The following is a 72089-nucleotide window of genomic DNA, read 5'->3' on the forward strand; positions in this document are numbered from 1 at the left end:
AAGAAAACACATATACATGCCCGTCTGAAGTTTGCCAGTGAACATCTGCATGATTCAGAGGACAACTGGGTGAAAGTGTTGAGGTCAGATGAGACCAAAATGGAGCTCTTTGGCATCAACTCAACTCGCCGTGTTTGGAGGAGGAGGAATGCTGCCTATGACCCCAAGAACACCATCCCCACCGTTAAACATGGAGGTGGAAACATTATGCTTTGGGGGTGTTATTCTGCTAAGGGGAGAGGACAACTTCACCGCATCAAAGGGACCATGGACGGGGCCATGTAATGTCAAATCTTGGGTGAGAACCTCCTTCCCTCAGCCAGGGCATTGAAAATGGGTCGTGGATGGGTATTCCAGCATGCCAATGACCCAAAACACACGGCCAAGGCAACAAAGAAGTGGCTCAAGAAGAAGCACATTAAGGTCCTGGAGTGGCCTAGCCAGTCTCCAGACCTTAATCCCATAGAAAATCTGTGGAGGGAGCTGAAGGTTCGAGTTGCCAAATGTCAGCCTCTAAACCTTAATGACTTGGAGAAGATCTGCAAAGAGGAGTGGGACAAAATCCCTCCTGAGATGTATGCAAACCTGGTGGCCAACTACAAGAAACGTCTGACCTCTGTGATTGCCAACAAGTACTAAGTCATGTTTTGCAGAGGGGTCAAATACTTATTTCCCTCAATAAAATGCAAATCAATTTATAACATTTTTGGCATGCGTATTTCAGGGGCGAAAATCTGATATCAACTTTGGAGGGGACAATTACATGAAATTTTCTCAAGAGCAATTCCTGAGGGGGACACCAAAAGTAGTGCTGTAACACATAGCCTACATTGTAATATGGTAAATTTATATTGAGGAACCAAAGAAATAAGGTGTTTGCCGTACTCCTAACTACCGGTACCCAAAACTACACAACTAATCACAACAGCAATACCATTGCCTTTAACAAATCTTAGTTCAGTCACCAGTTTAAGTTGAGAGTGGGGGTATCCATGGCATTTTCCAATTATGTTCCTATTTTACAAGTCAAAAAAATGGAGAACCTTTCATAATGTTGCCAAACAAAGACTCAACAAACTTACCTGAGACTCCCTGTCTCTGCCAGTCTGTCCCTGCATATCTGTCCCCAACTCTGCTGTCTGTGTGCCATCTGTTGCCTGCTCTGCCTAATGACATCATTGTGAAACATTTCCATTAGAATTTCATTTCTTTCTTATGAACATTTTATCAACTAGTCTTTGAGATATTAGGCTACTAGGGTTCTTACTTTGCGTTTTGGTGTACTGAAAATGACTCTGATGTCCGTCTTTTATTTTTCAGCCATTTTTCTACCTGGCTGGCTGGCTACACACACACACAGTGTGTAGGTTATTTACAGTAGGAGATGGGCTTCTATCATCTTATCTTTTATCATTCTATTTGGGCTTCGATCTAAAAGGTAGCTAGCAAATGTGAAACGGATTAAAATGACAAGAGTTGACAGCTGTATGAGTTCACCATTTACACAACATATGCTGCAACCTTTTGTAATTTTAATAGTTTGTTTCATATTGGCTGGCTTCCAACAATAGCTGAATTTGCAAAGCTAGCGTGCACCAATTCCGTTTCAGTGGTGTTTGCTATGATCTTTGCTACCCGGGTTAAATAAAGGTGAAATAAAATAAATAAATAAAAGTTCCCTTGCGACAATTTAGCTTTTGCAACGAGACCATTAAATATATTTAAGACAATGGTAGAAGAGAGTGTAGTTCTGTTCAGTTTGGACTTCAGTTTATCGCTAACCTTATCACAGGGACTTTGAAGCAGTAACTGCATGTTGAACATCATCTGCATGCTGATCTTGGAATAAATTGACGATAGCAAAGATTCCATCTTTGACGAGGCCACATAAATGGAATAGGTACTAGCTAGCTTAATAGTTAATATTTGCGCGCTAGCTCTGCATATTCAGATAGTGTGTGTGCACGATTGACTAGATTAACCTCACGTCAGTTACGTTCATTGAGTGCCTTTCAGACAGTGGATACCACCCCTCTGTTACCTTGCCAAATAAGGAACTGGCAGTGGATCAAACCATTGTGAGGCAAAGGGTGGGGGGGGTCGCAATCTTTTGAAACTTAAAAACGCGCTATTAAGTCTCTATAATCAGCACAATTGCTTTCATTGCGTATTATTAATATTATTTAAATTACATAGTTATGTTTCAGTGATGTACTGGGGGGGACAAATCATATTTTTCCCAGGATGGGGGGGGTCGTGTCCCCCGTCCCCTCCGCCCCTGGCGTATTTCTGGATTCTTTTGTTGTTATTATGTCTCTCACTGTTCAAATAAACCTACCATTAAAATTATAGACTGATCATGTCTTACGTTGTAAACGTACAAAATCAGCAGGGGATCAAATACTTTTTCCCCCTCACTGTAAGTAGTAATTTAAAGTATTTTACACCACTGGAGGTGATGGGTAGGGAGGAAGGGAGGTGATGGGTAGGGAGGAAGGGAGGTGATGGTAGGGAGGAAGGGATGTGATGGGTGGGGAGGAAGGGATGTGATGGGTGGGGAGGAAGAGAGGTGATGGTAGGGAGGAAGGGATGTGATGGGTGGGGAGGAAGGGATGTGATGGGTGGGGAGGAAGGGAGGTGATGGGTGGGGAGGAAGAGAGGTGATGTGTGGGGAGGAAGAGAGGTGATGAGTGGGGAGGAAGAGAGGTGATGAGGGGGAGAAGAGAGGTGATGAGGAAGAGAGGTGATGAGTGGGGAGAAAGGTGGGGAAGGAGGTAATGAGTGGGGAGGGTAGTGGGGAAGGAGGTGATGGGTGGGGAGGAAGGGTGATGAGGGTGGTGGGGAAGGAGGTGATGAGTGGGGAGGAAGGGAGGTGATGAGTGGGGAGGAAGGGAGGTGATGAGTGGGGAGGAAGGGAGGTGATGAGTGGGGAGGAAGAGAGGTAATGAGTGGGGAGGGTAGTGGGGAAGGAGGTGATGGGTGGGGAGGAAGGGTGATGAGTGGGGAGGGAGGTGGGGAAGGAGGTGATGAGTGGGGAGGGAGAGGGGTGGGTGGAAAAGGAGGTGAGTGTGGGGGTATACAATTTAGGGAGTAAGGAGGGGTGTAGTGCAGGGTTCAAGTTTCAAATTGAATTGGCCACACCCCACAGTATGTAGAATTTGAGTTCCTAGAATTTAATTAAGTGCAATTCAAAGAAATTCCACTCAGTCATAGAACCTGAGTGTCATTGAATCTGACAGGTCACACTTTCAGATACCAAAGAATATATAACTTTTCTCTGGAAACAATGTTCATATACTGTTTAAAACTTAGTGCTTAGAATTGCCAATTACACTGAGTGTACAAAACATCTTTCCATGACATAGCCTGACCAGGTGATTCCACATGAAAGATATGATCTTCTATTAATGTCACTTGTTAAATCCACTTCAAATCAGTGTAGATGAAGGGGAGGAGACAGGTTGAAGAAGGATTTTTAAGCCTTGAGACAATTGAGACATCGCTTATGTATGTGTGCCATTCAGATGGTGAATGGGAAAGACAAAAGTATTTCCAGCAATCATTTAATTTGTTTGGCTTGTTTTTGAAGGCTTTAGGGTCAACTTGAGGGTTAAATGTATTCTGGGAAATTCAGTATTTTCCCCATATTTAACAACATTTAAGTGATTTCATTGAAATATAATAACTTAGAATATTCGCATACAGGTTTTTCTTTCTTTGATCATACATTTTTGAATAGTTTGTCCTGAAAATAATTTGTTTCAACAATATTTTATATACATGTATATAACATGTTTGATGCTTTATGTACAATATCTATACAAATATACACCACACCTATTATAGAATAGAAGAGGCATTTTAATTTCACAAAACTCAAGTTACATTTCCTTTCATTCCAATTCAAATTCTGCATCCTGTTTACTAATTCAACTCAAATTCAATTATTGAATTTAATGAGGCATTCTCAATTAAATTCTGAATTGAGCCCAACCCTGGTGTGGGGGTTGGGTGAGCAAGTAGGGAAGGAGGCAGGAATAAAGAGGGAGGGGGTGAAGGAGTGGACTTTAAGCACAGACAGCTCCAGTCAGGCAGGCTGCCACATGCTGATGAACATGTCTTTTTGATGAACGCTAAGCCCACTCAAAGCTGCTGCCAGGGCTAAATAAAATTAAAGGTAGAGTCAGCTAAATAACATTGCCACGAGCAGCACTGCCGATATTGCTATGAGCGAGATGCAAGACTTCGCTCCCACACAGTCACACACAGTATCTGCGCATGAGTATGGGTTTGCTTCACGCTGTTAGAGTGTGGTAGATACAGAACCAAAACAGTTGGGGAGTTTAGCCTCGTGCTTCAACACTCTTAGTTGTTGCAGAATTTGATCCACTATGCTGTTTACTTTGTGCGCCTACGTCATATTGCTGAGTCTACCTTTAATGCCTTTCAGTTTGGACGGAAGACTCTACTTTGGCACTTTCCTCTTGGAGTCCTCATTCTTTTCACCCCTTGGGGATCATAGGCTACAGAGGAGAGGAGACAACACTTTTCTTTATGCCCTGTCCCCTGAACTTCTACAGCCAATGCTGAAACCCAAAACAAATCGAAAAACAGACAAACACAGCTCTAACAGAAAACAAAATAAAGAAAAGAAAAAGTATACCACCCCCTTTCCAAAAAAGATTTATTTTCTGGTTGCGCTTGCTTTCTCTCCGCCGCCGTTTCAAAAAAACACAAATTAAGCGTGTATCTACATTTTATCGTCTGGTATCGCCTTTGAAAATTGCAGGTAGTGGAGTGTTTAACATTCTCTTGTCAAGCGTCCCCCTGCTGAGACAATAAATGCCTGTCCAGTTTTGCTCACAGCAGCAGCGGCAGATTAGAAACAGCAGGAGGATGCTGTAGTGTGAACACAATACCGATAAGGATGCACGTCTTAGCCCACAATGCCAAGCCTGGATTCTCCCAATGTCTCCCAATATTTACACACAACTAGAATGGAAAATGTACCTTACCTGCATTGAAAGAGCCACCCCACCCACCTCAAATCAGGGGTATAGTTTTGGTGTTTTGTCTTTTGGGAGATGGGTTGTTTTTGTGGAAGGGAAGGAGGGGTGGGAGGGGGAGTGGGACAGATGAAGGTAAGTCAGAACACAAAAATGGTGAAATGTCTGTTTCTTTTCATCAGAAATACTGGTGGAGAGAGAGAGGTGTGGACAATTGCGGCAGTGAAGCTTTAATCTAGGTATTTATTTTGAGCGATACAATGCAGATAGTGAACGGAGGGCAGGGGTCAGCAACTAATCACCAGGAATTCAGCTAAAAATGTGTATAATTTAGGAAATCTGTTCCCATGTATTCCCATGAATATAAAAATGGACGCGATACTGTCTCAAGGAAATCAAGGTATGAAATTATTGTATTTGAAAATAATCTCTGTTTGAGCTTAATTGTGGTCAATTTGCAGTGGACAAATGATAAATGATGTTCCGGTCCCCCGACGTTCTCTGTGCATTCAAATTGCCATCGATAAAATGCAACTGTGTTTGTTATTGGTAGCTTATGCCTGCCCATACCATAACCCTACCGCCACCATGGGGCTCTCTGTTCACAATGCTGACATCAGCAAACCGCTTGCGCACACTACGTGCCATCTTCCTGGTACAGTTGAAATGGGGATTCATCCACTTTTCCAGCGTGGCAGTGGCCATCGGAGGTGATCGTTTGCCCAGTGAAGTAAGTTACAACGCCAAACTGCAGTCCGGTCAAGACCCTGGCAGGGACGACGAGCACGCAGATGAGTTACCCTGAAAAAGTTTGACAGTGCAGAAATTCTTCGGTTGTGCAAAACTTTTTTCCGTGGTATCCCTTTTTTGTGGAATCCAATTGGCAGTTACAGTCTTGTCCCATTGCTGCAACTCCCCTACAGACTCGAGAGAGGTGAAGGTCGAGAGCCATGCGTCCTCCGAAACACGACCCTGCCAAACTGCACTGCTTCTTGACACACTGCTCGCTTAACCCGGAAGCCCACCGCACCAATGTCTCGAAGGAAACACTATCCAGCTGGAGGCCAAAGTCAGCTTGCAGGTGCCCAGCCCGCCACAAAGAGTCACTAGAGTGCAATGAGACAAGGAAATCCCGGCCGGCCATACCCTCCCATAACCCGGATGACACTGGGCCAACTATGCGCTGCCTCATAGGTCTCCCGGTCACGGCCGGCTATGACACAGCCTGGGATCAAACCCAGGTCTGTAGTTACGCCTCAAGCACTGCGATGCAGTGCCATAGACTGTTGCGCCACTCAGGAGGCTGTCCGGGTGGCTGGTCTCAGACGAACCTGCAGGTAAATAAGCCGGATGTGGAGGTCCTGGGCTGGCGTGGTTACACGTGGTTTGCGGTTGAGGCCAGTTGGACGTACTGCCAAATCCTCTAAAATGACATTGGAGGCGGCTTATGGTAGAGAAATGAACATTAAATTCTGGCAACAGCTCTGGTGGACATTCCTGCAGTCAGCATGCCAATTGCACGCTCCCTCAAAACTTGAGACATTTGTGGCATTCTGTTGTGTGACAAATGCCTTTTCATTGTCCCCAGCATAAGGTGCACCTGTGCAATGATCATGCTGTTTAATAAGCTTCTTGATATGCCACACCTGTCAGGTGGATGGATTATCTTGGCAAAGGAGAAATGCTCACTTAAAGGGATGTAAACAAATTTGTGCACAACATTTGAGAGAAATAAGCTTTTCATTTGTGGGATATTTAATTTCAGCTCATGAAAACATGGGACCAAAACTTTACATGTTGTGTTTATATTTTTGTTCAATATAGTTGCCTACCCCTGCTGTAGAGACTCGGCTGTATGAGTTGCTGAATAGATGTTGAGCTCACCAGAGCCCTTGACACACAAAATCAAATCAGCTTTTATATCTACAACAAATGTATACATACAGTATCTACTATACATGTTCAATACAGAGAGACAGAGATAGAGACAGACAGAGAGATGCAGAAAGAGACAGAGAGAGAGAGACGCTCCTTGAAATTAGCAGATTCGGCGATTTCAACCACACTAATTGCTGACAGGTGTATAAAATCGAGCACACAGCCATGCAATCTCCAGATAAACATTGGCAGTAAAATGGCCTTACTGATGAGCTCAGTGACATTCAATGTGGCACCATCATAGGATGCAATCTTTCCAACAAGTCACTTCGTCAAATTTCTGCCCTGCTCGAACTGCCCGGTCAACTGTAAGTGCTGTTATTGTGAAGTGGAAACGTCTAGGAGCAACAGCGGCTTGGACGCGAGGTGGCAAGCCACATGAGTAGAACTGGACAGAACTGGACCACCGAGTGCTGAAGCGCGTAGCGTGTAAAAATCATCTGTCCTCAGTTGCAACACTCACTACCGAGTTCCAAACTGCCTCTGGAAGCAACGAGTTTCCATGGCCAAGCAGCCTCACACAAGCCTAAGATCAACATGCACAATGCTAAGCATCGGCTCGAGTGGTGTAAAGCTCGCTGCTGAAACGCGTTCTCTGGAGTGATGAATCACGCTTCACCATCTGGCAGTCCGACAGACATATCTGGGTTTGGCGGATGCTAAAAGAACCCTACATGCCCGAATGCATAATGCCAACTGTAAAGTTTGGTGGAGGAGGAATAATGGCCTGGGGCTGTTTTTCATGGTTCCCGGCTTGGCCCCTTAGTTCCAGTAAAGAGAAATCTTAATGCTATAGCATACAATGACAATCTTGACGATTCTTTGCTTCCAACTTTGTGGCAACAGTTTGGGGAACACCCTTTCCTGTTTCAGCATAACAATGCCCCCATGCACAAAGCGAGGTCCATACAGAAAGGGTTTGTTGAGATTGGCGTGGAAGAAATTTACTGGCCTGCACAGAGCCCTAACCTGAACCCCAAAAAACACCTTTGGGATGAATTGGAATGCCCAACATCAGTGCCCGACCTTACGAATGCTCATGGCTGGATGAAAGCATGTCCCCGCAGAAACGTTCCAACATTTAGTGGAAAGCCTTCCCAGAAGAGTGGAGCAACAAAAGGGGGGACCAACTCCATATTAATGCCCATGATATTGGAATTAGTTGTCGACGAGCAGGTGTCCACATACTTTTGGTCAGGTAGTTTGTTACGTTTGGTGTGGGATGTATTAATTTGTGGATGTCCATCATCCATATCGTATGATACGTTAGGAATTGCAATTCGTACTATAATGTACGAATTTGCAAAACGTATGATATGTTACAAATTCCAATTTGTTGTGGCTAACGTTAGTTAGGTTAAAAGGGTTTTCATTTATTAAGTAACCTTCTGTCTTATGTAACCATAACAAACCTAATATTTCAAACTAATTGGAGTGCCCCAGATTTACGTTTACTATGCTTAGTCAGGCTGTGTTCCATTGAAATAATAAAACCCTTCCGACACTTATGAAAAATATTCTAATTCACCCAGGTCTTCTCCTAGTAGGGTTGAATTGTTTCTTTCATCTTATAAAATGCAACCTGACATTGCCTCAAAGTTACAACACTTTGGTTTTATACACTGCTCAAAAAAATAAAGGGAACACTTAAACAACACAATGTAACTCCAAGTCAATCACACTTCTGTGAAATCAAACTGTCCACTTAGGAAGCAACACTGATTGACAATACATTTCACATGCTGTTGTGCAAATGGAATAGACAACAGGTGGAAATTATAGGCAATTAGCAAGACACCCCCAATAAAGGAGTGGTTCTGCAGGTGGTGACCACAGACCACTTCTCAGTTCCTATGCTTCCTGGCTGATGTTTTGGTCACTTTTGAATGCTGGCGGTGCTTTCACTCTAGTGGTAGCATGAGACGGAGTCTACAACCCACACAAGTGGCTCAGGTAGTGCAGCTCATCCAGGATGGCACATCAATGCGAGCTGTGGCAATAAGGTTTGCTGTGTCCAGAGCATGGAGGCGCTACCAGGAGACAGGCCAGTACATCAGGAGACGTGGAGGAGGCCGTAGGAGGGCAACAACCCAGCAGCAGGACCGCTACCTCTGCCTTTGTGCAAGGAGGAGCAGGAGGAGCACTGACAGAGCCCTGCAAAATGACCTCCAGCAGGCCACAAATGTGCATGTGTCTGCTCAAACGGTCAGAAACAGACTCCATGAGGGTGGTATGAGGGCCCGACGTCCACAGGTGGGGGTTGTGCTTACAGCCCAACACCGTGCAGGACGTTTGGCATTTGCCAGAGAACACCAAGATTGGCAAATTCGCCACTGGCGCCCTGTGCTCTTCACAGATGAAAGCAGGTTCACACTGAGCACAAGTGACAGACGTGACAGTCTGGAGACGCCGTGGAGAACGTTCTGCTGCCTGCAACATCCTCCAGCATGACCGGTTTGGCGGTGGGTCAGTCATGGTGTGGGGTGGCATTTCTTTGGGGGGCCGCACAGCCCTCCATGTGCTCGCCAGAGGTAGCCTGACTGCCATTAGGTACCGAGATGAGATCCTCAGACCCCTTGTGAGACCCTATGCTGGTGCGGTTGGCCCTGGGTTCCTCCTAATGCAAGACAATGCTAGACCTCATGTGGCTGGAGTGTGTCAGCAGTTCCTGCAAGAGGAAGGCATTGATGCTATGGACTGGCCCGCCCGTTCCCCAGACCTGAATCCAATTGACCACATCTGGGACATCATGTCTCGCTCCATCCACCAACGCCACGTTGCACCACAGACTGTCCAGGAGTTGGCGGATGCTTTAGTCCAGGTCTGGGAGGAGATCCCTCAGGAGACCATCCGCCACCTCCTCAGGAGCATGCCCAGGCGTTGTAGGGAGGTCATACAGGCACGTGGAGGCCACACACACTACTGAGCCTCATTTTGACTTGTTTTAATGACATTACATCAGCGTTGGATCAGCCTGTAGTGTGGTTTTCCACTTTACTTTTGAGTGTGACTCCAAATCCAGACCGCCATGGGTTGATAAATTGGATTTCCATTGATTATTTTTGTGTGATTTTGTTGTCAGCACATTCAACTTTGTAAAGAAAAGTATTTAATAAGATTATTTCATTCATTCAGATCTAGGATGTGTTATTTTAGTGTTCCCTTAATTTTTTTGAGCAGTGTATTTTCTTTAAATAGTGTCAATTGTCTGAAAGCTGGGATCCTAGAGAGATGAGTTGTGTTGAGTTTTATAAGACTCTGTTCGTCTAAATCTGTATTACATCCAGATTATGGTCTGGTGCTTCAGGAGGGACAAGAGGTGGTTATACTACTGCTGAGAGCTAGTCATGCTTCAACATGTATCCATCGTGTGTCCTCAGCCTCAGACCAGAGAGCAGGTCAGGCACTGGATAAAAACAGAGTCATTCAATGTCCGCAGTCAGCACAGCAAAACATTGTGCCCCCCCCCTCCTAAAACTTGTCCCAAATTACACACGATTCCCTACGTAGTGCACCGTATGGAATAGGGTGCCATTTGGGACGTGCCCTGTGCCTGGCCGTGAGCGTTAGGGAGGGAACAGGTGGTTGTGTTATGGTTAAGTGTCGTCCCCTCCACCCCTCCCCCTGCTCTCCAGGCCCCCTCTCTGTACCATCATTATGTGCTACTGCCCCCTACTGAGGAGCAATGGATGTGCGCACCACAAGATCACGGTTGTGTCCCAATCATATATCCTTCCTTTCTCCCGGAAGTGTGCACTTGTTCACTTCCCTTCATGGATTTGTAAGGAAATTACTGATATACGGACTCCCTCTAGACTTCACCTACACTAATCCAATGCTTTTACATTTGTGGGGAGTAGTAAACAAGTGCACACCTCAGGAGGAAGGAGAGCTTATTGGGGCACACCGAGGTTCTGGGAAAGGAGAAGGTAGGCAGGGGAGCACTTACTCCCTCCCTCAGAGTGCCCGGACTGGGTTGAGAGGATCGATCCCACCACCATGTAACCATGAGCCCCTGCAGGCCCACAAAACACAAACATTACAGAGACATCTTCCTCGGTGTGTGTCACAGTTTGTATGTGTGTGTGTTTGATGGACGGAGAGAGGAAAGCAGGGGTCTAAGGAAAGTTAACGGGAGATAAATAGAGGACTGCAGTTTCCCCTCAACAGAAACACCTGGTGCTGAGTTGTGTATGTGTTTATAAAACTCCTACTAGCACTGACTTTACTGATGACAACTGAGGAAAAATGTACTTACTTTATGACTGAGATGTGGTTGTCTCACCCAGCTATCTTAAGATGAATGCACTTATTGTAGGTTGCTCTGGATAAGCATGTCTGCTACAAAAGAATGTACGGGCTGAGCGGAGGAGGGAGAGGAGATGAGAGGTCTGTACGGAGGAGGGAGAGGAGAGGTCTGTACGGGCTGTGCGGAGGAGGGTGAGGAGAGGTCTGTACGGAGGAGGGAGAGGTCTGTACGGGCTGTGTGGAGGAGGGAGAGGAGATGTCTGTACGGGCTGTGTGGAGGAAGGTGAGGAGAGGTCTGTACGGAGGAGGGAGGAGAGGTCTGTACGGGCTGTGTGGAGGAGGGAGAGGAGATGAGGTCTGTACGAGCTGTGCGAGGAGGGAGAGAAGATGAGGTCTGTACGGGCTGAGCGGAGGCGGGAGAGAAGATGAGAGGTCTGTACAGGCTGAGCGGAGGAGACATGGTGAGGACTGTACGGGCTGAGCGGAGGAGACATGGTGAGGACTGTACGGGCTGAGCGGAGGAGACATGGTGAGGTCTGTACGGTCTGAGCGGAGGAGACATGGTGAGGTCTGTACGGGCTGAGCGGAGGAGACATGGTGATGTCTGTACAGTCTGAGCGGAGGAGACATGGTGAGGTCTGTACGGGCTGAGCGGAGGAGACATGGTGAGGTCTGTACGGGCTGAGCGGAGGAGACATGGTGAGGTCTGTACGGGCTGAGCGGAGGAGACATGGTGAGGTCTGTACGGGCTGAGCGGAGGAGACATGGTGAGGACTGTACGGGCGGAGCGGAGGTGACATGGTGAGGTGGACAATCTATATAAACAAATACAGTTCAGGTGACAAAAGTATTGATGTTTTTGGAAACAAGCAGAGGTTGCACTTTCAAAGTAAGAAGACGGTAGTACACTGAACTAGTATTATCAGGTGAGGTGGATGTATTTTTTTAATCAATATTAACTCATACGCCAAGTGTACTATGCACACTGGGCCCGTGTGGCTCAGTTGGTAGAGCATGGTGTTTGCAACGCCAGGGTTGTGGGTTCGATTCCCACGGGGGACCAGTACGCTCTGGATAAGAACGTCTGCTAAATGACTAAAATGTAAATGTACTAAACATTAAGAACACCTAATATTGCATTGCACCGCCTTTTGCCCCCAGAACAGCCTCAATGTTGGGGCACGGATTCTACAAGGTGTCGAAAGCGTTTCACAGGGATTCTGGCCCATGGTGACTCGAATGCTTCCCACAGTTGTGTCAAGTTGGCTGGTAATGGATCTCTACTCTGAATAGCTCATTGCATATCATCCCACAGATGCTCAATTGAATTCAGATCTGGTGACTGGGCAAGCCACCGCGGTAAATTGAACTCAATGTCATGTTTGTGGATTAATTCCTGGCCAATCCTAGCCTTGTGGCATGGGGCATTATCTTGCTGGGGGAAAAAAATTGTATTTCCAGATGGATAGACTGCTGCAATAAAGAGATGCACCTGATTGGCAATGATGTTCAGATATCCTGTGGCATTCAAACGTTGCTCCACTTTTATCAAGGGGCCCAATGTGTGCCATGAATACACACCCCACACCACAACCAGCCTGCAATTGAGACACGCAGCATGATGGATGCATGTACTCCATACCCTAGTCCTCTCATCAGCATGAAACAGCAGTAAGTTGGGATTCATCAGACCAGGTAATTTTTTTCCAATTCTCCAGTATTGTTCATTAGCCCAACGCAACCGCCGTTTCTTGTTTTTTTTTTGCTGAAAGAAGTTCAACTCTAAGGTCGTTGATTGCCATACCCCATTCTTGTCAAGGTACGACGAGTTGAGCAATATTTTATGGGTCTTTGGGCACCAATGTTGTACTGAACTGTCAGTTGACTAACTGTAGCCCGTTTGTTGCTCCACACAATTCGTGTCAGCCTCCTTTGTCCCAATTTATCAATTAACCATTTTTGACCACTGGCCTGCAGTTGGCTGGATGTCCTTTGAGTTGTGGACCATTCTTGATAGACACAGGAAACTGTTGAGGGTGAAAACCTCAGCAGCGTTGCAGTTCTCGACAATCAAACCGGTGCGCATAGCACCTACTACCATACCCTGTTCAAAGGCACTTCCATCTTTTGTCTTGCCTATTCACCCTCTGAATGGCACACACAATCCATGTCTCAATTGTTTCAAGGCTTAAAAATCCTTCTTTAACCGGTCTCTTCCCCTTCATCTACACCAATTGAAGTGGATTTAACAAGTGACATCAATAAGGGATCATAGCTTATACCTGGATTCACCTGGTCAATCTGTCATGGAAAGAGCAGGTGTTCCTAATGTTTTGTCCAAAGTGTGACCACGTCAAACCAAAAAAGAAGAGGGCATTCTTGATCAGTAATACAGGTACTATTCCACACGGACTCGTCTTTTGAAACATTGGGCAGAAAAGTAGCCTTTGGAAAACACAGAAAATACAACGGTAAAATAGTTAACTTTATCAGTAATACAGAGGCACTAATGACTAATCCATGTCTGACCATCTCTTTTCACCAAATGTGAACAGAATAACCATTAATCTCCTCACATTAATCCACATTAGTCTCTTGACCCAGAGTACTGTTCGCCCCAGTTTCTAGTTACAAAAGTTAGACACAGTCGGCCTAATTTGGGACGTTTTCTACAAATCATGTCACTTAATCTGCAGTCCTGCACATCAGCCATAATTAGTTCACTATGAAGCTGTGGCCACCTGGCTTGAGGTCTGACCCACCGGGGGAGGAGGGGGAGAAAGGGGAGGAGGAAGAGGAGTGGATAAGCAAAAGGGGAGACTAGGGGAGGGAATGGGTGCAGCTAGAAGGGAAGAGGAGAGTGAGGTGGAGGGATGGGAGGAGAGAGGAGGGATGGGAGGAGGAGAGAGGTGAGATGGGAGGAGAAAGGAGGGATGGGAGGAGGAGAGAGGAGGGATGGGAGGAGGAGAGAGGGATGGGAGGAGAGAGGTGAGATGGGAGGAGAGAGAGGAGGGATGGGAGGAGAGAGGGATGGGAGGAGAAAGGAGGGATGGGAGGAGAGAAGAGGGATGGGGCACGAGCCGTCAGCCCCTTGTACATGACCATGTCAGACACACGGCCAAACTGGAGACCGATGCTTCATTCATATCAGCCTTAACAGCTGGATGACATAACAGACACTTCTCCATTACAGGGCACGGAGAGGAGGAAGACGACCAGTTTTCATTTATTCTTGTGTTGAATATGGAAACTATGCAGGGCAAACTATTCAGGAAACCAAGTGTACTGTATGTGTGGGATGACAGTGGCATAGATTAACTTTTCCCCTAGTGCAGAGGTTCCCAAACTTGTTATAGTCCTGTACCCCTTCAAACATTCAACCTCCAGCTGCAACCCCCTCAAGCGCCAGCGCACTTTCAAATGTTATTTTTTGCCATCTTTGTAAGCCTGCCACACACACACACTATACGATACATTTATTAAACATAACAATGAGTGTGAGTTTGTCGTCACAACCCGGCTCGTGGGAAGTGACAAAGAGCTCTTATAGGACCAGGACACAAATAGTAATATAATAATAATCAATAATTTTGCTCTTTATTTAGCCATCTTATACATAAAGCCTTATTTGTTCATCAAAAATTGTGAATAACTCACCACAGGTTAATGAGATGGGTGTGCTTGAAAGGATGCACATAACTCTGCAATGTTGTGTTGAAATTGGAGAGAGTCTCAGTCTTAAATCATTTTCCAAACACAGTCTGGGCCTGTATTTAGTTTTCATGTTAGTGAGGGAAGAGAATCTACTCTCACATAGGTACGTGGTTGCAAAGGGCATCAGTTTCAACAGCACGATTTGCCAAGGTAGGATGCTCTGAGCTCAGCCCAATCCAGAAATCTGCTAGTGGCTTCTGATTAAATAACATTTTCACAGAACCGCTTGTTGCAATTTCGATGAGGCTCTTGTTCAGACATCGATAAGTAGACTGGAGGCAGGGTATGAAAGGGATAACGAATCCAGTTGTTTGTGTCATCCGTTTTGGGAAAGTACCTGCATAATTGCTCACCCAGCTTACTCAGGTGCTTCACTATATCACATTTGACATTGTCCGTAAGCTTGAGTTCATTTGCACACAAAAAAAATCATACAAGGATGGAAAGACCTGTGTGTTGTCCTTGTTAATGCAGACAGAGAAGAGCTCCAGCTTCTTAATCATAGCACATTGAATGTAGTTGTGGAGAGTCCCTGTAATCCTAGATTCAGATCATTCAGGCGAGAGAAAAACATCACCAAGATAGGCCAGTGGTGTGAGAAACTCGTCATCACGCAAGCGGTCAGAGAAGTGAAAATTATGGTCAGTAAAGAAAACTTTAAGCTAGTCTCTCAATTCAAAAGAACGTGTCAATACTTTGCCCCTTGACAAACAGCACACTTCTGTATGTAGTAAAAAGCGTTACACGGTTGCTGCCTGTATCATTGCATAATGCAGAAAATACACGAGAGTTCAGGGGCCTTGCTTAACAAAGTTAACCATTTTCACTGTGGTGTCCAAAATGTCTTTCAAGCTGTCAGGCATTCCCTTGGTAGCAAGAGCCTCTCGGTGGATGCTGCAGTGTTACCCAAGTGGCATCGGGAGCAACTGTTTGCACGCGCGTTACCACTCCACTATGTCCCCCTGTCATGGCTTTTGCGCCATCAGTACAGATACCAAAGTCCATTTGATGTCACAAAGCTGTCCAGTACTTTAAAAATATCCTCTCATGCTGTCCTGGTTTCCAGTGGTTTGCAGAAAAGGATGTCTTCCTTAATTGACCACCCATAAACGTAACGGACATATACCAGGAGCTGTGCCAGGCCCGCCACGTCTGTTGACTCATCCAGCTGCAACACGTATAATTCACTGGCTTGTACGTGAAGCAGTAATTGTTTCAAAACATCTCATGCCATGTCACTGATGCGTCGTGAAACAGTGTTGTTTGATGAAGGCATTGTCTGTAGTTTTTTGGGCCTTTTCCCCCAGCCATCCACAGCAGCAGGAAGAATTAAGTCCTTCACAATAGTATGGGGCTTGCCTGTCCTAGCCACTCGGTAGCTCACCATATAGGACGCTTCTAGACCCTTCGTATTAATGGTATCTTTTCCTTTTATATGTCTTATTACTCAAAAGTCTTTACTCTCACTCAAAAAAGTCCCGAAGCTTCTTTTTCAAATTGTCATGTTTCGTTTCTAAATGTCTGCGCAAGAGTGAAGTTTTACCACGAGACAGTAACGGTTAATGTGATTGGATGTTAATTATTTGACGAGGATACCTGTATTTGACATTGTGTTGTTATTTCGCTGAACACTAGATGTTTAATTTTATTTTTGGCAGTGAAATGAGGCTACTCAGACAAGAGAAAATAAACTCACCCAAATGTATAGCCCCGTTGAAAAAATAAATGTACTGGTTGAAAATGTGAAGACTGGTTTTATTTTTAAGTACACAAGTTTTCAATTACTTTTAGTGTCCAAAAAGTATACCACTGAAACAGCAACATTATTATTTTATTATCGGACTTACAGAAGGCCTTGCGTGTTAACAAAATGAAACATAAAAAAATATGCACAGTGCAGAACAGACATACTCTACAACCTGTTAAAACGGAGTATCTCTTAAAAGCGGACAGTGAGAGGAAGGTGAGCGGAGAGGAAGGCTGGCTGGAACTTCAAATAAGACGGCAGAAATAGAACTCATTCTGAATCTACTGGTTCTGCCTTTTTCTTGGGTCTACCTCTGCCTCTCTTCAGGCCAGGTGTGGTCTGAGTACCCATCTCCACCAGTGCCTTCTTGGGTCTGGCAGCAGTATTTTTAGGCGTGGCAACCTTCTTTTTAGGGCTGGCAGTTTTCATTTCCTTCACCCCTATCAGGAGAAGATCAAAACGTATTCTGTGTGGTTTAACCTGAGAAGAGGACAAAAGCGTGTGAGAGGAGGAACAGAGGAGGAACAGAGGATTCTTACCCTTCTTCTTTGGAGATTTTCTTTTCTTGGCGGGAGAGCCATCAACCTCATCATCAGACTCCTCTTTATAATCTACCACTTTCTTTCTTTTGGAAGTCTTCTGTGAGGAGAGAAAAAAAAGAGAGAGAAATGTGGTCAAATCTCAGGCCGCCTGCAGCAACCTTGGAGGGGGCAGAAATCAAACATGAAATTAGGAACTCTGCTTTGGCACACGACGACCGAACGCTTATATCTGCCCGGAGCCTTGTGAATGTCTGTGTGACATCTGAGCAAATGCAATTATGACTCTGCCATCTCAGAGGAAGAAATCCTTCTACAGGAATAATCCACTCAAAGTACACAGTGAATTCTGCTTCCTTGACCTATCTAAATAACAACAATGGACAGGGCTAATTTTGTTTCTGGGGTAATTGTTTAAGACATCTGGAGCTGTCTTCAGTGTCAAAGTTGAGATTTGAGGTGAGCCATTTGGTACAATTTTCATCAACTATGACTTAACTTTTTCTCCCTGATCTACACATTCAAGACTAAAACTAGCAAATAATTGTGTCCATGAAATCATACCAGCCCAGAACACGTTGATGAGAAAGATGCACTTACCGACAGCAATCAACTCTTCCATCTCTTCTTCCTTCCGCCATCCCTCTTTTTCCTCATTCTCTCTTAAACTGTATAATGAACGCGCGCCCCTCCCTCATTTCTTCCCTCTCTTGTCTTGCCTTGCCTTTCATTTTGCCAATTGCTACCTTATGATTACCAGCAGACCCTGCTGAGCTGAACAGATTGGCTGGATAATTACATACAATAACGGCAGTGGGCAGGTAACCCTCAACTGGCATGAGCCAGCTCTCCGGTGGCACCGTCCTTATGCAAACGTATTGTGGGTAGCGTGAGGAGGGGGAAGGAAGGGGAGACCCCTCCCTCTGCCATGAGAGTGGCCCACTGATTGCCAGGCAGCACCAACTCCAAGGTTACCATGTCATCAAATTTGTGATACATTACTGAGGGATAAACACAGGTACTTAGACCTGTCGGAGAGGAGAGGGAGGAGAAAGGTAAAGAGGATACGGAGGAGGAGAGAGGGAAGAGAGGAGAAAAGGGAGGACAATGAGAAGAGGAGAAATGGGAAGGGGAGAGGAGAGGAGGAAGGAGATAGGTAAGATGGAGAAAAGAGGAGAAATCTGAGAGAGGAGAGGAAAGGAAAAAGGCTTTTGCTGTTGTTGGAGAAAACCCTGTGTGTTAGCCAGCGTGACATAGACAACGTTTTGACCAGTGTGTGTGACTGTGTTTTGGGGGTAAAAACGTCAAGCAGCGGTCAAGGCACATCTTTTAAAAGCATCACACCTTAATTGTATTTGAAAATCAATGCACTTGGCAGCCATTCACACGAACCTGCTCAATTAGTCTCGGATCGTGCTTGGGCATTTTTACATTTCAAATGAAATGGCTTTCAACAGGTAAACACATTAGTGGTGGTTGAAATGGGCTCCGTTTGAAAGGCCGGGCTTCAAAAAGGTCTGGAGCGTGCCAGGTTTTAAATGCCAAGGCTACTATGATCTCACAGAAACACATTTGTATATGTGTGTGGTTGTGTCAGTCTTTGAGTGTGTGCATGTCTGTCTTTGCGTGCAACATGTGTCTGTGCACCGACCTTGGCAGAGGACGATGGCCCGGCTCCGTTGCTGCTGACCGCTGAGGAGAACTCCAGCTTGTCGTCATCCTTGGTGCCGATTGACTTAAGCCCTGCCTCCAGAATGGACCGTAGCTTCTGATAGGCCGGTTTGTCTGTGTAGCTTAGTGTCTTCACCTCCTCCATGAACTTCTGAAGTTCATCTAAAATATGACAAAGAAATAAAATGAGTGGATTTATATTTTAAAATGAGAGGCCCAGCAAGTTGTATGAGCTGCGGTGCTTACCCCAAAAAAGGTAACACTTTACTTGACACCCAGCATCATAACACATAAATAGAAGTGAAAAAAAAAGTGGTTTAACATTTAAGAGTAATTTTTAATTTAGCCCTATTCACAATTAAAAGGTAGCTAGCTAGCTAGCTGAAGAGTGGTTGAGATTCTCCTGTTCAATATAGTAGATGATGGTATGAGGCAATGAGCATCCCTATGCATTTCAACCTGTTCCCCATCTGCTCCAACAACACTGTATAAAAACACAAACAATACAACAACAAAAAACAGAGAAACTAAACCAATTCAACTTGAAGATTCCCAACCCTCACTGACCATAAACTACAACACAGATTTGAACGTTTGTTATCTAGCTGATCTCCACCCCTCAATCATTATTCACAGACATAAGGAACAACAGACACACCGGTCACTACATTGCAGATGAGCTGAAGGCAGTCATCTATAACCTTGGACCACAGAAGGTATTTGCACTGGTGACAGACAATGCTGCGAACATGAAGGCTGCTTGGTCTAAAGTGGAGTAGTCCTACCCTCACATCACACCCATTGGCTGTGCTGTTTATGCATTGAATCTGCTCCTCAAGGACATCATGGCACTGAAAACAATGGATACACTCTACAAGAGAGCCAAGGAAATGGTTAGGTATGTGAAGGGTCATCAAGTTATAGCAGCAATCTACCTCACCAAGCAAAGTGAGAAGAATAAGAGCACCACATTGAAGCTGCCCAGCAACACCTGTTGGGGTGGTGTTGTCATCATGTTTGACAGTCTCCTGGAGGGGAAGGAGTCTCTCCAAGAATTGGCCATATCACAGTCTGCTGATATGGACAGCCCCATCAAGAGGATCCTACTGGATGATGTATTTTGGGAGAGAGTGGTAAGCAGCCTGAAACCTATAGCAGTAGCCATTGCACAGATTGAGGGAGATAATGCCATCCTGACTGATGTTCAGACTCTGCTTGCAGATGTAAGAGAATAAATCCGTACTGCCCTGCCTACTTCACTGTTGCTCCAAGCAGAGGAAACTGCACTTCTGAAATACATCAAAAAGCGTGAAGACTTCTGCCTGAAGCCCATACACGCCACAGCGTACACGTTGGACCCCAAGTAGGCAGGCAAGAGCATCCTGTCTGGTGCAGAGATCAACAAGGCCTATGGTGTCATCACTACCATGTCTCGCCACCTTAGCCTGAATGAGGGCAAGGTTCTTGGCAGTCTGGCGAAGTACACTTCCAAGCAAGGGCTTTGGGATGGAGATGCAATATGGCAGTCGTGCCAACATATCTCATCAGCCACCTGGTGGAAGGGACTTGGTGGATGCGAGGCTCTTTCCCCTGTTGCCTCAATCATCCTCCAAATTCCACCAACATCATCCGCCTCAGAGCGCAACAGGCTGACCAATACAAGGGTTGAAAAATTGGTGGCCATCCGGGGAAACTTGAAGCTTTTGAGCCTAACAACGAGCCATCCTCAACAAGGTTGGAAAGTGACCGTGTTCAAGAGGTGGACATTGAGGAGGTCCAGGGAGAAGACATGGAAGCCTGAGAGGAAGACAACCAAAGCTTTAGTTTCTAGACTATCATTTTACAGATGTATGTTGAAAACGTTTTTGGGAGATGCGATGGATCATTGAGGACCATTCAATATTCCCTTTCTTTTGTTGTTCAGTGAAATCATCATGTGAAGAGTCAACTCATTTAATTAAAGTTCAATTCGTAACTAAATTTTTGAAATTTTTTTCATCATATTGGAAGGATATAAGCATTTGCAATTATGTCTACTTATGATAAGTTAAAGGTTTAGGTTTCCGTCTCGATATGATATGGTAAATATATCCAATGCAAAAAAACATCTACATTTAAATGGTATTAATATTAATTTGCATATATTTCCATTAATTCCCATATATTCCCACGGGAAAGTTTACACCTCTGAATATTCCCAAAAATGTGCAACCCTAGTCACAACAAACAAAATTAGTGAGGATGGACACAACTGAACCACGGCGGCTCCAGTCCCATCACCTCTATCTCTGGGCTGTTGAGATGTGTTGTGGTACAGCCGCACACAACACAACAGCCCGCAGAGAAATCTCTCCTTCTGTCACACGGTGGCCACAGAGCGGGTGCTGCCACAGAGGGATCAGAGGAGAGGAGGAGACGGAGAGGAGAATGAGCGGAGGTCAAGAAGAGGAGGATAGGAGAGGAAGGCCCTGGGTTCAGGCTCTGAATTAAATGGCTTGTTAAACTCTCCAAGTCAACGTTTTTTTTTTAAAGGTTCCTCCTTCAGATTGAAGGCCCCCTAGTCCATATTGTAAAGTTAATGTTATGTTGAGTGAAGTCAAATCTGCAGGCCTCAAAACCATATGAATCGCCGGCAAATCTTTCAACAAAAAAAAAAACCCGAAGAGTTCATATATAGTACCAGTCAAACGTTTAGACACACCTACTCATTCAAGGGTTTTTCTTTATTTTTACATTGTAGAATAGTGAAGACATCAAAACTATGAAATAACACATATGGAATAATGTAATAACCAAAAAAAAGTGTTAAACAAATCCAAATATATTTTACATTTAAGATTCCTCTACGTAGCCACCCTTTAAATTGATGGCAGCTTGGCACACTCTTGGCATTCTCTCAACCAACTTCACCTGGAATGCTTTTCCAACAGTCTTGAAGGAGTTCCCATATATGCTGAGCACTTGTTGGCTGCTTTTACTTCACTCTGCAGTCCAACTCATCCCAAACCATCTCAACTGGGTTGAGGTCACGTGATTGTGGAGGCCAGGTCATCTGATGCAGCACTCCATCACTCTCCTTGGTCAAATAGCCCTTACACAGCCCGGAGGTGTGTTTTGGGTCATTATCATTTGTTTTTCAACAGGACAGTCCGACTAACCGCTGTTAGGTTTTGATTATCAGAGTACGAATCCGACGGACACTATGAAAGCGCAAACAAAGTTTATTCTTCCCAAAAGATCGAACAGCTGAACCGACAAAAACATTTTTACAATAGTGGTGGTAAATGTACCCCAATTTGGGGTGGAATCTCTTTCTCTCCAAACACTACATCTCTGTTGCGAGGCAGGAAATTAAGTGACGCGGGCAATAAACTGTTCCTTCTCCCTTAAAGTGACCTGACCTGGACCCCGTTCATCACTAATCCACAGGTCTCTCCCCTTAGTCCTGCCACATGTGGTCGTTTTCCCTGCACTCAGCACATTCCAAGCTTAATTGCACCCACCATATACCTTCCTCCTACAGATGACCATTAACTTCTGGTGTAGACCCTCTAACCAAAGCACTCAATATTTCAATAGGATACCTGATAATTATCCCTATCCCAAGTTTAGGAGTTAGAACCCAGAATCCATCAGCGCAAACCAGTAGGATGGCTTATCGCTGCAGAATGCTGTGGTAGCCATGCTGGTTAAGTGTGCCTTGAATTCTAAATAAATCACAGACAGTGTCACCAGCAAAGCACCCCCACACCACATCCTCCAAGCTTCACGGTGGGAACCACACATGCGGAAATCATCCGTTCACTTACTCTACATCTCACAAAGACACCAAAAATCTCAAACCAAAAATCTCACATTTGAACTCATCAGACCAAAGGACAGATTTCCACCGGTCTCAAATCTCACATTTGGACTCATCAAACCAAAGGACAGACTTCCACCGGTCTAATGTGCATTGCTTGTGTTTCTTGGCCAAAGCAAGTCTCTTCTTATTATTGGTGTCCTTTAGTCGTGGTTTCTTTGCAGCAATTCGACCATGAAGGCCTGATTCACGCAGTTTCCTTTGAATAGTTGATGTTGAGATGTTCGGTTACTTGAACTCTGTGAAACATTTATTTGGGTTGCAATCGGAGGTGCAGTTAACTCTAATGAATTTATCCTCTGCAGCAGAGGTAACTCTGGGTCTTCCTTTCCTGTGGTGGTCCTCACGAGAGCCAGTTTCATCATAGCGCTTGATGGTTTTTGTGACTGCAACTTTCAAAGTTTGACATTCTTCGGATTGACTGACCTTCATGTCTTAAAGTAATGATGGACTGTCGTTTCTCTTTCCTGATTTGAGCTGTTCTTGCCATAATATGGACTTGGTCTTTTACCAAATAGGGCTCTCAACTGTATAACAAACCTACCTTGTCACAACACAACTGATTGGCTCAAACGCATTAAGAAGAAATTCCACAAATGAACTTTTAACAAGGCACACCTGTTAATTGAAATGCACACCAGGTGACTACCTCATGAAGTTGATAGCATGCTAAGAGTGTGCAAAGCTGTCATCAAGGCAAAAGGTGGCTACTTTGAAGAATCTAAAAAATATTACTATTTAATTTACTTGGTTACTACATGATTTCATGTGTAATTTCGTAGTTTTGATGGCTTCACTATTATTCTACAATGTAGAATAGTACAAAGAATGGAAAAAGCCTGGAAGGAGTAGGTGTGTCCAAACTTTTGACTGGTACTGTATGTCTACAACATATCTGAAGTGATGTCACTCCAAAAGGCAAACTTCAGCCAACACTCTTGCCCTCCTTGGTATTGCCTCCAACCTATGCTTCACACGAATGCACTCATCACACTGTAATTCACAAGAAAGTTCAAGTGGAAAGTTTTGTTGCGGTCAGAGAATTAGCGGTGGGGCTAATGAATTAGCCCTCATTATGAGGAGATCAACAGGGCCCCTTATGATGCAGAGAACAGCCACTCTACTCTCCACTGTGTGTGTGTGTGTGTGTGTGTGTGTGTGTGTGTGTGTGTGTGATCATACTTCAGTTCAATTAAGGCTGGTTGTGGCTGGGAATGGAGCAGGGGACATAATGTGCTAAGAACAACAACCCAGGTTCTCAAGGACCACTGAGTGAGTGAGTGAGTGGTGAGTGAGTGAGTGAGTGAGTGAGTGAGTGAGTGAGTGAGTGAGTGAGTGAGTGAGTGAGTGAGTACACCACAGTGTGTCAGTTCGTGAAGCAGCAGCTAGTGATAATGGTGTAACTATAACTCCACTGACCTAACGGCTACTTATGTTAAAGTTTGATACGTCAAACTAATCTCAACTACAATATTGACATCCTCATACACACGAAGACCAACAGATGTGTGCTCAACATACAAAGTAGAAAACTTAGTTCTAAGAAATGTAGCATTAGTTTCTGTCTCACCTGGCTTGTCTTGTGAGGAGAAACACTTGGACATGAACTCTGACACGTTATCTCTGCATCTGTGAACGACAAAAACAAGTTAGGATCTCAACTTACCAACCTGTGTATGTGTGTGTGTGTTATGCATGACATCTTACTGTAGTTTTACGTCTCTGACATAGAGGGGGTCCTGCAGCTTGTCTTCCCAGGGCAGTTTACTGCAGAGCCACTGGACCATACAGTACCCCAGGATCTCCAGATCACTCCTTCTACAGGGAGCTGCAGACATACAACACCACTACGTCAGTCTGAAGGGTTTAAAGCAGCGCTCACCTGCTGGGTGTCGACCAACAGTGGCCATTAAACATGTAGAATCATCAGGAAATTAAAATGACAGCAAATGTTGTGGTCAGAGGCGATAAGATGGCTACCCGCTGCTTTTAACAGTTCATAGCCATGGTGAGTTTTGTTCTTATATTTTCCTTTTTCATACTATAATTTTCACAACTGAACTGATCAACAGATACCTTTAGAGGTCCTACTGATACAGTGGTGGCAGGGTTTCTGTTAGCTGGTAATAGCTGGTTCTTTGGCTTTAATTTTATATGCTGATAAATAAATAAAAATCAGCTCTGGCCAATTGTCCAGGAGAACAAAATGAATCCCATTGCGGAAAATAATGCTTTTTAGCCTATTCATTGATGTAAATACATTTGACTGGTCATGCTTATCAGTATATGGGTTAATTTGCATAATTTTGGGGAATTAAATTGGTGCGTGTATATTCTTTATGAATCTTATTTATCCTCACACGCACAGCATACAGACAGAGAGCCTTTGAGAGGGAAATCTGTCAGACAGAGCTTTTACAAGCCCAATCTTTGCACAACAATTCTAGATGCAATTCTAAAAGCTAATATTTGTATTTCTCAACTGGTAATTGAAGCATGCTTCCCATTCGTCATTCAAATGCATAGGCAAAGGAAGGCAGGCTTCATTAGCACGTCACACACCACTTCGCAAAAATCTGGAGGTAGTATGCATTTTTACTTACTTGTTTGAAACCCGAATGTTTTACTACATATTATGAGGCATGTTTTGTCTTGCTTCAAAGTAGCCTAGGCAAAAACCGACCATATCCGTGGAGGCAATTATTTTATAAAGACTTCCTTACACCATTGAAACGAGTAGCTTATTTCTCTCATATTCTTTTGGTTTTCAACAATTTTCATTGTCCGATAGCCAAACGCACATTTGCGCGTAGCCTACTGCGTTGTGCTCATTGCTGTGCTAATAGCATAATTTTAAGATATAGTTTATCAACACTTTAAGCTAAACGTTCTGATCTATTGATTCATTGCTTTTACATATACAGTTGAAGTCGGAAGTTTACATACACCTTAGCCAAATACACTTAAACTCAGTTTCACAATTCTTGACATTTAATCCTAGTAAAAATTCCCTGTCTTTTAAGAATGTGAAATGTCAGAATAATAGTAGAGAGAATGATTTATTTCAGCTTTAATTTATTTCATCACATTCCCAGTGGGTCAGAAGTTTACATACACTCAATTAGTATTTGGTAGCATTGCCTTTAAATTGTAAAACTTGAGTCAAACAATTCAGGTAGCCTTCCACAAGCTTCCCACAATAAGTCGGGCGAATTTTGGCCAATTCCTCCAGACAGAGCTGGTGTAACTGAGTCAGGTTTGTAGGCCTCCTTGGTCGCACACATTTTTTCAGTTCTGCCAACAAATTTTCTATAGGATCGAGGTCAGGGCTTTGTGATGGCCACTTCAATACCTTGACTTTGTTGTCCTTAAGCCATTTTGCCACAACTTTGGAAGTATGCTTGGGGTCATTGTTCATTTGGAAGACCCATTTGCGACCAAGCTTCAACTTCCTGACTCATGTCTTCGAGATGTTGCTTCAATATATCCACATAATGTTACTTCCTCATGATGCCATTTATTTTGTGAAGTGAACCAGTCCCTCCTGCAGCAAAGCACCCCCATAACATGATGCTGCCACCCCCGTGCTTCATGGTTGGAATGGTGTTTTTCGGCTTGCTAGCCTCCCCCTTTTTCCTCCAAACATAACAATGGTCATTATGGCCAAACAGTTCCATTTTTGCTTCATCAGACCATTTCTCCAAAAAGTACAATCTTTGTCCCCATGTGCAGTTGCAAACCATAGTCTGGTTTTGGAGCAGTGGCTTCTTCCTTGCTGAGCGGCCTTTCAGGTTGTGTCGATACAGGACTCGTTTTACTGTGGATATAGATACTTTTGTAGCTGTTTCCTCCAGCATCTTGACAAGGTCCTTTGCTGTTGTTCTGCGATTGATTTGCACTTTTCGCACCAAAGTACGTTCATCTCTAGGAGACAGAACGCGTCTCCTTCCTGAGCGGTATGTCAGCTGCATGGTCCCATGGTGTTTATACTTGCGTACTATTGTTTGTGCAGATGAACGTGGTACCTTCAGGAGTTTGGAAATTTCTCCCAAGGATGAACCAGACTTGTGGAGGTCTACAATTTTTTTCTGAGGTCTTGGTTGATTTCTTTTTATTTTCCCATGATGTCAAACAAAGAGGCACTGAGTTTGAAGGTAAGCCTTGAAATACATCCACAGGTACACCTCCAATTGACTCAAATGATGTCAATTAGCCTATCAGAAGCTTCTAAAGCCATGACACAATTTTCTGGAATTTTCCAAGCTGTTTAAAGGCGCAGTCCACTTAGGGTATGTAAACTTCTGACCCACTGGAATTGTGATACAGTGAATTATAAGTGAAATAATCTGTCTGTAAAAAACTGTTGGAAAAAGTACTTGTGTCATGCACAAAGTAGATGTCCTAACCGACTTGCCAAAACTATAGTTTGTTAACAAGAAATTTGTGGAGTGGTTGAAAAACGAGTTTTAATGACTCCAATCTAAGTGTATGTAAACTTCCAACTGTATATATATTTTTTTTATGTAGCCTAGTTGTTGTTTGAATTTGGGATCTATCATCCCACAACTGTCCCAGAGTCTGTTTGGGCTATTTATCTCTCAACAAGCTGACTAATAGAATAGGTCAACTTTTCAACTATGGGAGATAGTAGATAAGACATAGGCTCATTGGCTTCCGTCCATAAAGCTAGGGGAAGCTTTCCCTAAGTAAATTGAATGAAATTGCCAAAATGATATAGCCTAATTATCCTACTCCTGTCTATGCATAAATAAATAACATTCAAAATAGTGTACTAAAGCATGATTTGGCCACTAAGATCATTAGCTTCCCCTAGTCTTAAAAAATAAGTTGTGGAGTGTTTTAAATGTCATTGCCTACGGTCAGAAGGAAAGGCAGCACACGCAATTTGGGAAGCAGGTACCAAATAGATGATTGTTGAATTGCGACTGTTAGTGAAAAAATTAGATGTACAGCCAGATATATATATATATATATATATATATAGCCAGATAGATAGATAGATAGATAGATAGATAGATAGATAGATAGATAGATAGATAGATAGATAGATAGATAGATAGATAGATAGATAGATAGATAGATAGATAGGTAGATAGGTAGATAGGTAGATAGGTAGATAGGTAGATAGGTAGATAGATAGATAGATAGATAGATAGATAGGTAGATAGGTAGATAGGTAGATAGGTAGATAGATAGATAGATAGATACACTGCTAAAAAATAAATAAAGGGAACACTAAAATAACACATCATAGATCTGAATGAATGAAATATTCTTATTAAATACTTTTTTCTTTACATAGTTGAATGTGCTGACAACAAAATCACACAAAAATAATCAATGGAAATCCAATTTTTCAACCCATGGAGGTCTGGATTTGGAGTCACACTCAAAATTAAAGTGGAAAACCACACTACAGGCTGATCCAACTTTGATGTAATGTCCTTAAAACAAGTCAAAATGAGGCTCAGAAGTGTGTGTGGCCTCCACGTGCCTGTATGACCTCCCTACAACGCCTGGGCAGGCTCCTGATGAGGTGGCGGATGGTCTCCTGAGGGATCTCCTCCCAGACCTGGACTAAAGCATCCGCCAACTCCTGGACAGTCTGTGGTGCAACGTGGCGTTGGTGGATGGAGCGAGACATGATGTCACAGATGTGCTCAATTGGATTCAGGTCTGGGGAACGGGCGGGCCAGTCCATAGCATCAATGCCTTCCTCTTGCAGGAACTGCTGACACACTCCAGCCACATGAGGTCTAGCATTGTCTTGCATTAGGAGGAACCCAGGGCCAACCACACCAGCATATGGTCTCACAAGGGGTCTGAGGATCTCATCTCTGTACCTAATGGCAGTCAGGCTACTTCTGGCGAGCACATGGAGGGCTGTGCAGCCCCCCAAAGAAATGACACGCCACACCGGTCATGCTGGAGGATGTTGCAGGCAGCAGAACGTTCTCCACGGCGTCTCCAGACTGTCACATGTGCTCAGTGTGAACCTGCTTTCATCTGTGAAGAGCACAGGGCGCCAGTGGCGAATTTGCCAATCTTGGTGTTCTCTGGCAAATGCCAAACGTCCTGCACGGTGTTGGGCTGTAAGCACAACCCCCACCTGTGGACTTCGGGCCCTCATATCACCCTCGTGGAGTCTGTTTCTGACCGATTAAGCAGACACATGCACATTTGTGGCCTGCTGGAGGTCATTTTGCAGGGCTCTGGCAGTGCTCCTCCTGCTCCTCCTTGCACAAAGGCGGAGGTAGCGGTCCTGCTGCTGGGTTGTTGCCCTCCTACGGCCTCCTCCACGTCTCCTGATGTACTGGCCTGTCTCCTGGTAGCGCCTCCATGCTCTGGACACTACGCTGACAGACACAGCAAACCTTCTTGCCACAGCTCGCATTGATGTGCCATCCTGGATGAGCTGCACTACCTGAGCCACTTGTGTGGGTTGTAGACTCCGTCTCATGCTACCACTAGAGTGAAAGCACCGCCAGCATTCAAAAGTGACCAAAACATCAGCCAGGAAGCATAGGAACTGAGAAGTGGTCTGTGGTCACCACCTGCAGGACCACTCCTTTATTGGGCGTGTCTTGCTAATTGCCTATAATTTCCACCTGTTGTCTATTCCATTTGCACAACAGCATGTGAAATTTATTGTCAATCAGTGTTGCTCCCTAAGTGGACAGTTTGATTTCACAGAAGTGTGATTGACTTGGAGTTACATTGTGTTGTTTAAGTGTTCCCTTTATTTTTTTGAGCAGTATATTAAAATCGCAGGACAAGTTTGGAAAGCAAATGGCTAATGCTGTAAAGAGAAGACAATGAAAAGACTGTCTTTTTAATCGGTCTTTAAAAATTCTCAAATTAACTGAGCGAACCACAGTAGGCCTATAGCCTATCTTATTGGCTCCAGCGGAGAGCACCGGCCATTTCCCCGGTGAGTGCGCACTGCTCATATTCATTATCATAATTTCCTCCTCCAGTTTAGATGCATCTCGTTCTCGTAGGTCTATTATATGGACCACATGGTTTTCATTGATCTGTTTGTCAGTGTCAGCAGAGTAGGCTACCCTGTAAATTGTCGTATTAAAAAATTATTGTACTAATGTCTACAATCATATAAAGTGTAGTAGAATTGTAGGACATGTGTTTTCCCCGTGCAAAGAAAGAAGAAACATATCTAATATAGCCCAGGCCTCTACACTATATGCTCAGACATGCATTGAACTGTCTTTTTTGCGAAAGGTGATTGAGTTATATTATTAGCCTAAATCATGACTATCCAATCTACTCATCACATTAGGAATAGTAGGCTCTCTTACATAAGTCTTCAAATGCGATGATGCATGGATTGCCTTATTATAAAAGGTGCATTTTTATGGTGAAAATATTCTTCCAACAAACTTGAAAATCACGCTCCGCCTATGCTACGATTTTGCTGTTCGTTACTCGTCTTGGTTCAGGAATAGTAAATGTTGACAGCTAATCTAACATCTTCAAAGTGTGTGGTAAAAATATACACATCATTGTAAGGACACACATCATTGCAAGGACACACATCGACTTCCATGCTCTGTTAAGAACAATGACCATTATGTAAATGTGATTTCTGTCATTCTGAGCACCGTGGGTGAAGGCCCTAATCAGGTTACCTTTTTATTTTGAAAAAATGGTTTCTTCCATTTACTCCCAACTGAACGTACCGAGCCCTGGCTTGGCTCAGTGAGGTGTGCTGTACTTACAGACTCCTTTGTGTGCGTCGATGGAGGTGAACTCGATGGTCCCGTCATGGCACCTCTTAGGGTCTTCCTTGTACTCCTTCAGCACTCCTTCTGGAGCATACCTATAGGCCAGTCCATAATCTACTAAGTAAACCTAGAGGTTTGCAAACAAAACAGACAAATTCATGCATGCACACACTGACACACAGCCAACCAAATGAGTGAGTATACTTAAAATGATGTGGCTAGTAACTAAATTACTACTAATAACACTGTACATGTGTACTAAGTTTCATGCTTTTCTGAAAACATGTTTTTCCACATATCGCCTGGACTATAACAATATCTCATACATTACAAAGCATAGTTACAGTAAACTACAGCTCCCTCCCTCCCTGCTCAAATCCTCAGCTCCCAGAAAGTCAAACAAATGTTTCCAGTAACTGCAGGCAGGGAGCAGGCAGAGAGAGAGCTAACCCTGAGACTCCCAAGGGGTTGCTTTCTAAATTTTAATTTAAAAATAGCACTTTAATAACACACCGCGGAAACATTATTAATCTCTAAATTACATATTTGCCCCTGCCCCCACCTTGTTTGCTTGAAAGAGCTCTTAGCCACCATCTAATCTCTCCCCTGTTTAGAGAAGAATAAAGAACACCCCCCCTCCCCTCTTTTATGTCTCTAATGTCGAACTGAATCCAATGAACCAGTGGCAGCAGCATAATCAAATAAATAAACATATCCAATGTTTGTTCAATTTACATATCAGGTCAAAGGCATTACTTCACTTCAAGAGGTAGAGACAACCATTTGAAATCCTACCCAGACTGAGAAATAGGCCTCTCCATTTTAAAGGGTTACTGCTAGAGTCTGGCATGTCTCTGCGTGCAGGATAAAGGAACTTAGCGGTAGTTTTGCGAGCCAATGCTAATTACCATTGACTGGAAGTCTACAGGTACGGTAACATTGCTAGTCACTACACACCAGTGGAGGCTGCTGAGGGGAGGATGGCTCATAATAATGGCTGGAGTGTAATGTGATGGCTGGAATGGAGTGAATGGAATTGTATCAAACATATGAAAACCATGTGTTTGATACTATTCCATTCGCTCCATTCTGGCCATTATTATGAGCCGTTCTCCCCTCAGCAACCTCCACTGCTACACACAAGGCACAATGCTAGCAAGCTATACAGCCCTGACATGGTTAGATCTAACAGGATTAGCATAGCATTGATGCTAGCCATATCAGGGCAAAAAAGCTCCACTACATACGTGTTTCTCAATCCATTCCTGGGGTTGTAACTCAACAGACTCAAATAAACGTATCAAGCCCTGGCTTAAGAATTAGCTGAATCGGGTGTGTAAGTGCTGGACTAGTGTGAATGACAGACAGGTAGGACCCTAGATAATACAACAGCTCAAGGCCAATATCTTTGGAAAAGACAGCCACTGACCTGATTGGGGTTGTTGTGGCTGAGGAGGAGGTTGGAGGCTTTGATGTCAGCGTGGACATACTCATGCTCATGGATGTACTCCAGAATGTCAAGCTACACAAGTGAGGGGAGAAGAAGATGCAACACAAATATCAAACATTATTTACAGAGATAACAATACATAGGCAAACAACATTTTGAACACGAAAGATATCTGCATGACTGGCAGATATCTCAGCTTGGATGTCGGCCCACCACCTCAAGCTCAACAAGGCGGAGCTGCCCTCTTCCTCCCGGGGAAGGCTTGCACGCTCCAAGACCTCTCCATCATGGTTGACAACTCCAAAGTGTCCCCCTCCCAGAGTGCAAATAAACTTGGAGGGAACTTGGACAGCCCCCCCGGTTGTTCTCTGCAAACATCAAAGCAGTGACAAGCTCCTGCGGGTTCATGCTCCACAACATCTGTAGAGTGCGATCTTTCCTCACACGGGAAGTGGCGCAGGTCCTAATCCAGGCACTTGTCATATCCCGCCTGGAGATGCATATTGCCTTTCGTGAGCTAACACTTGACTTTTCCCCCTTACTAGCACCGACTTTGCAGATAGCTACTTTCTTAAAGAAAAATGTACTTACTATGACTGAGCTATGTGGTTGTCCCACCGAGGGCTGTGTCGGTCATGAAAGGTTGTCAGCCGGTGATAGTCAAGCAAATAACTGCCAGTCTCACGTTAATTGACTGGTTATTAATATAAACAAATGTAGCATCTCCAGGCTTCCACATCATTAGCCTACATTCTACATTTTAAAAAGTCTAATAAATAAATGTAATATAGCCTACACCATTACAATAAATACATTATTTATTTTAGAGAGGTCTAAAGAAACAGGATATGAAGAAAATGTAGTCCATTTCAGAAAAACAGAATAGCATACTCTGAGCTGTCCTTATGTTAGGCCCTGATGGGGCTATGCCATATGGCTGTGGGCTACACTCGTTCATTTAGCAGATGAGATTTTTTAGAATTCCGTGGTGTTATTTTATATTATGAAGAATACAATTGAACATAGCTGACGATTTGAGGGAGAGCGCACATGCGGCTATTCTGTGTTGAGCAGATGAGAAAGAAACAGGTACTCCTATATGCTTATTTTAGAGTTATTTATGTAACTTTAGTTGTGATACAAATGCTGGGATATATGTTTGGATTTTTAATACAGTCTAACATGCTGACCACACCGCTTGCATTGCAAAATAAATGTACACATACATGTTATTCAATCATTGCACCCACACTGCTCACGCCCCAACGAGCGTCTGCGTTGCCAAGTGCTAAAATAGAAGTCAGTTCTATTTGTGACACTGAACGTGGTGCAAATCCTGCCTCTCCCATCTACGTGCCATCTCCTCATTGGTTATACCCACGTCGGTGAATGAAAGATGAACTGAGGTCGGTCGGTCGTGGTAATACACCTTTATGAAAGTTAGATGCTAATCGCCATATAAAGTCCAAAGAACAAAAAGCCTGAAAGGAGGAGAGATGACTAGAAACGATTTGGTTGACCGTTTTGTGTGTGGATTAAATGTCGGAGTAGAGGACCTTGTGCATTTCAGGTAAAATAACAACTCAACATTTATATCCCAGGACAAATTAGCTAGCAACAGCAAGCTAGCTAAATAGGACAAATTAGCTAGCAACTGCAAGCTAGCTAGCTAAATTGCCATAAATGTTTAATGCTTTTCGACCTGTCACCAAATTAATATAATTGGTTCAGAGTTAGTTTTGATATTTCAACCTGCGTGTCGTGATCGCGTTTGGTGGGGGACAAAATCAATTTGGGCACGCGCATATCCGGTTTGGCATGGTATAAGGCTGCATGATGACTAATGATGATTTGAAAAAAGTTGCATGAAAGGTATAAGCTCTGCCTTGTTTTTTTGCGCAGGTTATACATTCATCAGTCTCTCATTCCCAATTTGACAAGCACTTGATAATGCCTCGAATTTCCCAGCTGCATCCCCCTTTATGTGACCGTAATGCCCCCTAAAAAAGCCATGCCTTTTGCGGCCAATGGTTGTTGCGACCTTGGGCTGAACATAATAATTAGTACTCCCTTCTCCCAGCTGCGTGCCGAAGCACCTCTCCACTCACATTGCTCTCAGTCATGTGATCGGGTCTTTTTCACAGGCTACAAGTGAAGACAGACACATCAAGGACGCAACCGCATTCGTCCTTATCCAATTCCGAGGCGCATATTGAAGATATTGGAAGAACTGTCCACATTTACTTTTCGTCAGCCAACAAGATGTGTAGGCCTATCGTACAGCAAAAGCACTAGCCTATGTAAATATACTATCCCCATAGTACAAAAGTTGACAAATTCTATTCTGGGCGAGAAAAAAATATTCCATAGTCTGGGACCGTTGTGGGATGTAATAGATCCCAAAATAATACAACCACTAGCATAAAAAAAGTTAAGCAATGAGCCTGCCGCAAGTGAGAACATTTAGCTTAAAATGTTGATAACTATTAGGCTATTTCTTCACAATATAAGCGCAGCAATGCACACAGCAGTAAGTGCAAAGGCGCACACGGCAATAAGTGCAAATGTTCCATTAGCGGAAAACACCATTATCAAAAGTGACCACAAATGCGATTATGCATGTAATGCTGTTATTATTAAGGTGCATTTTTATGGTGAAAATGATCTTCCCCAAACTTGAAACTCACACGCTGCGTATGTTTGCCAGTTGGGCTCTACACCTGTTGTAAAGCAGATTAATGTGCTTCATTTTAAGAAGCTATTTGGCCACTTTAGTTGTGATGCAAAAAACCTAATCAAAACATATAGGCCTATGGGCTAGGCTACATGAGATGTGCGACTATGATTTGAAAAAGGTGCAAAAAAAGCTGGGCATCATTCACAAGTGATAGGCTAATATTGTCATCAAACTATTCTTGATTTAATCTTGTCTATACATATATTAAATCATTACATTTGTGTTAAATTTGTTTTGATTTAGAATTGATCATTATCATTATACATTAGCATTGATGTCAGAGTGATTAGAGGGCCAATAGATTGCTGAGTACCAGGCAGTTAGCAGGTGTGGTAGGATACTAATGACCAGCAGCAGCATCAGAGCTTGGAGAAGCCTAATTACAGTGACTAAACGGTCACGTGGAATCTGACTGCTGACATGACTCATAACCACCGGTGTGGCGTTAATACTAGAGGTCGACCGATTATGATTTTTCAACGCCGATACCGATTATTGGAGGACCCAAAATGCCGATCCCGATGAATCGGCCGATTTTTTTTAAATGGATTTGTAATAAAGACAATTACAACAATACTGAATGAACACTTATTTTAACATAATATAATACATCAATAAAATCAATTTAGCCTCAAATAAATAATGAAACATGTTCAATTTGGTTTAAATAATGCAAAAACAAAGTGTTGGGGAAGAAAGTAAAAGTGCAATATGTGCCATGTAAGAAAGCTAACGTTTAAGTTCCTTGCTCAGAACATGAGAACATATGAAAGCTGGTGGTTCCTTTTAACATGAGTCTTCAATATTCCCACGTAAGAAGTTTTAGGTTGTAGTTATTATAGGAATTATAGGACTATTTCTCTCTATACAATTTGTATTTCATATACCTTTGACTATTGGATGTTCTTATAGGCACTTTAGTATTGCCAGTGTAACAGTATAGCTTCTGTCCCTCTCCTCGCTCCTACCTTGGCTCGAACCAGGAACACATCGACAAAAGCCATCCTTGAAGCAGCGTTACCCATGCAGAGCAAGGGGAACAACTACTCCAAGTCTCAGAGCGAGTGACGTTTGAAACGCTATTAGCGCGCACCCGGCTAACTAGCTAGCCATTTCACATAGGTTACACCAGCCTAATCTTGGGAGTTGATAGGCTTGAACTCATAAACAGCGCAATGCTTGAAGCAAAGCGAAGAGCTGCTGGCAAAACGCACGAAAGTGCTGTTTGAATGAATGCTTACGAGCCTGCTGCTGCCTACCACCGCTCAGTCAGACTGCTCTATCAAATCATAGACATAATTATAATATACTGCTCAAAAAAATAAAGGGAACACTTAAACAACACATCCTAGATCTGAATGAAAGAAAAAATCTTATTAAATACTTTTTTCTTTACATAGTTGAATGTGCTGACAACAAAACCACACAAAAATAATCAATGGAAATCCAATTTATCAACCCATGGAGGTCTGGATTTGGAGTCACACTCAAAATTAAAGTGGAAAACCACACTACAGGCTGATCCAACGCTGATGTAATGTCATTAACACAAGTCAAAATGAGGCTCAGTAGTGTGTGTGGCCTCCACGTGCCTGTATGACCTCCCTACAACGCCTGGGCATGCTCCTGAGGAGGTGGCGGATGGTCTCCTGAGGGATCTCCTCCCAGACCTGGACTAAAGCATCCGCCAACTCCTGGACAGTCTGTGGTGCAACGTGGCGTTGGTGGATGGAGCGAGACATGATGTCCCAGATGTGCTCAATTGGATTCAGGTCTGGGGAACGGGCGGGTCACTATATAGCATCAATGCCTTCCTCTTGCAGGAACTGCTGACACACTCCAGCCACATGAGGTCTAGCATTGTCTTGCATTAGGAGGAACCCAGGGCCAACCGCACCAGCATATGGTCTCACTTGGGGTCTGAGGATCTCATCTCGGTACCTAATGGCAGTCAGGCTACCTCTGGCGAGCACATGGAGGGCTGTGCAGCCCCCCAAAGAAATGCCACCCCACACTATGAATGACCCACCGCCAAACCGGTCATGCTGGAGGATATTGCAGGGAGCAGAACGTTCTCCACGGCATCTCCAGACTCTGTCACGTCTGTCACGTGCTCAGTGTGAACCTCCTTTCATCTGTGAAGAGCACAGGGCGCCAGTGGCGAATTTGCCAATCTTGGTGTTCTCTGGCAAATGCCAAACGTCCTGCACTGTGTTGGGCTGTAAGCACAACCCCCACCTGTGGATGTCGGGCCCTCATGGAGTCTGTTTCTGACCATTTGAGCAGACACATGCACATTTGTGGCCTACTGAAGGTCATTTTGCAGGGCTCTGGCAGTGCTTCTCCTGCTCCTCCTTGCACAAAGGCAGAGGTAGCAGTCCTGCTGCTGGGTTGTTGCCCTCCTACGGCCTCCTCCACATCTCCTGATGTACTGGCCTGTCTCCTGGTAGCGCCTCCATGCTCTGGACACTACGCTGACAGACACAGCAAACCTTCTTGCCACAGCTCGCATTGATGTGCCATCCTGGATGAGCTGCACTACCTGAGCCACTTGTGTGGGTTGTAGACTCCGTCTCATGCTACCACTAGAGTGAAAGCACCGCCAGCATTCAAAAGTGACCAAAACATCAGCCAGGAAGCATAGGAACTGAGAAGTGGTCTGTGGTCCCCACCTGCAAAACCACTCCTTTATTGGGGGTGTCTTGCTAATTGCCTATAATTTCCACCTGTTGTCTATTCCATTTGCACAACAGCATGTGACATTTATTGTCAATCAGTGTTGCTTCCTAAGTGGACAGTTTGATTTCACAGAAGTGTGATTGACTTGGAGTTACTTTGTGTTGTTTAAGTGTTCCCTTTATTTTTTTGAGCAGTGAATAAAACCAAAGTGTTGTAACTTTGAGGCAATGTCAGGTTGCATTTTATAAGATGAAAGAAACAATTCAACCCTACTAGGAGAAGACCTGGGTGAATTAGAATATTTTTCATAAGAGTCGGAAGGGTTTTATTATTTCAATGGAACACAGCCTGACTAAGCATAGTAAACGTAAATCTGGGGCACTCCAATTAGTTTGAAATATTAGGTTTGTTATGGTTACATAAGACAGAAGGTTACTTAATAAATGAAAACCCTTTTAACCTCTATGGGCTAGGTGGGACGCAAGCGTCCCACCCGTGGTGCACTCCATCAACAGCAGGTGCATTTCAAGAGCGGCAAATTTGAATCCAAATAAATGTCAAAATTCAAATTTTTCAAACATACAACTATTTTACACCCTTTGAAAGATAAACATCTCCTTAATCTAACCACGTTTTACGATTTCAAAAAGGTTTTACGGCGAAAGCATAAATTTAGAGTATGTTAGGACAGTACATTTACAAGAGTTGTGTGTAATGTTGTGTCAATTCAAAGACAGGCGTCACCAAAACCATAAATCAGCTAAAATGATGCACTAACCTTTTACAATCTCCAACAGATGACACTCCTAGGACATTGTGTTAGACAATGCATGCATTTTTAGTTCTATCAAGTTCATATTTATATCCAAAAACAGCGTTTTACTGTGGCGTTGATGTTCAGGAAATCGTTTCCCTCCAATAACCGGCATTCAAGTCAGCACCACAAATTAAATAATTAAAATTAGAAAACATTGGTAAAATATTATATTGTCATTTAAAGAATTATAGATTTACATCTCTTGAACGCAATCAATTTGCCAGATTTAAAAATAACCTTACTGGGAAATCACACTTTGCAATAATCTGAGCACTGCGCCCAGAAAAATACGCGTTGCGATACAGACTAGCCGCCATGTTGGGGAGATCTAAAATCAAAAATACTATGTAAATAATCCATTACCTTTGATTCTCTTCATCAGATGTCACTTCCAGGTATCACAGGTCCATAACGAATGTAGTTTTGTTCAAAAAAGCTCATCATTTATGTCCAAAAATCTCCGTCTTGTTAGCACATGATCTAAGCCCGCCGGACTTCACTTCATGAACGAGGGGAAAAAATATATTTACGTTCGTTCAAACATGTCAAACGTTGTATAGCATAAATCATTAGGGCCTTTTTTAACCAGAACATGAATAATATTCAAGGTGGACGAATGCATTCTCTTTTATAACGTATTGGAACGAGGGTACCCAACATGAACTCGCGCGCCAGGTGTCTAATGGGCCATCATCGTTCCATGGCTCTTGTTCGGTCAGATCTCCCTCCAGAAGACTCAAAACACTTTGTAAAGGCTGGTGACATCTAGTGGAAGCAATAGGAAGTGCCAAAATATTCCTCAGCCCCTGTGTTTTTCAATGGCATAGGTTTAAAGGTAATACAACACATCAGGTATCCACTTCCTGTCAGAAAATGTCTCAGGGTTTTGCCTGCCAAATGAGTTCTGTTATACTCACAGACACCATTCAAACAGTTTTAGAAACTTTAGGGTGTTTTCTATCCATATATAATAAGTATATGCATATTCTAGTTACTGGGTAGGATTAGTAACCAGATTAAATCGGGTAAAAAAAATTTATCCAGCCGTGCAAATACTGCCCCCTAGCAAATACTGCCCCCTAACGTTAGCCACAACAAATTGGAATTTGTAACATATCATACGTTTTGCAAATTCGTAACATATAGTACGAATTGCAATTCCTAACGTATCATACGATATGGATGATGGACATCCACAAATTAATACATCCCACACCAAACGTAACAAACTACCTGACCAAAAGTATGTGGACACCTGCTCGTCGACAACTAATTCCAATATCATGGGCATTAATATGGAGTTACATTGTGTTGTTTAAGTGTTCCCTTTATTTCTTTGAGCAGTGTATAATAAACACACAGAAATACGAGCCTTGGGTCATTAATATGGTCGAATCCAGAAACTATCATCTCGAAAACAAAACGTTTTTCCTTTCAGTGAAATACGGAAGCGTTCAGTAATTTAACCTGTTATGGCTGGGGGGCAGTATTTTCACGGCTGGATAAAAAACGTACCCGATTTAATCTGATTATTAGTCCTGCCCAGAAACTAGAATATGCATATAATTATTAGCCTTGGATAGAAAACACGCCAAAGTTTCTAAAACTGTTTGAATGGTGTCTGTGAGTATAACAGAACTCATTTGGCAGGCCAAAACGTGAGAAGATTCTGTACAGGAAGTACCCTGTCTGACCATTTCTTGAACTTCTTTGCCATTTCTATCTATTACAAAGGATCTCTGCTCTAACGTGACACTTCCTACGTCTTCCATAGGCTCTCAGAGCCCGGGAAAAACCTGAATGTCGTCATACCAGCCCCAGGCTGAAACACATTATCGCCTTTCTCAAGTGGCCGATCAAGGGACTGTGGGCTTAGGCGCGTGCACTGGCCGCCCCCGTCTTTGTGTTTTTTTCCTCTGTTTGCCGAAAAGGAGATTCCCGGTCTGAATATTATCGCTTTTTTACGAGATAACTTGCATAAAAATTGATTTTAAACAGCGGTTGACATGCTTCGAAGTACGGTAATGGAATATTTAGAATTTTTTGTCACGAAATGCGCCATGAGCACGACCCTGATTTACCATTTCGGATAGTTTCTGGAACGCACGAACAAAACGCCACTATTCGGATATAACGATGGATTATTTTGGACCAAACCAACATTTGTTATTGAAGTAGCAGTCCTGGGAGTGCATTCTGACGAAGACATCAAAAGGTAATCAAACTTTTGTAATAGTAAATCTGATTTTGGTGAAGGCTAAACTTGCCGGGTGTCTAAATAGCTAGCCCGTGATGGCTGGGCTATGTACTTAGAATATTGCAAAATGTGCTTTCACCAAAAAGCTATTTTAAAATCGGACATATCGAGTGCATAGAGGAGTTCTGTATCTATAATTCTTAAAATAATTGTTATGCTTTTTGTGAACGTTTATCGTGAGTAATTTAGTAAATTGTTAGTAAATTCCCCGGATGTTTGCGGGGGGTAGGCTAGTTCTGAACGTCACATGCTAATGTAAAAAGCTGTTTTTTGATATAAATATGAACTTGATTGAACAAAACATGCATGTATTGTATAACATAAGGTCCTAGGTGTGTCATCTGATGAAGATCATCAAAGGTTAGTGCTGCATTTAGCTGTCTTCTGGGTTTTTGTGACATTATATGCTAGCTTGAAAAATGGGTGTCTGATTATTTCTGGCTGGGTACTCTGCTGACATAATCTAATGTTTTGCTTTCGCTGTAAAGCCTTTTTGAAATCGGACAGTGTGGTTAGATTAATGAGAGTCTTGTCTTTAAAATGCTGTGAAATAGTCATATGTTTGAAAAATTGAAGTTTTCGGATTTTAGAGGAATTTGTATTTCGCGCCACGCCCATCATTGGATATTGGAGCAGGTGTTCCGCTAGCGGAACGTCTAGATGTAACAGGTGGCATCCCTAAGTCTAAATATTCCTGTTACATTGCACAACCTTCAATGTTATGTCATAACTACGTAAAATTCCAGAAAATTAGTTCGCAACGAGCCAGGCGGCCCGAACTGTTGCATATACCCTGACTCTGCGTGCAATGAACGCAAGAGAAGTTACACAATTTCACCTGGTTAATATTGCCTGCTAACCTGGATTTCTTCGAGCTAAATATGCAAGTTTAAAAACATATACTTCTGTGTATTGATTTTAAGAAAGGCATTGATGTTTATGGTTAGGTAGTCGTGCAACGATTGTGCTTTTTTCGCAAATGCGCTTTTGTTAACCTGTTGGGGGTAGGGGGCAGTATTGACACGGCCGGATAAAAAACGTACCTGATTTAATCTGGTTACTACTCCTGCCCAGTAACTAGAATATGCATATAATTATTGGCTTTGGATAGAAAACACCCTAAAGTTTCTAAAACTGTTTGAATGGTGTCTGAGTATAACAGAACTCATATGGCAGGCCAAAACCTGAGAAGATTCCTTACAGGAAGTGCCCTCTCTGACAAGATCTTGTTCTTCTTGTCTCTGTTTATTGAAGACTGAGGATCTTTGCTGTAACGTGACACTTCCTACGGCTCCCATAGGCTCTCAGAACCCGGGAAAAAGCTGAATGATATCGAGGCAGCCTCAGGCTGAAACACATTTGCGCGTTTGGCAAGTGGCCGATCAGAGGACAATGGGCTTAGGCGCGTGCACGAGTCGACCCCGTGCTTTATTTTCTTTCGTCTTTTTACCTAAACGCAGATTCCCGGTCGGAATATTATCGCTTTTTTACGAGAAACATGGCATAAAAATGTATTTTAAACAGCGGTTGACATGCTTCGAAGTACGGTAATGGAATATTTAGATTTTTTTTGTCACGAAATGCGCCGTGCTCGTCACCCTTCTTTACCCTTTCGGATAGCGTCTTGAACGCACGAACAAAACGCCGCTGTTTGGATATAACTATGGATTATTTGGGACCAAACCAACATTTGTTATTGAAGTAGAAGTCCTGGGAGTGCATTCTGACGAAGAACACCAAAGGTAATCAAACTTTTCTAATAGTAAATCGGAGTTTGGTGAAGGCTAAACTTGCTGGGTGTCTAAATAGCTAGCCCTGTGATGCCGGGCTATCTACTTAGAATATTGCAAAATGTGCTTTCACCGAAAAGCTATTTTAAAATCGGACATATCGAGTGCATAGAGGAGTTCTGTATCTAAAATTCTTAAAATAATTGTTATGCTTTTTGTGAACGTTTATCGTGAGTAATTTAGTACATTTTTTGTAAATTCACCGAAGTTTGCGGGGGGTATGCTAGTTCTGAACGTCACATGCTAATGTAAAAAGCTGGTTTTTGATATAAATATGAACTTGATTGAACAAAACATGCATGTATTGTATAACATAATGTCCTAGGGTTGTCATCTGATGAAGATCATCAAAGGTTAGTGCTGCATTTAGCTGTCTTCTGGGTTTTTGTGACATTATATGCTAGCTTGAAAAATGGGTGTAAAATAGTCATATGTTTGAGAAATTGAAGTAATAGCATTTCTAAGGTATTTGAATAACACGCCACGGGATTTCACTGGCTGTTACGTAGGTGGGACGAAATCGTCCCACTGGCCCTAGAGAAGGTAAATCATCCCCCGTTTGGCGAAGTCGGCTGTCTTTGTTAGGAAGAAATAGTCTTCACAGTTCGCAACGAGCCAGACGGCCCAAACTGCTGCATATACCCTGACTCTGTTGCAAGAGAAGTGACACATTTTCCCTAGTTAAAAGACATTCATGTTAGCAGGCAATATTAACTAAATATGCAGGTTTAAAAATATATACTTGTGTATTGATTTTAAGAAAGGCATTGATGTTTATGGGTAGGTACACATTGGAGCAACGTGTACCTAAGCGATTATATGCAACGCAGGACAGGCTAGATAAACTTGTAATATCATCAACCATGTGTAGTTAACTAGTGATTATGATTGCTTGATTGTTTTTTATAAGATAAGTTTAATGCTAGCTAGCAACTTACCTTGGCTTCTTACTGCATTTGCGTAACAGGCAGGCTCCTCGTGGAGTGCAATGTAAAGCAGGTAGTTAGAGCGTTGGACTAGTTAACCGTAAGGTTGGAAGATTGAATCCCTGAGCTAACAAGGTACAAATCTGTCGTTCTGCCCCTGAACAAGGCAGTTAACCCACCGTTCCTAGGCCGTCATTGAAAATAAGAATGTGTTCTTAACTGACTTGCCTAGTTAAATAACGGTGTAAAAAAACACACAAAAAACGGCCAAATCGGCATGCAAAAATACCAATTTCCGACTGTTATGAAAACTTGAAATCGGCCCTAATTATTCGGCCATTCCGATTAATCGGTCGACCTCTAGTTAATACGGTCACCGTAACCGCCCTAGTCCCACCTAGCTATCTTCAGATGATTGAACTAATCCACTCTGGATAAATGACAAATGTAAAGATATAGTCAATTAAATAAACAGCCAAGATGTTTCATAGTGAATGAAATATATCAATGCTTTAGTTAGTTGTTTTTCTTGGCTCTACTATCGGCAGTTATATGACGACAAAACTCACGAGTCTCAGCCCGAGCTGCAGGACCAGTTTCCGGGGGAACCTCCTTCCAGTCTCCTCAAACTTCTTCTGAAGGTCCGTCCCAAACCGGTCCATCACCATGAACCTGTACCTGGAAGGAACCAGAGATTCAGGGTGCATACCAAATGACACCCTATTCCCTATAGAGTGCACAACTTTTGACCAGGGCCCATGGCACCCTATTCCCTATATAGTGCACTACTTTTTACCAGAGCCATATGGCATCCAGTCAATAGTAGTGCACTATAAAGAGAATAGGGTGCCATTTGACACACCTTGATAACATACGGTCTATGTTAATCAATCAAAATTGCTTGTAGATGGAGGAGTAAGGCGTTGGTATGACATGCACAACCACTTAACTTTATGGGTGTGTCAAATATACCAAACTGGTCCACAGGTATTTATATGGCTGACATATCATAACAGATTGCTGTCAAGGTACTGGAAGAACCAGATTTAAAAGAGGCATTACAGAACGGGTGGTTTGGAATTCACATTGTTAGGCTGGAGTTAGACACATCAACTTTTACAAAACTTTGGTTGCTTGCAACTGAGTTGTTTCTTGTTTTCTTTGTGAAACACCCCCCTACCACTAATAAGCAACTAATCTGAAACTTGGTTGCATCCAGTTGTAACTTTTCATCTTTGGCAGTAGCTTGACACTAGTCGCACAATCAAAACTAATACTTCGTCTGACCCAGTTGTCATGTGCCAGTGATCAAGGCTGAAAAAAGAGACAGCAGAACGGGAGATTGTTATGGACATTGTTTGGCAATCAAGAAATTTCATTTTCAAAGTGAACCTTTCCCTGTGCTAGCTAGCTTAAGTCGTCGCTAGCTTGGTTATTTCGTTGTTAGCTAACTTTGTAATGAAATTTGGCTAGCTAGCTAAATTGTACAGACAGCATTTTGTCTATATCCATGCTGTTACAATAACCAAACGGTTGGATAAACAAATTATTTGTAAAACCACATGTAAAGCAGCAGATGACATGGGGGAGTTTAGAATTCTCGAACAATATGACAAAGCAGCTTCAATTTGATTGGCTGTTGCATGCAATTTTAATTGTGTTTCTAGTTGCTTCATGTAACAGCAAAATTGCTTCAGATTATGTCACTTGCAACCTGCCACTAAAATTGCATGAAAGTTTCTTTGTGTATCTTCTGCCTTAGATCCTGCCCGTGATATACTAGACAAAAAACATTGCCAATTGCAGTATGCGTTTTGTTTGATAATTTGTTCATAAGCCAGCAACTTTTGATAAACTGGTTTCGTCTGGACAAACAAAACATGGTTGCTTAACAACCAGATACCAATGTATTTGGTGGAGAAAAAAAGAGTTCCAAAAATTGATGATTTGGGAATTAATCTTGCTTTTTAATGTTGGTAACCGTTGTATAAAAGCAACAATACATGAGAGACCATGTGTTATGACATTTTTCTAATGGCTGTGGTGGTCTACGCCAATCGGCTTCGCCTCGTGGCTATGACCATGTCAAAGCCACGATAAAAATCTCATAGCCTCTCATGTATTATTTCTTAACTACTCAATACCTTTTTCCTCCTTTCTCATGTAGTCCAGACCCCCAGTACTTCGGAACTCCCAAATACTTCATCTTGTGAGACGTCATCCAACTCTGAACTAAAATACAAAAAATGGCAACAGTTGTATCAATATAAAACAATAATCTTTATGGAATAATGAGTAGCACAACTATTTAAACAATACTAGATATGCCTAAACATCATTCACGATACAACACGCTAAAAGGCAGTTCACTTTTAAAGGGTTAAACTGAGATGACTGCCATTTAAAAGTAAAAACAAGGCAAATTATTGAAATGATTCAAAACACACTTAATAAAACTTGGTGTTAGTGGTGTTCAAAGTAATAAGAGCAGCGTAATTCCGTGCGGGCCAAGCCAGTGCCGGCCGTAAAGTAATCTCCTACTGGGACAAATATTTACCAACAGACAAAGCCATATTACAATGAATAAAATATGAGTGTTCATTCCTTAGCAATATAACAGTTAATTGTCAGGGGAGATTGACATTTGGATTGTTATGATATAAAATGCAAAGTTATGGCTTTGGGGCAAACACAGGAGCCACCAAAGGCACCATGTTGGAAACAGAGGCCCTCACTAAATAGAGCTACAACTACACTTCCTTAATTAAGGAAGTTGCTCATTTCTTCATGCGTATTTGTTTGTTCCAGTGTTGAGAGACTGTGTGTGTGTGTGTTCATGAGGGAGGGAGTGGTGTCTGGTATGCATACTTAGATCCGGCTTGGCAGCTCGCATGTAGAACTTGAGCTCTGAGAACAGTGGTCCGTTGTCACTGGGCTCCTAGATTAAGAAAAAAAAAAGAGGACAGTTGACCAAACAGTACCGCTTTATTCATCCCATTACGGTCAGTTTAGATTACATCATAAGGAGAACAGTTATACTCTGGAAACACTATACACGCAGCATAGGTAGGTCTGGAGTAATGCAGGGCTATCAGATTGAACTGAACGTGTTGAGTATATTGTCATTAACTGTACAGGCATACTAAGGACGTTAAATTTCTCCTTTGTCTTTCTTGTATAGGCATGAGATGGAAGAGGCCAATCGTGCAGTCATATACAAAGGCATGTGTTATCAAGCCAGAGTTGTCTTACCACTTTGATGACATATGGGGCATCAGCTCCAACTGTTTTAGATGAATTCTCATTGGCTGTATATAATTAAAAAAAAAAAAAAATAAAAAAAAAACATACCTCAGTTAGCCTATTAGGGGGAAGGGCTAGTATACATATGCAAGAAATACAGTAATATTCCTGATCAATAATAAAGGAATGAACAATCAATGACTAGAATATGTGTTTTATCAACCATGTTGCCATGCTTTTCTTACCCAGATAGAGCAGTCCAAAGCCGCCCTGTCCGATAGGGGCTCCCAGTTTCCAGGACTTCTTGCTGGTATCAGTCAGTACTTCTCCAGGGGGAAACTCCTCAGCAAGCTTCCTCTTGGCTGGTCCTCTGCCCTTCCCTGCTGCCTGGGCTTTTGGGGGCATCTGGAGGGACCGTATACATGATCTATATAATCTATACATCTACCACATTTTAGTTCATTCAACGCAACTATCTTGTGACTACCAGCCAATACAGTATGCTGCATACTCATAGATCATATCAATGCCTTTATTTGACCGTCAACATCTGCAAAAGCTGTTTCTTAACGTCTCAGTGAAGTTTGAATATGACGTGTAAACACCATATCACATGATAGGATCACGTGAGTTTTCAAATCGATCTGGTAACCACCAAGGTAGGTAGCTGTTTCGATTATTGTCAGGTTCACGCTGGCTCGACGAACTAGCTAGCTAGCTACAGAGTTTACAATCATCAATCTGGCCAGAGTTAGACTTTTACAGCAAATTGGGGCGAGAGAGATTTTCCTAACTTCGATGCAACCAACATAGTTTTTACATTGTGCTAGTCCAGCACATTGTAAAAACTATATTGGTTGCATCGAATCTAGGAAGGCATTTCCTATATTTAGCTAGCTAACGTTACCTAGCTAGTTAACGGCTACTACTTGTTAGTTGCTAGCTAATTTAAGCGAACTTAATGCCAATAGGTAACGCGCGTGCATCCATGATTTGCAGACAATTTCAAAAACCAGCGGACTGATAGCTAAACAATTTCTCTAACGAGATGCTCAAACTAGCTAGCTAACAACATTACCAACTAACGTGTTAGCTGATGGCATGCTAGAAATGGCCTTCGTTCTGATGAAGCCTTGGATGATTCGCAAAACACCGCGTTTCCGTGATAATCTTGATCTTAAACACGCTCTGTCAATACATCTAAACAAAAACATTGAATTTCACAAGTTTTTAATGTCTAATGCAAACCTCGTTGTCTTTGTTATTTCCAAGTTATCCTCGATGCGCCTCAAAAATTCCCGCACTAACGCCAACCGGAAATAGATTCGCACATACTGCAACACTGCCTAACCCCATTGGTCAGAAACACGTTTTTCTCATTTGCCTATTTTCAGGGTAATTTGCATATTTTCAGGGGTGCTCAGAGAGTTCTAAATCGAATGTGCCGCTTGTGTTGAGGAAGGAGAGAGGTGGAGTGGAGGAGCAGCATAGACCTCTATGCAAATGTTTCAAAGTAAGATTTTTTTAAACAAACGTGTTGTGATATGTAATCGGATAGGTCTATGGATGCAGGAAGTTGGAAGATACATATAAGAACTTGATTATTATATAAGAAGTTGCCATTATTAATGATCCAACCCATCTGTTATTTCGTTGCCTTTTTTATACACATTTAACTTAATTTTTATTGTACCTGTTGCTGGCAATTTGATAGCCTTGGAAACTATTGGGGTTCACTTGCATCACCGGACAAAAGGCTCATGTATAAGATATGAGTCCCTGACTAGCCCTATCTTGTTTCTAGCCTGAGCCTCCCTCCAGAGATGTTGCACTGGGACCTAAACTATGGGAGAGTTTGAAAAAATTAGAGTAATGCCTGTGTAAAACAAGAGTGGCCCTTGAGATGTCCAACAGATACACGGAGTGCTCTGGTGACTCTACTCAAAGTGCACTTCTATCCCCCAAAATATCCTCCCCAAAACGGGAGATTCATGGTGCACGTTGAGACGTGGAACGAACGTTCACTTGACACAGTGACGGCAATAATGAAGGAGATACTTCCTCCCTGTCTCCATCCCTGCGCCTGAAGAAATGTAAAGGTGAAAAGCATGTGCGTTTCCTTCCGGATGAGGAGATTATGTGAGGCTTGGCTGAGCGAAAGGACTTGAGCAATGGGAGAGCTGATGTCCTCTTTGTCTTCTCATCCTTGATGCCTCTGAGTAAGGAATGCATTTTTGAGAGAACTTTTAGGGAGTAATATAGGCTCCCTCATAGGGTATTGATCTCAAATTGACAAGCCTATTAGACTAGTTGTTGTATAGGCCTGTGGGCATATTGTTGTTCTGTGGAGGGCTGATGACATGTAGGCCTAACACTGAACATTTTTACACTCTGCTCATTGAAAAGTTGGACATTTTACATTATTTTCATTCATCTGACTCCTGATTTGTATTCTTGCCCTTCTAGCTTTCCCTCCCTGTTATCCCCTCCCTCTTTTATTTATCAGTGATTTGCATAAACATTGTAACCAACACAGAATCACAGCAGTATCTCCTAGTGACCTAAATGTTTTGTAGTAAATTAATTAATTACTGTAGATAACTTTTAATTAATGGCCAGGATTGGCACACCCTGAGGCACACACACACACACACACCTTTCTTATCACATTCAAGATAAGTGTTGTTATTGGTTTAGAGGGAGCTGTCGTTCTCTGGATAGACCGACCTACAGTATGTTTACATAACCATTGAAATGACTATGGAGGCCATTGTCATGTTATGTTTTTTTGTTTTTGTGATGAATGCTGTGAAATACATTGTTTATATGCGATACATCATTTGTGTCACACTAAAGTTTTATCAAGTTTGAGACAGTCAGTGAGTCAAGTGTTCGCATCTGCAAGTCCTATAGGCCTAGGTACATCTGTTAGACTCACTCCATAAGAAAGGCATCTGTGATGAATTTGATCACTTGATTGTTTGATTTCTAAGGCAGACACTTATCCTCGCTACCCGTCCCACTCCCGAATGACTTCCATCTTCTCCCTTCCCCACAGTCAGTCAATCAGATGGGTACAGACTGCGTTCCAAATGGAACCCCATGTGTTTGATGTATTTGATACCATTCCACTTGTTCTTCGAGCCTGTACTCTCCAATTAAGGTGCCACAGCCCTCCTATGCTTTCAACATGCCACTGAAAAAGTCGAAAGCTGCAATTCATTTGATCATATCTGAAAATACTGCAGAGTAATTCAAAACCATTTGCAAACATTGCAAACACCAAGTTGGATTCTTAGCAAAAACAACTTTGAATCTCTTTGACCATCTGAGGGTAATTGTTCTTGTTTCAAACACACACGATACCATCGATCAAGGAGTAGTTTACTCAGAATACAAACTAACATGATTTTCCCACCGAAAGCAGGTTTGGTATATGTTTCCCTTTGACACTTAACAGCCATATTTTGTTACTATTAGCATTCTCAGTAACACTTGAAATAAAATGGTTCTTGTGCCTGTGTAATGAAATTGGAATTACTTTTTGAGCAACATTTTATTAGCATGTTGTTTCATAATACTTTGGTAATTGCATTTTAATTGCATTGCAAGGAGCTGAGAGTTTTTGTAACTACTGTACATGAGGAATAGTTACTGTTCCTTATTCCACTGATGTAATTATTATGCAGTTATATTATTATGCAGTTATAAAGCAATTTCCAAAGTCCTATGTAACAACGTTGATATTGTAATAATCACAAAGTTACTAGACATGTATATGAACTTGATGTGATGTGTTACTGTATTACCTTATGTCACTCATTATGAAAATATATTTGTTCGTCATTTTGAAGCTGCAAAAGTGATCTAGTCTAATTTTTAGGGGCTTCCATGTCCCTCATGTATTTCATTCTAGGCTATAGGCCCCTCGAACTCAACTCTGGACCTTGAAGCCTGTTCCACTACATTTTTTCATTGTTCCCCTCTAATCAGGGACTGATTTAGACCTGGTACACCAGGTGTGTGAAATGAATAATCAGGTAGAACAGGAAACCGGCAGGCTTTGGACCTCGTAGGGTTGACTACCCCTGGTATAGGCTATATATTAAGATTCATACCATGTGCTTATGATAATATATTTACACTAATTAAATTAACTGTTTTGGTTTTTGGTTCTTCGTCAGATATTTGGCCGCCATCAAATACATATTTTTATGTTTTCAAATAACATGTATATATTAAAATACCTTCAGATATTATTTGGTTTTCTGAGAAGTGTTCAAAATACTATCAAATATTATTTGTTTTTCTGAGACCTGTTTTTGAATATGAAAGAAAAGAGTTGCCTTTTAGTTGAAACTCTATATAAATTATATTCAACTACCTCAAGTATTTGAAAAGTTGTTATTTTCAAGTAAACTACAACATGAAAACTATTTTCTGCCCAGGTCTGCAGTACATGTTGCACTGCGGTACGTGAGTGGAGGTTTGATCAGACGGCTTACAGCTCACGAAGAAAGACACATCTCATCAGTTCATATCAGTTCACTACCCAGTGATATGAATCATCTCTGACTATACTTATTTGTGGTGACAGGAGACATTTTTTACCTTAATCCAACAAGATTTTACTACAGATAGGCAGAAATACTGTGGTTCCTCAGCTTTATAGCAGACACCCACAGCGGTAGACTCACGCTGTGAGGCTGCACATATAAAAATTCCACGGGTAATTTTAATCAGTTGGTTTAATCAGCCTCCATCAGGCTTACTGCACAAGGAAATGGGAACAGCATCTCTAGTGCAAACAAGAGGCTAAGAGTAGGTTAACTACTACATTGGATTTAAGTTAGTGACTTCGTAAATAATAACACAGCTGTAAACAAAAACAAATAAACATGCGCTAGTGCAGGTGTGTACATATACATGCACACACACACACACACACACACAAACTATACACATTCCGCCATGTATAATTTATTTGATGTACTAACTTATTTTACTTGGACCAGCCATGTTAAGAACATCAGTTTCTCTCCTGCATAAATCTATGATTAGATCAAGGATAATTATTTGTGGAAGATTAGAGACTTAGCAGTGCTTACAATAAACACACACTCACACTGTATTATCTTGGAGGTACTAATGAACGCAATTGCATTCGAAAACGAATGTAGGTGGTCCTCCTAAAATAGTAAAATATGTATGGTTAAGGAGTAGCTAACAGGATAAATATTTAGCAGAGAGAGAGAAAGAGAGTATGAATTCATAATAACAGTATGCAAAATGAGAGTGTGAGGTTAAAGAGCATATTTATTAAATTAAGTATTTTCAGGCAGGGTAATTCCCTGAGGATGGGCGTTGAAGACTATTTAAAGCTGTTATTGTACCCACAGGCTTTCGCTGTTTCTTTGAAATGTTTAAAGTGGATAAAACATTGCTTTTGGTTACGTCTTCATAAGAGAGGTAAACAATAATGAGTTCCAGCTCAGGGCCCAGGGTTGCCATATTCTCTTATTCCTTCATTTAATTTCCCTCTGAAGTCTGTAATTTCATGAAGCTTTATTTTCTGGGTTAGATCCCGTGCTTTGGTACATAATTCTGATAAGTCCTTTCAAAATAATTAGGCCCAAATAGGAAATGGGAGAGGTTAAAGGCCCAGTGCAGTCAAAAATGTGATTTCCTGAATTTTATATATACTGTATTTCATCAGTATGAGGTTGGAATAATACTGTGAAATTGTGAAAATTATGATAATGTCCTTTTAGTTTAAGAGCTTTGGTGGGATGGAGTTTTGGTCTGCTTGGTGACATCACCAGGTGGTAAATGAGTTAATAGACCAATAAGAGAGTTCCGAACCTCTAGGCCAATAGCAACTAGCTTTCAGTTTTACCCTCGTCACTCGGACCATTCCCAGACAGTCCAAGAAAAATTCTTGCTTGAGAAATTGCTCTTTGCTAAGAAGCTATTATGTTTGTTTTCATTTTAAAATGGTCAAAAATAATCACAGTAAGGAACTTAATTGTTACCCAGAAATTATGATATTCAGATAAAAACGGCTGCATTGGACCTTTAACTTATCAAAATGCTGCAATCATTCAGATTCAAATTGAAACACTTGACTTTGACATGAAGCACAGTTGGCATGTTTTGGAGGGTTATTTGAATGACTATTGTCATTTAAAGTATGTGCTACTAAGTATGTGTTGTTTTTTAGACAATTTGTTTACTTTTTAAATTCATTCATTTCAAAAGCACTTCCAATTTGATTTAAGTGCTCTGCATTCATTTTGGAGCTCTCACTGACAAGGGTGAAATTCTGAAATGTTTTATGATTCCAAAATACTGTAAGACTCTAATCACATTGACCTAAATAGGAGTTAGTATTCTCTATGGGTTGTAGGCACCAGGCGGAGTAGCCTAAGCTAGGAATTAGTTGCTTGTTGTTGAATCATTTAATGAATAGATATTGGTTATTCCTCTTGCAGATTTTTCAGTTGAGTGGACTGAGTAGAAATCAATTACCTCAACAACTTCCTTATTTATTGAAGGGTGAATTATCCCTCCCAGTGCAAAGCTGCCAACGTGACATTTTACTGTTCTTAAATTCAGAAGGTTCGTTCAATTAAATTCACAGAAATGTTTTTGTGAGTGTGGCTAAATCCCCTCCAAGAAAAAATCCCTGCTAAGAAATTAAAAGACAGAAGAAAATATTTGTGTTTTATATGCTAACCCTGCTGGTTTCTGTGTCTTTTGATTAGCATTAATATTGCACTGCTGTAGCAGTAGCCTACCTACCTACAGTACGGTAGTGTTACATCATGATACTCGGCTGCCTTTCACAGCACACTGAGATGTCTCTCTCTTTTTCACCCTGTTGGAATTCTAAAGGGAACACATTTTTTAAATTAAATGCATGCTGATTGTTATTGTGTCTCCCTGGGCGTAGGAATAGGCGGACGAGAGAGAAATGTCGCTAAGTAAGTGCTGCACTATTTCCTAGGCTGTTAGTGCTTCAGATGCAAATACAAGCTGAGAGAGGAGAGAGATTTGAATGTTTGGGACTGAATGCAGGCTTATAAAAAAACAGCAGGGGAATCGGACATGTGTCTCCTTGCTCATTACAACACAGACAGCAATAACGGGATGATTACTGGGGCATTTGAAATGCCATAACCATAGCTATCTGAATAGAGGAGTGTGAGAGCCTGAAGAGAAGTGGGCATCCTTTCCTTAGCTTAGTTGGAGGCCATTGGGAAGACACACACATGCTCACACTCTAGATTGTTATTTGGTAAATGCGCAGACAAACGGTCACTAAACACCCTTTATTTAGAAGTGAAACGATCTCTTAATATACCTCTTAATATACATGTTGTTTTGAGAGGAGACATACTATGGTTCATGTTGGTTTAGGTTAAATCAAATTGTATGAGTAACACAAAATGTTTTACATGTGGTTTTAGTCCTTTTTTGTATAATAACAGCAGTAGCATTATTATTAGTGATTGTAGTTGTAATATTGCTGTTGCAGCAGCGCCATCTTGATAATCTCCGACAGATCAGGCAAAGGTATCTCCCCTCCGTCTCCTTTCTTCATCTCTCTCTCTCTCTCTGAGCCCTGTACCTCAACGTCCATCAGAAAACCAGTGTCTCTGATATGCAATAACCGTCTGTCTGCCCAGCGATACCATACAGACGTATTCATATCTAAACACCATCCAGTCTAAATAACTTCCCATGCAGACTTTTAAATGTTCATGTGTAGCAACGCACCCTCTAGACACACACACAGTCCACACGCGGAAGCATTCAGAGGCAGGGGTGAATATAAACATTATATTTGACATCTAGCATTTAGGGATAAAATGTATTTTACACAGATAAAATGCATCATTATTTCAAAATCATTACACCTAAACAAAGACAGTGGGAAATATTTATGAAGTCAATTAGAATTTTGTGTGCGTAATTTTTATAATAAGTTTTAAGTTACACATCTTTTCTATGCTCTTTCTAGACACTGCAGGTTTAATTGCTAATTGTTAACTGGGAATGAATACATTTGCATATTAATTAGCTCCCAATTTACATTTTTAATTTTCTGCCTTCAAAGGGTGTGAGATAAAAGGTTGTGTTATTTTAAATCATTTATCATTTATTGCAGAAAAGATGCTGAAAGGAAAATGTGCGGGTGATTTTAACCATTAAGAGCTTTAACTAGAAAAGTGAAGAAAAAAAAAATGTAAATTATAATTAAATGAGTAAGGGAAAAAAAACATGCAGTGAAACATTCAGAGTTAATACAAAAAAAGAAAAAGAATACCAAGCCACCCAGAGAGACAGAACAGAGGCAGAGATTGGGACTGGGAGTCCTGGATCAAGACAGAGTGAAGATTGGCAAATGCACCAGAGATAACTTCTGTAGAAGTCAAGTTTATAAACCATATCCCTCACTGCCTAGAGAGGGAAAGCTTTTCTTTTTATCCCTCCATTTTGTCCCTCTCCCTCCTGACACATCAAAAGATTTGGCAGCCGGTCCCTTCGTTTTCTCCTCTACGCTACGCAGCCCATCTCAGCAGAACAGCATTGGGAAAAGGAAGGAGGCTCACAAGTTCAGAAATTCATTAAGATGAAAAACAGCAACTACTGGATTTGTGTGTGTGTGTGTGTGAGGGGGGGATCGGTGTGTGTGTGTGAGTGGGGGATCGGTGTGTGGGGGGGGCGGGGGGATCGGTGTGTGAGGGGGGGTTCGGTGTGTGTGCGCTTGTCTGCTTGTGTGTGTAATCGGTGGGCTGGGCTGGGGTTGCACTGCCTCAAATTGTTTGTACAGAGAGTTGCCACATCGCTGTACTATACTATACCCAAACAGATTGTTTGTACAGAGAGTTGCCACATCACTGTACTATACTATACCCAAACAGATTGTTTGTACAGAGAGTTGCCACATCGCTGTACTATACTATACCCAAACAGATTGTTTGTACAGAGAGTTGCCACATCGCTGTACTATACTATACCCAAACAGATTGTTTGTACAGAGAGTTGCCACATCGCTGTACTATACTATACCCAAACAGATTGGATATATTAACCAACCACCACCGTAGAATAGTATTTGTCTCATACTAATCAATATAATAAAATCCTACCTTCCAGGTTACTCTGCCAAGTGCTCAGAAGAGATATTATAAAGTAGAACAATGTCATAACTCATAGTGCTATAATGTTGATTATGTTAATGCCATGCACTAACCTATTAGACTACACACTGTGCGTGTGTGTGTGCGTGCGTGTGTGCGTGCGTGCGTGCGTGTGTGTGTACGTGCGGTCTATTATCATAGCTTTCTCTAACCCAAATGTTGTCTTTGGCACAATGTTCCATGTCATTTCTTCATAGCATAAGGGAGTCAGTCACCCACGTCAGTCATGATGTGTTTTGTTTTGGTGTGTCTCTGTACACAGATAATTACCAATGAAATTCAATAGTTACACGCCAGGATATTTTGTATTTACAGAATGTGTAATTTATGTTCTGACTGAAAACATTTTTGTGGGTCTATTGTCTGTTCTTCAACTCCTAGACAGGATAAATCCTTTTGTACTTTCATGTCCTTTGAACAATGAATTATTTTTAAGGATGAAAGACAACGGGCAGTATGTAAAATAAGCCAGTGGCATCCTCCCACAGTGGGATTTGGCAAAACGAAGACGACGTGCATTTGGTTGCTCCACTTGATGTGAGGGAGAAACAGTTGACATGATTGCATTCCTTCCTTCCCCGACACAGACAGACAGAGAGCGAGAGTCCCCGACACAGACAGACAGAGAGCGAGAGTCCCCGACACAGACAGAGAGAGAAAGTGTGTGAGAGAGAGAGAGAGAGAGAGAGATGTATGGTATTGCATTTTTTATTTGCATGGAAGAAGGGATTCGCGTTCATTCATTCCTTGAATGTTCTGTTCTGGTTGTCAGGAGAAGAAAAGATCACCGTTTCGACTAACCACGCAATTTTGTCACCTTTGGAGATTGATGTATTCAAATTAGATATATGTGGAACAGTGGCTTAGCAAATGAATGCCTCAACAGATGACCAGCTGTTACTAATTAATATACACTGGTTAATTAGGACGTGGTGTTGCCATCAACAGTAAACTGTGTGAAATCCATAATTCATACTCTCATGTTGCTGTCATGTCATGGTGGTGGTGACGGAAGCTGGAGCTTATAACTTTGAATAAACAAGGCAGAGAGCCATGGATAGATGGAGGGATGGAGAGATGTACCCTTGTATACTTAGCCAAAATATGCATATTGTTATTTTGATCCACACCTGATGTACCATCTACGAGAATGTGGCTTCCTCAAGCTTCTGCTATTCTACCCCTAGAGAAACTTACCTTTGATTTACACCAGACATCTGATACATTTAGGTAAATCTGGTCTCCATTGTGGTCCTATGTAGAAAAGCTCCCATACATGCCCCATGTTATAATTGCGACGTTTATATATATATATATATATATATATATATATATATATATATATATATATTTATTATTATTTTATTTTTTATTTTTTTCTTCTCCATTTTGTATAATGTTTTGCTGTATCCTTATTCATTTTATTGTACTTAGTCTGTGTGGTTAATTTTGTTTGGTTGTCTATGTAACCTCTGTTAAGACTAACATTCTAATAAAAAGATCATTACAAAAAAATAAATACTCCCCTAGATCTATGCCAATTGGTTGAAAGATTGGAAAGTGATTATTACATGAATGAGCCAATAGGTTATTCAGGAAGCGTGGTGGAATTACCTTAGTGTGCCATGCTCATAGGCTCAAGTTAATAGGTGATTCACATTCCGCACGCTTGCTAACACTACCATATGAATACCTGATATTCTAATGAGGTAGAATTATAAACACAACCCTATAAATACCTGCTATTCTAATGAGGTTGAATTATAAACGCTACCATATAAATACCTGCTATGCCAATGAGATATAATTATATACGCTACCATATGAATACCTGCTATGCCTGTGAGATAGGACGTGATGAGAATTATATGGTGCTTACTAGATAAATGTAAAAGTGACGAGCTATTCAGGCTTACTGATTGAACTTTCGTAAACTACGTGACAACAGTGCAATATTACAACACTAGATTTAGAATCCCTACAGACATCACATTGCAGTAAGTGATCAATATCATTCCTAAGTGGCCATTGGTTTACTATTACATTAATCTACAACAGCAGTAGAACTGAATTTAAAATTGAGTGTTCAACTCTGATGCTAAGTAGCTTCCGTTTGGGGTGAACCCCTGCCCCCTTCCACGAGTGAAACAGGAAAGCTATGTGATTGTCACATTCTTGGAAATGAGTGGACCAAGGCGCAGCATGAGTATAGTTCCACATATTTATTTAAGTGAAACTAACAAAATAACAAAACTTACAAAGACCGTGAGGACGTAGTGCCCAAACACACGAACAATCAATCAATATCCCACAAAACACAGGTGGGGAAATAGCTACCTAAATATGGTTCCCAATCAGAGGCAACGATAAACAGCTGCCTCTAATTGGGAACCACATTAGCACCAACATAGAAATAGATATACTAGATCACCCCCTAGTCACGCCCTGACCTACTATACCATAGAGAATGGTCAGGGCGTGACAGTGATTCCAACATAGGGTCATCTCTCTCTCTCTCTCTCCCGTCGCTTTGTTGTCACACACTGAAGACATGATAACATCATACTGGGGTGATGACACCCTGCGTTAGTTATCTTCCCCAATATAGAAGAGATTTTAATTCCCCCTTCCTTCGGTTCCCCCTGTTCCTGTGGTTCAGTTAAGTGATTATTGTTTAAAAAAAAGAAAAAGAATAATGATTATGCTAATGTTGAATAAATGAGGATGTGTGTGACTGTGAGCTGTGAGACAGCGATGTGCTATTTGCTCCCCCCCTCTGCGGTCATGGAGATAACAGTTTATAAGGAGAATGAAGAAGGGGAGGAGCTAGGGCCTCTAATAGAGGAAGACTGATGCTGTGGCCATCAGTGTTTCTCTAGACTTTATTTAAAAGTAATCTGATCTTGAATAATCAGACACCCTTTGAGAATGTCTTTCGCCTTTTAACTCTGTTGTCACATCACACTGTATGCACACTAACTACCTGTCACATCACACTGTGTGCACACTAACTACCAGTCACATCATATTTTTTATTCCTCTCAGAAAAAATTGCAAGGATAAAGAGATGTACTTTTTCTAAAGAGGGGTAGGGGTAAGGGAACGTTGTTTTGTATGCTCTAGCCTCTAGTTTCCTGCATTTCCAATCACAAAATAACATTGATTCCTGAATGGGAACTGGGGACATGGCAATCTGACTGTTAGCAAACAGTCCCAATTATCTTCTGTTTGATTGCTTTCTCTACTTAGGTGAGCAATTAGACCACAGCTCCTGCGAGGCTCTGGAAGTCATACTGAAAGCACTGAGCTTTGATTTCATTAATCTTCCGACTACAGAGCTACAGGAAAAATAGTTTTATGTGCAAAAATGTTTTCGTTTTTTACTTTCCATTTGGGTTTCGTATTCAGCTGTCCCTGTGTATTGGATTTTACTCTCATCAGAGGAACTGGAAACTCCATTATTATGTTTCTGTTGAATGTAAACCTTGCTCCCTCTCTTCTTTCTTTCTTCTAGGGAGCATCCTCTTTTCTTCCAGGGAGCATCCTCATTTCTTCCAGGGAGCATCCTTCTTTCTTCCAGGGAGCATCCTGCTTTCTTCCAAGGGAGCATCCTCCTTTCTTCCAAGGGAGCATCCTGCTTTCTTCCAAGGGAGAATCCTTCTTTCTTCCAGGGAGCATCCTCCTTTCTTCCAGGAAGCATCCTCATTTCTTCCAGGGAGCATCCTCATTTCTTCCAGGGAGCATCCTCATTGCTGGATAAGAATTTGTATTATGAATCTATTACTCGTCTTGACATCACTGACAACACCAGCATGTGGATATCTGGTTGGAAGGCCCTCTATCATTTCATAAAGCTGGTACATGTGGTTCAGTATAATCTGTGTGGATTTAGGCCAGGGGTGAGCGAGTGAACAAATATACAATAGGCTGGTCTCAGGAAGAGTGTATTCTAGAAATAATGAGTAAGACCAGTGAGTGTTGAGGTCAAAATAAAGTCCATAATGCCTCAGACTTCATTACCATGGGCCTCTGATTAGCCAGGAGAAATGATCCTGCAGATCCCAGATGTCATTTCTGTCTATCTCCCAGACTGTCTGCCTGTCGCAATGCATGCCTGCCTGCCTGCTTGGTCCTTTTGGGTGAGAACCTCTCAGGGCCCAAGCAGGATGCATGGTAGGCTGGGAAAACCTTCCCAGGCATCTTACCTACCTACCAGGGCTGAGGTTGAGGAGAGGGGATAGCTGACGGACTGGGTCTAATAGACAAAAATAAGCCCAGATCACAACCTTCACCTTTCCTTAGTTTCAAAGTGCTAGATCTGGATAGTGTAAATTCACCCCAACGTTTGTTCAATTAGCGGTAGTTCTTAGATGAAAGAGAAGTGAGGTTTTACCTCATGGTGAAATGGACTTCAAGGGTGAGACCAAAAGTCAGCTATTATGCAGTATTACACAAGATCAATCCAAATCACCTCGGTTTAGAGCGAGAGATGGAGAAGGAAGCAGAGAAAACATCTGGACACCTTTGATGTGACGACCGGATGGAGGGAGAGATGGAGGAAGGGAAGGAGACTAACAATGGCCCCCAGACCTGCTACTCTCCTTGCATAACTCAGGAATGCTTTTTTCTCTTCCTTTTGCATTCCACTCTGTATCTCCATCCATCTCTCTCTCCATCCATCCATCTCTCTCTCATCCATCTGTCTATCTGTCTGTCCATCCATCCATCTCTCTCTCCATCCATTTCTCTCTCCATCTCTCTCTCCATTCATCTCTCTCTCCATCCATCTTTCTCTCATCCATCTCTCTCTCCATCCGTCTCTCTCCATCCGTCTCTCTCTCCATCCATCCATCTCTCTCTCCATCTCTCTCTCATCCCCCTCTCGCTCTCCATCTCTCTCTCTATCCCCCTCTCTCTCCCTCCATCTCCCTCTCCCTCTCTCCCTCCATCTCTCTCTCCATCCCCCCTCTCCATCCATCTTTCTCTCATCCATCTCTCTCATCCCCCTCTTTCTCCATCCATCTCTCTCATCCCCCTCTCTCTTCCTCATCTCTCTCATCCATCCCCCTCTCTCTCTCTCCATTCATCTCTCTCTCTCCCTCCATCTCTCTCTCCACCCCCCCTCTCCCTCCATCTCTCCTTCCATCTCTCTATCTCTATCTCTGTCTCCATCCCTTTCTCTCACCCTCATCTCTCTTTCCATCCCCATCTCTCTCCCTCCTTCTCTCTCTCCATCCCCTCTCTCTCCCTCCATCTCTCTCTCCCTCCATCTGTCTCCGCCTCTCTGTTTCTGTCAGTCAGTGTTGTTTTGCCTTATTTGCATTCAGTGGCGGTTCTAGACCATTTCAACTGGGCAAGCTGGGGCCAGTTGTACTGTTAGAGGGGCCAGTTACATTAGACGTTATTGTTGTCATATCGTTTTCTCCACTGCATTGCAGGCATTAGCAGGCAAAAGACCATGTTCTGCGTTGCCACTGTCTAATCACGGATGTAAAAAAGAACGATAGCAAAAATTTGTTATGTAAAAATTATTTCATACTCCTCATTTAGGGGGGCCACAAGGGGGTCCAAAATTGTTGTCACAGGGGCACTGCCCCCCCCCCCCCCCTCCCCAGAACCGCTAGTGTTGGCATTTCTCCTCTCTTGCTCCTCATGTGTTTGAAGGTGAGCTAGGCCTCTCTCTCTCCCTCCCTCCCTCCCTTCCTCATCTCTCCATCTCTCCTTTTTCTGACAGGTTCTGGAAGTGTTTGATCAGAAGTGAGGTACCAAGGCCAGTCGATAGCAGCATCTTAGCCCCTCTCTCTATCTCTCTGCCGCTGTCATACCCTGTCCCTCCGTCCATCTTTGTTCTCTATCCCCTCAAAGTTTATCTGGCTTTCTCTCCCTCTATCAATTGTCCATCTCTTGCTCTTTCTCTCCCATCCGCCCTCTATCTCTCTCTCCCCTTCCCCCTCTAACTCTCTCTTTCTTTCTTTCTCTCACTCTCTCTACCCCTCTCTCTGATGAGATCTGTGTGTCCGTCTCTGGTGAGGCTGGATGTATGCAACGTGGCTCTGCTGCAGTATCCAGGCCCTGCAGTAGTATCCAGGCCAGGCCCTGTTGTAGTATCCAGGCTCTGCTGTAGTATCCAGGCTCTGCTGTAGTATCCAGGCCAGTGTCGTGTCTTTGGCTATGCCGGATTAAGTGATATGACATGCTAACCTATAAAATTCTTTCTCTGTAATTAATATTACCTGATTAAGCTAATCATGTAAATGTAATTAACTAGAAAGTCGGGGCACCACGGAAGAACGTTTATAGAGCCGTTATCTTCCGAATAAACTCTTAAAATACTTAGTAATACTTTACATCGATAGCAGTCAATATTAACCCTTATCTTATTTTCAGTCTCATAATGAACGTTGTAAATTCTTGGCTATCTTCACGAACCCTGGCTAACAAGTTGAATCAGCAATACCAAATTGGGTTTAATTATTTATTTACTAAATACCTAAACTAATCACACAGAATTACAAATACACAGAATACAAATGATGTCATACAGAAAACATCCCTGGTAGACGGAACCTGTATGATGGCTGGTTACACAAAGGAAAGGGGGTTGGGCTTGAATGAAAGAGCGGGAAGACTTAGGAACGAAGAAACAGCAGCTATGCTATCGTAAATACATGATCTTATGCATTACTAAATTACCGCCCATTTGGAAAAGGAAAATGCAATAAATATTTACTCTGAGCTGCGCTTCGGTAAATTGGTCGTAGATGTTGGCCAACAGATCTTCCGGTCCTCGGAAGAATGTCTCTGGTGGTAAATTGGATACGTGGTGGTATCTTTGTCTGTTCGTTGTTAGACTGGATCCGTCGTCCGTCCTTTCCTAGCCCCCGTCTACAGCGGCCGCTGCTAACTCAACGGCTAGGAAGTATCACTTCTGTAGTGAATAAGCTCAAAGTTCATACCATTCGCCACCAAAGCTCACGCCGAGGTTGGCTTAGTTCTGTACTTGACATGTGTGTCCTTCTAACGTAGAGGCTGCAGACCTCACGTACTGGAACCTGGTTATCTTTTCGTCAAAGGCTTATATAGTGGAGAGGGGGAAGGATGTGTTTCATCGTTTATAACCCCTCCTCTTCACAGGGGTGGGCCACTGATCAAGCAGGGCACTTTCCTTATGAAAACCCAAATCTCTCATTTGGAAGCTAAAATTACATTTAATCTCCTAACAAACAATTTCAATATCAAACATTTCAATTGCATAACAATTCCATGTTACTCTGATAACTAGAGGGTGTATACTTTCTCAGGTACAGTTTATGTCGTCCTGTCATCAGTCATAATGTCTCAGACGACAACCGAACTGACATACATACTCATTACGTTCCCAAGCATATTTCCAACTGGTTTTATTACCAAAATATGGTTCCTTTTCCCCATTTGTTTGATGTTCCCAGACTCTCTATATTTAACACAGGCTATTCAAGTCCTTCAGTAGGGTCAGAGAGGGGAAGGGAGAAAGGTATTTATGGGGGGGGGGGCATAAACCTTACCCACAGGCCAACGTCATGACAGTCCCCCCATGTTGGGTTCAATCTTGCGATTAAACTGCATGTTGTAAACCAACATAAAAATGAACGTGGGTTGTCCTGGTTGTGGATCATCGTTGTGGTCCCCCTCCGGTGGTCGACCCGGGTAGGGTCTCTGCAAATGAAGAAGTCCGTTCCATGGCTCGGCAGTGGATGTCCGGATTGGGATCGCCGTTCCGGACCCGTCGTCTGGTCGTCCAGACTGGAATATCTGGGCAGTAACTTAGGCAGATGTTAACAACGCACACACACTCATGAAATATATCATTACATTTCCTCCCAAATGAGCGGCGTTGTGGCACTAACTGATGGTTGTATGGGGGAGTTGTTTATGGCTTTATCACTTTCTATGTGCCGAAGAAAATGAAACAAAATGAATGAAAGCATAAACAAAACAAGATATAGTTATGCCACCTTAATCATCTAATTGGACTGTATTCTATCTACGTCCATGGTCTTGGCAAAATGACCCTATCATGGCATTGTCTAATGTCATATTTAGGGCTTTCCTAATTTGCGGGGTGGTGCTTAGGGTACTATCCTAAGTTGACAACCAAATGATAAGTCTACAGCTGTAAGGCACTAGTTTTGGGCAGTCTACAGGGATGACCTAAGGACTTCTGGTTAGAAAACTGGTGAGTGCTGTAGAGTCAAAGGCCTAGAAGTAAATGTTCAACTTTACTAAGGCTGGTATTTTGCTTGGACCCTTAAGTGATCCTAGCATAAATCCTAATTGGATGTTCCGTTGTGCATGTGCGTTTTATGCTTACACAATCGCGCATGTCAAGGGAAGAAAACCAAGTATCCTGGCAGATTACAACTTGTTCAGAATGAGTCTGACGTAGTCAGGTAATTTTCAGGTCAATGCCTGGAGGTCAGTCAGAATTGGTGTCAAGGGAGTTTGTAGTAGTTTTCTACAAGTCACGGTGTCTTCCACTATTGTAGTGGCGGTAGGTATGAAGTCTATTTCATAGCTATGTTATCCACGGAGGAGCTAACCTCACGACGGAAGTACTCTAAGTATTAGACCAGTCGTACGTGGTGTGATCATGGTTCGTGACTTCTAATAACTTTTCTCCTGAACGGAGTGTTCTATTTATTAGTGGCATGTGTTAACCATTGGAAGAGTACAATGGAGATTCCCTTCCCCGTGTTGCACTCTGAGTGACTCCTATGTCGCTATTATCAATAGCAATTTAACTTGTGAGGTTACTAATCCTCTTACTGAGTGTTGCTGGACTGACTGTGGTATTGGTACTGGTATTCAAGGGGTCCAGTTGTCCTACCGATTTATTCTGAAATATTATCTACCGGAACACATGATTGGAGCATATTACTAGTTGTATTGTAGTTGAACCTACACATGGCAAGGAATGATTATTGTTGCCATTTGTTTTGGAGGTGGACAAGTCCACTGGACTTCCTTTACGACCAGTGTGGTACACCTCAGTACTATCTTAGACGTGTTCTAAGATAATCCCCGTCTAGGGGCCTGTCTGCTCCTCACTGTTCTCATAGGGGAGTTTACAACTAGATTTGATTTATGCTCTGGTGGCCTCGTACGGTGTTGTCCATAGTCTCGACCCCCCCCACCGGCCTCGGTGAGGCTCATCATGGGTCTGGGCTACTATTCCCCCCCTTTGTGTCTCGGGACCCCCCCACCAGCGGGTGGTGTTGGTGTCCGAGGCGCAAACGAAAAGGTCGGACCCTATGTACGAGTTGTCAGTGGCCGCGTTATTATGAGAATGGCTGTAACCTTTCAACCAAATCTCCTGGTGTTTGTGCTTCAACACCCAAAGTGGCTGTCGAGGTCTGTCAGTCACCACCGCGTCCGCGTGTGGCAACCTCTTCAGTACCTGTAAACTGAGACGAGGATATCGGTCTGTGATATCGCAAAGTGTTTCACCAGTGGGAGTCATCGGGTCAGTTGCTGGACTGACGCCATTAGTGTCATTGTAAGGGGTGACAGTCCCCAACAAAGCAGACGGTGTATCATCGGAAGCAGAGTGTACTCTGCGCATCAATGTTTTTCTTGCTGAGACGGCCGCAGTGCTTGCGGAAGAGTCCGAAGGGCAAGAGAAGTTCATCTCAACTACCGTATTGCACGACTGCAAGGAGGAGGGAAGTTGCTCATTCACAGAGACAGCTGGCTCGAAATCATGAAAAGAATGGTCAATCAGATTGGCTGATGGAATGTGTCGAGATATCGTAATATCTCCTTGGATCGGATTCTGCACCAAGAGGTTTCTAAACGTCTTTTTCGCAAGGGGTGCTTTCGACAGATACCCCTCGTGAATGACTGCGTTGCAGCTAGCGTTAGGGGAAGACAGGGTGGTCAGTGGAGAAGGCACTGTGGCCTGTGACCATACCTGGTTGGTTTTCCAATCCATCAATGGGAGTAACCGATCCATCAAATCTGCTCCAAGTAGCAGGGGTACAGTTTCGAGGCTGGTAACATACACAGGGTGAACGAGCGATACATCCTTGAACTGTAGTTTCAGCATGACTCTCAATGTGAGAGGCGAGGTAGTCTGAGTGACCCCTCGAAGTGTAGTTTCGCATTGTTCCACATTTAACCAACGTTTAGTTGGCTTCAAAGCCCTTTTGAGATCATCAAACAATGTTTGAGAGATGAGTGATATTGTCGCACCCGAATCAATTAGCGCATGACAAGTTAAGCAGTCCTCCAGGACTGTTTCCAGGTATGGCCGTTTAGATTCGTGGTTAGTGGACATATTCCCCACAAAGTGGAGTGGTCGTTCGCAACGACGTGATGTGCCCTTTCTGTTCAAGGTGGAAGCAGATTGACTTTTCCGATTTTGAGTGGGCTTGGCTTTAATAACGAAGCGTTTGACCTTTTTCTTCGCAACTTTTGTATCAGAGTCTACAGACAAAGCCCGGGGGCTTGTTTCTTGATCAAGCAGGCCCTGGATAGGGTCTTGAATGAGAGCGGGAGAAATTTGAACTTTAACGTCCTTGCTATGGGTGTTAATTTCTGCGGACCTGGGGTCCGGTAATTCCCCGTCTAGTCCTTGTGACATATCTTTTACACTTTTCTCAAATTGTTCTCGCTTTAGTTCTTCCCGTAGTGGGACTTCTGGAGAACATTGGTCTACGTTTTGATCGTCCTTCAACCCTTTGTTACCCTTGTGCTCTGACACTTTGTGTGGGTTGGGTGCAGGTACGTAGCGAACAGGTCGATTGTAGCGGTAGTCGTTTTGAGGGCGACGTACTAAACAGTTATTTTGACCGCGGCGGTTATTGGAATCATGGTTTCGTGGTAGAAACTGTTGTTGTGCGTCATCTCTCGATGCTCCAATACCTGATAATGCACCCTCTAACTGGAGTGAGTGCTCCTGGTCAAACTTCAAAACCGAGTGGTCAGGGCTCTTAGCGTTGCGAGCTTTTGATGCCTCAAAAGCTGTGCTTGCAAGCTCTCTGAGTTGTAAGATAGGCAAGCCAACGTGGGCTGCAGGGCCCAAGTAGGTAATGAAGGTGGGATACATGTTCGACAGAAACATTTGTTTGAATGGTAACAGCTCTTCCATTCCTGGTTCCGTGAGTAGGCCAAAGTAAGCTGAACGAAGCCTATGATAGAAAGCTTGTGGGTGTTCGTTCCGAGCTTGTTTGACCGTGTTAGCCAGTGAGCTATCGTGTTTGCGAGTCGCAGAACCACTGAATTCTAATTTCAAAGCTGTGGCAAGTTTAGCATAGTCATTTAGCACGTGTTGCTGTTGTAGGCGAATGAACCTCGTCACGTGTCTATTCGACGTTCGCTTCAACAGGTAAACCCTGTCAGAACCCGTAGCATTCGGGTAGCCACCTAACACGTCCTCTATGTCAGCTAGGAACGTCTCAGTATCGTTTGGCTGACCTAGAACGGGGCCAAAGGTGGGGAAATTCTTGACGTGTTTGTCAAGGTATTCCGCGCCAAGCGGGTGGAGAGGGTTGGCTTCATCCTGTGGAGAGATTAGGGCCGAAAGGCCAAGAGGAGAAGCCAAGCTTTGGCTTTTTTGGCCAAGAGGCTCCATATTCCTCAGTGCCGAATGGCCAAGAGGAGAAGACTGAGGGACACATGATGGAGGCAATGTCTGAAACCTATTGTCTTTTGAGTACCGGAGTCCGGTTGCTTGGATGGGTAGTCATGCTGTAGAGCGTGACCATTCTGGACTTCCTCCAGATGGTACCTAAGGGTGGTCTTCTGCTGCCTTGCAGAGTCCACTTGAGCGCTTAGAGTACCAATTTTGGACACGTGAGTGTCACACCTGCTCCTTTCGGTCTCAAACTTATCTGTCATGGTTTGCAGATAGAGGTCTCGAGTACGGAGCGAGACATTCAGTGATGAGATTTCCTCTGCTTGCTTAGACATCAATATTTCCATCCTCATCACCTGAGTTCTCTCATCATTCATTTGGTCAGCAACTTCAATAAGTTCTGCTGATTTGTCATCCAACTTTGTCATTGTGTTCATCAACTGATCGTCTTTGGTCTGCAGAATTTGGAGTAGAACATTGTTACCTTGAGTAACGTTCAACAAAACTGCCTGCATGTTATCAAATTGCGCGTTCCTGTTTGTAGATAACTCGACAGATTTATCAAGTTTGGAGTGGACTACATCGTATTTAGTTTTGGCTAAATCGAGTTGTTCCTGCAGATGACGATTTTGTTGGAGAGTTTGTGCTCGTTCATCGTCATAAGTATTTGCAATTACTTTTAATTCTTCTGATTTCAAACGCAGTTCCTCGGCTAGCAGAATGTTTTCATTTCCTGCTTTTGTCAATAGTTGCTCAGTTCTCTCCACCTTTGCCCTCATGTTAGCCATGTCTTGCACGTGCTTCAGCTGTGCACTGTGGTATTGGATCGATGCCAACCTTTGATGGCGATACATAAGTGCTAAAGTGGAGAGAACCGTCACAAAGCCTGTGTTTGATGGTTGATTTTGGAGAGCGTTCGCAATTTCGGCTGTGTTTTCGCTAATGTCATAATTAGGGTTGGTATCCCTGCTGAGGTCAGAGATCAATCCTTTTATGGTTGGAGGTTCACTAATTAGCGGAGGAGTGGTGACCACCTTTGGTAGCTTGCACATTATTAGAAAAACTTTGAGGAAAAATGTTCCTATTTTTTTTTCAATGTTTGGGTTTGGAATTCATTGGAAGCTGCAAAGACAAGTTTAATCTATTTATAGATGTTGACGAACCATCAGTACTGTACCAGTAATGTGGAAGTTGGACGTGAATGCATTTGCAAAAGCAAATTGAATTAATTAATCAATGCCAATGATTAATCCTACCTGGGTAGGCTATCTGGGTATTAAACTTGAATTAACCTGAGAGGTTGCTTCATCCAGGTTAATATGAGAAGTTTTAAAAGTGTCTCATTTGATTGGAAGAACATTAAGGTATGTTCAACAATTTAACTTATTAAATTGAATGAGACGATAATCCATACAATCTCCATTGATTGGATTTCATAAGTGTAAACAGTAGTTCAAATGTTGGGAACACTCCCCACTATGGTACACTTCTTCCTTGGGCCGAAGCCTCATGGGATTCCCGCGGGGGCGGGACTTCTGTCAGTACTGGATTACTGAATGGGTTTTGCAAAAACCAAATTTTACTGATTGATCAATTTTAATGATAAATCAAACCTGTATAGGCTATTTGGGATTTAAACTTGAATTAACCTGAGAGGTTTATTCATCTAGGTTAATGTGGGAAAAAGATTACAATGTCTCATTTAGAAAACTCATCAATTTGGATATTATTTAAAAGATCCGCTTGAGAATGTAAATCTGGCAATTTCACTTATTAGTTCAATTGAATAAGACATCGATATCCGTCTGGATATCATGAGTAACGACTTGAGTGTCACCTGACTAATTCTTCTTGAAGGAAAGTGCTGGTGACTGTTCAGAGGTCCCTGCTGGCACACGCTGAAATCAAGCGGAAGGTTCCGCAAGACGGAGGACTTACCATGTGGCACAAAACAAAATGGCTGTTTTCCCTTTTGTTAGCTTAGCATCTCGTGTAAGCTAATCCTACTTTATGCCTGAAAAATGCACAACATAGGATTCCCTTGGCAAGGGAAAGGTTTTACTTATAACGTATTATGTTCAAACCCTTTTCGGCGATATTTGACGATGTTTTAACCGGAACTCGCGGCAAACAACGAAATGCACCGTGGTCTACTCGCATCGAAACGCGAGAGAGACAGAGAGATACTTATCGCTGGTCAAGCTAATCTCTCCTAATTTTCAATCGGCTGGCTCTTTGTCCTCGCTCGAGAAATTAATAATGACCTAGCCAACACGCATCTGAAACGCGCGAGGCACAAATAGCCCAGCGTTTGGCCAAACGCGCTATTTCTCAGATAGCTTTATCAGCCCTCATACAGAACTGTATAGTTTAAGCTCCCCACTGACTACGTCAGAGCACAACACGGAGGCGATTCTCCAGAGCACACACGCACCAATAATTCCGGTCTACAATTCCCATAATGTATATAATAAACTTGGTATATTATGTAATCTGCTTTTCAATTTTATATAGGCTGAATCAAAATGAAAGCGACATCCTATTTTAGATTCCTCGCACGGGGGCTCCAAATGTTTCGATATTATCAAATTGACCCAACGTGCGTCTTAGTTTAAGAGTCCTCACAGGGGGCGCCAATATGTCTGTTCAGACCCTTTTCGGATCATTGAACAATGTTAAATTCTTAGGAAGCAGAGTATACTCTGGGCTAACAAGTATACACTGTAAAATTGGGTTTAATTATTTATTTACTAAATACCTAAACTAATCACACAGAATTACAAATACACAGAATACAAATGATGTCATACAGAAAACATCCCTGGTAGACGGAACCTGTATGATGGCTGGTTACACAAAGGAAAGGGGGTTGGGCTTGAATGAAAGAGCGGGAAGACTTAGGAACGAAGAAACAGCAGCTATGCTATCGTAAATACATGATCTTATGCATTACTAAATTACCGCCCATTTGGAAAAGGAAAATGCAATAAATATTTACTCTGAGCTGCGCTTCGGTAGATTGGTCGTAGATGTTGGCCGGGTTGGCCAACAGATCTTCCGGTCCTCGGAAGAATGTCTCTGGTGGTAAATTGGATACGTGGTGGTATCTTCGTCTGTTCGTTGTTAGACTGGATCCGTCGTCCGTCCTTTCCTAGCCCCCGTCTACAGCGGCCGCTGCTAACTCAACGGCTAGGAAGTATCACTTCTGTAGTGAATAAGCTCAAAGTTCATACCATTCGCCACCAAAGCTCACGCCGAGGTTGGCTTAGTTCTGTACTTGACATGTGTGTCCTTCTAACGTAGAGGCTGCAGACCTCACGTACTGGAACCTGGTTATCTTTTCGTCAAAGGCTTATATAGTGGAGAGGGGGAAGGATGTGTTTCATCGTTTATAACCCCTCCTCTTCACAGGGGTGGGCCACTGATCAAGCAGGGCACTTTCCTTATGAAAACCCAAATCTCTCATTTGGAAGCTAAAATTAAATTTAATCTCCTAACAAACAATTTCAATATCAAACATTTCAATTGCATAACAATTCCATGTTACTCTGATAACTAGAGGGTGTATACTTTCTCAGGTACAGTTTATGTCATCCTGTCATCAGTCATAATGTCTCAGATGACAACCAAACTGACATACATACTCATTACGTTCCCAAGCATATTTCCAACTGGTTTTATTACCAAAATATGGTTCCTTTTCAGACTTTCAAAATATGGTTCCTCCCAGACTCTCTATATTTAACACAGGCTATTCAAGTCCTTCAGTAGGGTCAGAGAGGGGAAGGGAGAAAGGTATTTATGGGGGGGGGATCATAAACCTTACCCACAGGCCAACGTCATGACACCAGGCTCTGCTGTAGTATCCAGGCCCTGCTGTACTATCCAGGCTCTGCTGTAGTATCCAGGCCCTGCTGTAGTATCCAGGCCCTGCTGTACTATCCAGGCTCTGCTGTAGTATCCAGGCCCTGCTGTAGTATCCAGGCCCTGCTGTAGTATCCAGGCCTTGCTGTAGTATCCAGGCCAGGCTCTGCTGTAGTATCCAGACTCTTCTGTAGTATCTAGGCCAGGCTCTGCTGTAGTATCCAGGCTCTGCTGTAGTATCCAGGCTCTGCTGTAGTATCCAGGCTCTGCTGTAGTATCCAGAACCTGCTGTAGTATCCAGAACCTGCTGTAGTATCCAGGCTCTGCTGTAGTATCCAGGCTCTGCTGTAGTATCCAGGCCCTGCTGTAGTATCCGGGCCCTGCTGTAGTATCCAGGCCCTGCTGTAGTATCCAGGCCCTGCTGTAGTATCCAGGCTCTGCGGTAGTATCCAGGCTCTGCTGTAGTATCCAGGCTCTGCTGTAGTATCCAGAACCTGCTGTAGTATCCAGAACCTGCTGTAGTATCCAGGCCCTGCTGTAGTATCCAGGCCCTGCTGTAGTATCCAGGCCCTGCTGTAGTATCCAGGCCCTGCTGTACTATCCATAACCTGCTGTAGTATCCAGAACCTTCTGTCGTGTGTTTGGCTATGCCGGATTAAGTGATATGACATGCTATCCTATAAAATCCTTTCTCTGTAATTAATATCACCTGATTAGCTAATCATGTAAATGTAATTAACTAGAAAGTCGGGATACCACGGAAGAGTGTTTATAGAGCCGTTATCTTCCGAATAAACTCTTAAAGACTTAGTAATATTTTACATCGATAGCCGTCAATATTAATCCTCATCTTATTTTCAGTCTCATAATGAAAGTTGTTAATTCTTGGTTATCTTCATGAACCCTGGCTAACAAGTTGAATCAGCAATACAACATTGGGTTTAATTATTTATTTACTAACTAAATAATTCACAGAAATGCAAAACCAACAGATATGGTTACAAGGAAATGATAGAAT

The 72089-nt window shown here is 42.7% G+C and overlaps 1 protein-coding gene and 1 long non-coding RNA gene across 3 annotated transcripts; one reads left to right on the plus strand and one right to left on the minus strand.

Annotated features, from left to right (window-relative positions):
- Positions 1 to 16640: 16640 nt before the first annotated feature.
- On the minus strand, positions 16641 to 47845 carry vrk1 (vaccinia related kinase 1). 2 transcript variants are annotated; one of them, XM_045723276.1, is made up of 13 exons: positions 47636 to 47845; positions 46633 to 46792; positions 46397 to 46452; positions 46013 to 46082; positions 45289 to 45376; positions 43714 to 43822; positions 31918 to 32010; positions 30483 to 30615; positions 24433 to 24553; positions 24296 to 24354; positions 18844 to 19025; positions 17193 to 17289; positions 16641 to 17093 (listed from the first exon to the last, which is right to left on the minus strand). In XM_045723276.1, the coding sequence occupies exons 2-13, from the start codon at positions 46790 to 46792 to the stop codon at positions 16924 to 16926; spliced, it is 1338 nt and encodes a 445-aa protein (XP_045579232.1). In that variant the 5' UTR covers positions 47636 to 47845; the 3' UTR covers positions 16641 to 16923.
- Positions 47780 to 50249, plus strand: LOC123744620 (uncharacterized). Its single transcript, XR_006770993.1, has 2 exons — positions 47780 to 47900; positions 48192 to 50249. It is a non-coding gene; the product is annotated as an uncharacterized lncRNA (long non-coding RNA).
- Positions 50250 to 72089: the final 21840 nt, after the last annotated feature.

This window comes from Salmo salar, chromosome ssa09, assembly GCF_905237065.1.
Source record: "Salmo salar chromosome ssa09, Ssal_v3.1, whole genome shotgun sequence".
Lineage (NCBI taxonomy): Eukaryota > Metazoa > Chordata > Actinopteri > Salmoniformes > Salmonidae > Salmo > Salmo salar.

Coding starts and splice junctions, on each gene's coding strand:
- vrk1 (XM_045723276.1), bottom strand. CDS start 46,792: ATGCCCCCAAAAGCCCAGGCAGCAGGGAAGGGCAGAGGACCAGCCAAG. Junction 43,823..45,288: donor CATGAGAAAGGAGGAAAAAG/GTATTGAGTAGT, acceptor GGTTCCTTCCAG/GTACAGGTTCATGGTGATGG. Junction 17,290..18,843: donor GGCCATCGTCCTCTGCCAAG/GTCGGTGCACAG, acceptor TCCTCACAGAAG/ACTTCCAAAAGAAAGAAAGT.